The sequence below is a fragment of the Phacochoerus africanus genome, chromosome 3 (assembly GCF_016906955.1).
Source record: "Phacochoerus africanus isolate WHEZ1 chromosome 3, ROS_Pafr_v1, whole genome shotgun sequence".
Classification (NCBI taxonomy): domain Eukaryota; kingdom Metazoa; phylum Chordata; class Mammalia; order Artiodactyla; family Suidae; genus Phacochoerus; species Phacochoerus africanus.
The window spans coordinates 191623039-191695127 of record NC_062546.1 but is presented as its reverse complement, the minus strand read 5'-3'; the positions used below and the strand labels follow the sequence as shown (position 1 = coordinate 191695127).

General features: G+C 43.5%; 1 protein-coding gene across 2 annotated transcripts; it reads left to right on the top strand.

Annotated features, from left to right (window-relative positions):
- The first annotated feature begins 30378 nt into the window (after positions 1–30378).
- Positions 30379–56988, top strand: FAM124B (family with sequence similarity 124 member B). 2 transcript variants are annotated; one of them, XR_007134094.1, is made up of 3 exons: positions 30379–31464; positions 45142–45942; positions 56247–56988. XR_007134094.1 is itself a non-coding variant. In XM_047773639.1 (2 exons), the coding sequence occupies exons 1-2, from the start codon at positions 30733–30735 to the stop codon at positions 45772–45774; spliced, it is 1365 nt and encodes a 454-aa protein (XP_047629595.1). In that variant the 5' UTR covers positions 30379–30732; the 3' UTR covers positions 45775–46977. The 2 variants fall into 2 exon arrangements, 1 of the variants encoding a protein (XP_047629595.1); XM_047773639.1 differs by lacking the exon at positions 56247–56988 and having other exon boundaries at positions 45142–46977.
- Positions 56989–72089: the final 15101 nt, after the last annotated feature.

Sequence of the window (72089 nt, the reverse complement as noted above, 5' to 3'; positions counted from 1 at the left end):
CCCTGCCCTTGCTCAGTGGGTTAAGGATCCAGCGTTGCGGTGAGCTGTGGTGTAGGTTGCAGACGCGGCTTGGATCCCACGTTGCTTTGGCAGTGGCGTAGGCGGGTGGCTAAGGCTCTGATTCGACCCCTAGCCTGAGAATCTCCATATGCCTCGGGTGCGGTCCTAGAAAAGGCAAAAAGACAAAAAAATAAATAAACAAATAAATAAATAAAAATAAAAAAGAAATTACTATCCATAATAACATTTTTGTAGAAATCATGCCATGGCTTTAATAGGCACTCAGTACTTTTTTTTTTTTTTTTGTCTTTTGTCTTTTTAGGGCCTCACCCCTGGCATATAGAGATTCCCGGGGTAGGAGTATTATCGGAGCTACAGCTGCCAGCCTACACCACAAGCCACAGCAACACCAGATCTGAGCCGCTTCTGCGACCTACACCACAGCTGTGGCAACGCCAGATCCTTAACCCACTGAGTGAGGACAGGGATCCAACCTGCAACCTCTTGGTTCCTAGTCAGATTCGTTTCCACTGTGCCAAGACAGGAACTCCCATATATTTTTTTAAAAAGACAAACGTCCTGTGTTGAGTCACAGACTTCCTGATTTATCCTAAAGGCAATATTAGCATTTTCTAGTTTTGATTTGTTCTATTTAAGAATAATAGAAACATCTACCGACTGGTGGTATAAAGAAGCCGGTACAACGCTGTAATCAAACTTGTGATCAATTAAACAAAAGGAGAAAGGGCCACACAGGACTGCACAGCTTGTCATTCTACATCGATGTTGATTTGAGTGGTCCCCAATCTGTCTGTCATTCTCAAGGTCAATATCTGGCTTTCGCAGGGTGCAAAGTAATTTGGAATGTTTACAAAAAAAAAAAGTGGAAAATATTCTTCCTGCCCCCAGAATCCTTACATCTCAGGGGCTTTTGGGTGGATGGGAGAATAATTAAATAGTAAGTAAATTAATATTGCACTCCCTCTGCTGACGGGGGCCTTACAATGGGATGTTCATTACAAAGACGGAATTTGCATTAGAAAGAAATCCCTTAGGCATTTTTATAACGAAATCCTTTTAGGCAAAGGCTGGTAAAGACTTGTTTTGCCTAGCTAAATGTTCTTATACAGCATCCTGGTTCCGCAGAAAACCTAGTGAATGGAGATGTAAAGAATGCTTTTTGGAGTAAATCTCAAAACACTTGGTAGGGGGAGGGCGGGCGATCCTGAGGGCGCAGCTGGGTGGGATGTAGGAACCGAAGCCTCACACGCGTGCGTGACACAGAGAAGGGTGTGCTGTGGTTGGAAGTCCCTATCTAGAGACGGTCACTCCCAGCGCTGGGGGGAGGTGGGAGAATTTGCACTGGCGAATCTGCTGCAAATGGAAAGGAGCCCCGGGGGGGTGGGGGTGGGAATGGGCTGCTGTGGATGAACTGCAAAGCCCTGGACAGGAATTTTAGCGTGATCACGTGGGGGAAAAGAATGACAAAATTCAGAAGGACGTCGTTGTGTCTTTGGTGGCAGCTCTGGCATTTCTAGTGTGGGAGGCGATTGGGAGCGGCCACCTCCTTCAGGAAACCTAAGCAGGCTTATCAGGAAGCTCTCTTCAGGGTAAACCCTGAGTTTACTTGGATGGCAGGTGTATTGGGCATGGCATTCTCTAGATTAAAGAGATGGGCGTGACTAAAGCGCTGCCCCCGCCCAACCACCGCTTGTGTTATTATATTATTTGGATTGCAAAAGAAAAAAGAAAAAAAGAAAAGAAAAAAAAAAAGAAAAAGAAAGAAAGAAAAACGGTAATTTCCAAAAACGAGGTTTTAGTATAATGATATTACAGAATTTAGAGCCCTAATAACCTCCCACAGAAACCCAGGAGCCCTCAGAGAAACCATAAAAGAAACATTTTTGGCTGCAGATCAGGAGAGGATCCAGGATCCAGGCTCCTGCAGGAATCCTATTAGCCTCTGTGGGGACTTGGGGTCTTTCTGTTCTGTTCCTATTACTGCTGCTCATCAAGGCAATGGGACTTCTTCCAAGGTCAGCTGCTTCTGCATTGCCTAGTCACACCTCCCTGGAAAGAATACCCAGCTGGTCCAGTTTAGTCTTCACGAGGCCAGGAGAGGCGCTTTGCTCAAAGGGAGTCATCCTGGAAGACAGTGCACTTAGGATCATCTGGGGCTGCTTCTCAGAGCAGGGTGTATAGGAGGCAGCTCTTTCCAAGGGGTGGAGGCCTCCACAGTAAATACCCTGCTGTCCATTCTGCGGGCATGCTCAGATCAGCATGCACGCTGGGGGTCAGACCTGGGTTCCCTCAGTCTCAGAACCCACTGAATAGGTGTGAGGAAAAGGGCTTCAGAGGGTTTAAGAAACAGCCTCATCTTAAAGAACAGCCACCCTCTACACCGTGGCTGGTGGGTCATTCAGCCTGGCTTGGAAGATGACAAAATGACAGCACCCCAACAGTCAGCTTTGATGGAGAGTTCCTACCTGCGGGAACTTCCCCTGCTCGTAGCATCACACACGTTCCCTTCTCATCACACACATTCCCTCCGCCAGCGTGATGAGGGAAGTGCTCTTTATGGATGAATCACCTACCTCTATGGAGCCAAGCCCCTGAAATTTAGTGGTGGACTTAATCACTGTTTTATTTGCTCAGGTCCCAGGGGTCAGAGATTCAGGTCAGCACATATCTGCTCTGTGATGTTAGGGCCTCAACTGGGCTGGCTGGTATGGCTGACCCTGGCTGGGACTGGCTGGAAATCTCTCTCTTTTTTTTTACTCCTGTCTTTTTAGGGCCGCACGCATAGCATATGGAAGTTCCCAGGCTAGGGGTCGAATTGGAGCTGCAGCTGCTAGCCTATACCACAGCCACAGCAACACTGGCTCCGAGCCGCATCTGCTACCTACACCGCAGCTCACAGCAGTGCCAGATCCTTGACCCACCGAGTGAGGCCAGGGATTGAACCCATGTCCTCATGGATACTAATTGGGTGTGTTACCACTGAGCCACAGTGGGAACTCTGGGAATTTCTTTTTTTATGGTATGAGGGCCATAAAGCTGGGGCTGGAAAATCCAAGATGGCCTCAGTCCCACAATGAGGTGCTGCCTGTTGGCTGTTGGCTACGGGGCTTGGGTTTCCCTCTGAGTGGTGACACCGTCTCTCTTTCTCCGTGGTCCCCATCCTTCGGTAATCTAGCTTCCCCTTCTTCATAGAGTGGCTGACTTCCAAGAAGGTAGACATGGAAGCTACAAAGCCTCCTAAGGGAGAGGCCTGAAAGTCACATAGCATCACTTCTGCTGCATTTTCTCTCTCTCTCTTTTTTTTTTTTGCCACCCTATGACGCATGGAGTTCCTGGGCCAGGGGTCAGATCCAAGCCACAGTTGTGATCTTTACCACAGCTTTGGCAGCTGTGCTGGGCCAGGGATCATACCTATGTCCTAGCACTTCAGAAACACTGCCAATCCTGTTAAGCCACAGCAGGACCACGGCTGCACTCTCCTGGTGACCCAGATACTGGAAGAAAGAAGACAGAGCCCTTGTGCACACGGGGATGGGAGAACAGGCATCCTTGCAGAGCATTGACCACAGGATGTGAGCATCCCGAAAATGGCAGAGCCACCTTTTAGATGGAGACTGATCCTCAAGTATATGCTTGAAACTGCCCCCGACGTCCCATTGACAGCCCAACCAGCCCTGGACTTGGGTTTGGATGAGAGATGTTTTGTGTCTGGGTGAAATCTGCTCCCTATTCCAGGGTGACGATCTGAGCTTAGGTCCTTTAAACCTTCCTACTGTTGTGAAATGCACGATTTTTCCTTTTCAAGGATTAGCTGATGATGATGCAGATCCACCTTTCTGCTGTCAAATGATTCCGCCCTGGGGTGGTCGCAGGACAGAGGAGAATGTCACAAAGATTCACAGTGACAGCTCTTAGAATACCCTCTGTCTATGGATCTGTCTCCCATAAAATGGTGATGCTCCCGGCACCAAATGCTGATGCTCCTTCTTATCTCTCACCCTTTCAAATATGCCTCATTCCTCTTTTTTCTCCCTGGATTCTGTTCATGAACTATCATCTAAGAAAGATGTTTTATAGAGTTAGATGTTTATCATTTTTGAAAAATACAAACTCTGTACTGAGAAAATCTCTGGAAAAGCCCGAGCTGTCAGGATGCTTTGTGAACAGCTCCTGGAGCTTGCATTTTTCTGGTTAACTGAATATTGAGTTCTTAGCATTTCAGCTCCTGTTGGAAGATCATAGAACATGGATTAATTTAATTTTCTGCCTTTGCAGCTACAGTACATGAAACATATCTGAATTTTGGCCCCCAGTAAATACCTCAATGCTCAGTGTCAACTTCCTGAATTTTTCTTCTTTTTTTTTTTTCCTGAGCTGGCTGTAGCAGGACCAAGTGCCTGAGCTAAATATAGAGTTCCCAGAAAGTGACACTGTGGACAAAGTTTGATCGTTTTAGTCTAACTTTCCTCTTTCTGATAATATTAAAGGCAGCCTCTCCTTTCAAAGAATGCTACTGACCTGCAGATTTTACTATAAATGTAAACAAATACTTTCAACCAAATGAAAGGAAACTATTTTGTCATTGAGTCATGGAGAATTTTACTCTTGTTTCATCAGACTCTTCAAGAGGAAGTCAGTAATTAGTATGGGATGGGTCGGCCCCAGCACGGAACCCCACTTCTTCCTAAAAGGAAGGCCTGAACAATAGGGGATATGAACTTTTATTGGACTATTATTATAACAACACATTGGCATGCCTGTCCAGACACATTCTATTTTGAACTTCCATTTCTGTTAAGCTTTTCATCTCTCACACATTTCTTTATCAGACTCTGGAATGCCCTTTGAAGGAGAAGATTTGCATTTATAACTATAGATATAGTTCTGAAGCTAGGTGATATTTGTATTTGATCAGATAAAGTTGAACTTTGAAAAAGAGTTCTATGATTTTGATTAAAAAAAAAAATTCTCGGATTTCCCGTTGTGGCGCAGTGGTTAACGAATCCGACTAGGAACCATGAGGTTGCGGGTTCGGTCCCTGGCCTTGCTCAGTGGGTTAACGATCCGGCGTTGCCGTGAGCTGTGGTGTAGGTTGCAGACGCGGCCCGGATCCCGCGTTGCTGTGGCTCTGGTGTAGGCCAGTGTCTACAGCTCTGATTCGACCCCTAGCCTGAGAACCTCCATATGCCGTGGGAGCGGCCCAAAGAAATAGCAAAAAGACAAAAAAAAAAAAAAAAAATTCTCCCAATGCAGTGATATCATTTGTCCAAGCAAGTACAGTTTACAGATTAAAAATTCCATGTACATTTTCCAACTTGCTTGTAAAATCAGGAAGTGTGACAAGTAGAGATATTCTGCAGTTATAAAAGAATTCTTTCTGTAGTTAAAAAAATACATATGTATCTATATTGTGGATGTTACATCAAATCTTTGTCCACAGCCGTCTCCATTGTTTCCTTTACGTTTGCCTTTTACTTGTTCCTTTATCTGTTTATTCACTCATGTATTTATTCACCAAGCTTTGAAAAGCCTAGTATATGTCGGGCACTGGGGATCTAGGATGAACAGATTTGTAGTCCTTCCTTGCTGGAAACAGAAATCAAACGAAAGTTGTAGCAATATGCCAAATTCTATCATAAGCGCATGAACTTGGGGAGGCCTGGGGCAGTCCAGAAGGTCTTCCCGGAGGAAGAAGCGCTTATGCTGAATATCTAAGAAAGAGCAGGAATCCACCAGGTACAAAGTGGGGGTGAGGGTTGGAGAAAGGCATTTAAGATGGAATTACCTTGTAAAGGCAGAAAGGAGGCAGATTATTGAGAAAGCCACAAACAGCTCGGGGAGCAAAACTCCTCCTCTTGGGAACTGTAACAGCCGCGTTGGAAAGGTTGTTGGGGACAGGGTTATGGAGCCCCTCCAGTGTCAGGACGGAAGATCAGGGCTCTCTTCTTCAGGGCAGACAGCGGGCATCCTGAAGGGTTTTCAGTCTCTGCAAGTGAAAGTAGGTGCCGGTGAGGCGGGGAGAGGTGGGGAGAGTTGAAGCAGACACAGAGAGGTAAATAACTGGGCAAAGGCCAGAAGCTGGTTAACACTCTAGTTCTAGCTGCTCCTCCTTACTGGCTGTGTGCACTTGAAACAAGTTACTTAACCAGTCGTCTTCAAATGAGGATAATAATAGTACCTGCCTTATAAAACTGTTGGGATGCTTAAATGATTTAATCTATATAGAGCATTTAGAACAGAATCCAGTGCATCTTAATAAATGGCTGCTGTTAATTTTTCTTCTTCTTTTTCAGCCGTCTCCGAGGTGATGGAAGTTCCTGGGCTAGGGATTAAATCCCAGCCAGAGTTGGGACCTGTGTCTCAGCTCCAGCAACACTGGATCCTTAACCCACTGTGCCAGGCTGGAGACTGAACCAGCACGTCTGCAGAGACAAGCCAGGTCATTAACACACCGCTCCACAGCGGGAACTCCGGTTGCTGTTATTAATAGTAGTGTGATTAAACATGAATTCAGAAAGCTCTCTTGGGTAGGGCAGTAGGGAGAGGTTTAGGAGAAAGGGGCTGATGAGAACGTGTTTGAAGGTCAGCAGAGAGAGTGAAACTCATCCAGTGGTGAAATCAATCGGAGGATTGATTCCAAAGATGTTTAAAAGATACATTCCCTAGGACTTGGCAATTGATCGGACATGTATTGGCAGAGTATGAACATTGGTGGTGCCCCAGGTTGCCGTCTTGAGAGCCTGGCTGGGGAGTGAGGAGGAACAGAAGAGAAGGAGATGGGGACGGGGCAGGGAGTCAGAAGCTCAGGGTTCACATGTGTGTTGGAGGTGTCTGTGGGACATCAAAGTGGAGATGCTTGGGTGTAAATATGGACCAGCCCTGGGGGTTTGGGCATGACTCACTGTAGCACAGGTGGCAGGAACAACCATGGTGGCTGTTGAGGATAGACTGATGGAGGTCACGTGTTCAGATGAAGGGTTGAAGGACAGAGACCAGAACAGGATCCCCTGGACATCTGGGTCTGGGGGGCCCTGGACCTTTCCCTTCTGGGGTGATGATAATGTTTTAGTGAGTCTAAAGTTGTTCTACTTGCACTGGGATAATCCATTAGGAGGCCACATCTCAGTGGGCAGTAGCTTCTGGGGACAGGGAGGAAAGAACAAAGAGCCTGAGAGTGGCTCAAAGGGGTAGTTGAGGATGAAATCAATTTTGAGGAGTTCTCAAAGGAACCCCTTTGGAAGTGTTCCTAAGCAGAGGAGCACAATGGCAAGGTCCGTGTTGGAGGGACCATGTGAACAGTATGGATTGTGACAACTAGACCTGGGCTGGAGTGAGTTGCCTCAGAAAATAGTTGCTAGAATCCCACTCTTGGGCATATATCCAGACAAAACTCTACTTAAAAGAGACACAGGCACCCGCATGTTCATTGCAGCTCTATTCACAATAGCCAGGACATGGAAACAACCCAAATGTCCATCAACAGATGATTGGATTCGGAAGATGTGGTATATATACACAATGGAATACTACTCAGCCATAAAAAAGAATGACATCATGCCATTTGCAGCAACATGGATGGAACTAGAGAATCTCATACTGAGTGAAATGAGTCAGAAAGACAAAGACAAATACCATATGATATCACTTATAACTGGAATCTAATATCCAGCACAAATGAACTTCTCCTCAGAAAAGAAAATCATGGACTTGGAGAATAGACTTGTGGCTGCCCGATGGGAGAGGGAGGGAGTGGGAGGGATTGGGAGCTTGGGGTTATCAGATACAACTTAGAATAGATTTACAAGGAGATCCTGCTGAGTAGCATTGAGAACTATGTCTAGATACTCATTGCAACAGAACAAAGGGTGGGGGAAAAATGTATACATGTAAGGATAACTTGATCCCCTTGCTGTACAGTGGGAAAAAAAAATAGTTGCTGGTAATTGAGTGTTTACTGTGTGCCATCATGCTAAGCCTCTCAGATGGAAGTATTAAATCTCATGGATACTGGTGTCCTCTGCACCTCACTGATTAAGAGACAGTCTTAAAGAGATGACACCAATTGCCTAAGGTCACATATTAGTAATGGCAGTGAAGACTGTGAAGACCCCTTATGTGTCTGCCTCCTGGGGGTGCAGCTCTTGTTATGAGCATATGGGTCAAAGTTTCATCAGGAAACAGACAGAACCTTCAAACTGGGTAGTTTGAGGTGTATTTAAGAAAGACACTATTGGGAGTTCCCATCATGGCTCAGCACTTAACGAATCCAACTAATATCCACGAGGACACAAGATCGATCCCTGGCCTTGCTCCGTGGGTTAAGGATCTGGCATTGCTGTGGCTGTGGTGTAGGCCAGCAGCTACAGCTCCAATTTGACCCCTAGCCTGGGAACGTCCATATGCTGCAGGTGCAGCCCTAAAAAAAGAAAAGAAAAGAAAAGAAAGGCACTGTTTTTAAAGGTGTAGGCAGCATTTAGGGAAACTACAAGGAACAGTGCGGGACCTCCAGGCACGAAGCCTGGAGGGGAGAGGGCGGCAGGGGATTTTGGAAGGGCCGTGGAAAGGAGATGTGACCTTCAGAGCTGGCCTGAAGATGACCCTGAGACAACCTTGCAGGGAGGGAGCCAGAGGAATGCTCTGCCCAGACAGTCCTAAGTTGTTCAGACCCCATCGCTGGCCAACCAAACAGACGCTAAGGGCAAGGGGTCAATCTCAGACACAAGGCAGGTTGGAGAAGAGTAGAGAGTGGGGTTGGAGGGACATGGAAGCTTCCAGCACAGTCAGGCTAGGGGAGCTGGATCAAGAGGAGATAAGCAGCAAGGCCTTGTGGGGCTTGGGATTCGACAAGCCTGGTGCTGTCCTGGGGGCAGCCAGCTGGAGAAGGTGCTGCAGGACCAACCAGGAAATCCAGCCTCATGGCCTTCTTTGGGCCACAACCCCTTTAGGCATCTCCTCTCAACTCTAGGACCCACAGCGAAACAAACTGGCAGAGCCATGGGATGCCTCTCTTGCAGAACCTGTCTCCCCTCCCGGACATCCTGATGTTTGTTCAGGAAAGGCTGTCAGATTTTTCCAGCTGTTCCAAGTGGTCAAGTGCATGTGGAGAAGGTCATGCAGGGACCTAGGGACCATTTAGAAAGGCTTCTGTTTTCATCCTTCAGAGTAAAAAGAGATGTGCCTCTGTGTGTGTGTGTGTGTGTGTGTGTGTCTGTTTGTGTGTGTCTGTGTGTGTGTGTGAGAGAGAGAGAGACAGAGAGAGAGAGGCAGGGAGAATGAATCAACGAATGGGCTGGATCCTATAGGATAAAACTGAAGTCAGAGCTAGCCTACACTCTTGAGTCAAGTAGCACATTTTTCGTTAGTGTCCTGTCCCTGTCCCTCCCCATATCCTTCCACTATGATATGATCCTATTCTGCTGGCTGAGAGCAGGACTTGCTAGGAAACAAGAATGTAGAGATAGTGGCTGAGGGTCCAGACACATCCTGAATCCTCCCAGTGGTGGCCATGGCAGACTTCGGGTAAGAGCCTTTTTTTTTGGTGCCCTCTGTGCAATACTCCATTATACCTGCCCCCCAGGAGTGCCTGGGAAGGTACGTAGTATTTTGAAATTCTGATTTGGGTAGTTCTGAATTCCACTGATTCACTTGTGAAAATTAACACAAGAGGAGTATTTATTCAAATCTTACAATGAACAGGAAGCTAAATTTGATGGAAGTGGGAAATAATCACTGCAGACATTTTTTGGGAGGTGGGACTATGGCAAATAGTTTTTGTTTGTTGACCAGCAGTCCTGACCTTGCTGACCTGCACAGATCACGGGCACACCTGTGTCCCCAAATCGGGTCTAAGATGGTAAACTGGCCTCCAGTTTCTTGGTTTTTTTTTTTTTTTTTTAGCAATTTTTAGTTCTACATAAGTACACCTCTGATTTCATTTTTTTCCATTTTTCTTGGCATGTTCATAGCATGTGGAAGTTCTCAGGCCAGGGATCGAACCCATGCCACAACAGTGACCCAAGCTACCCAGTGACAATGCCAAATCCTTAACCCACTTCACCTCCAGGGAACTCCCAGTTTCCTTGAGTTTCATTCAACACCAGTTCCTATGTTAGCTTTTCCTCCTTGAATAATATGTTTTTTCCTCTTATGATTTTGGTTCCTTCTTTTACTCTGGTATCGTTATTTCAGTTTATGCCTTTTATAGTAAGGATACTCCAAACTTGTGTGGTTGGGAAGGGACGATAAATAAATGTAAATAGGGAGTTTCTGTTGTGGCATAGCAGAAATAAATCCAACCAGTATCCATGAGGACCGGGGTTCGATCCCTGGTCTTGCTCAGGGGGTTAAGGATCTGGCATTGCCATGAGCCATGGTGTATGTCACAGACTTGGCTCAGATCCTGCATTGCTGTGGTTGTGGCGTAGGCTGGCAGATGTAGCTCAGATTCAACCCCTGGCCTGGGAACTTCCATATGCCCTAGCTGCAGCCCTAAGAAGCAAAAAAAAAAAAGGAAACAGAAGAGAATGGGTGGGGAATTTAATCTGAGATGTAAATAACATACTGATTTTTAATTTTTCCAAATAAGGCTTAGTTGTACTAATACTACCAGTCAAATAACATCATCAAATGAAATCATCGGAGACTACTTATCAAGGATCGTTGCGCCAAGTCATGCTCCCTGCTTTCTCTGGCTTACTGAGCTGGTTTAGTGCTGGGTCTCTCACAGCAGGGGTATGCTTGGACTTTGGCCTTTTGCACCATCCTAACTGTGTCGTTTCTCTTCTGCATTCAGATTTCCCTCCTAAATTCTTTCATAAGGTGTATTTTGTTTATTTTCTGAGTATCTCACTGGAATAGGGGCAAGGGGACAAGAATTTTTGCCTGTTTTTTGTTTTTTTTTTTTTTAGCATCTATTGCCTCATCACCTAGAACAATGCCTCGCACACAGTAAGAGCCCAATACATAGGGAATGTAGTAAAAGCCGGATAGAGTCACTGAATGAATGGATGATGGTGTGGATTTTTAAGTTAAGAAAAAAGAAGCAAAGGCAATTACAGATATTTTGGAAAGGGAAAAACTTTCTGAAATTTCTGAAGAGTGAGAAATTTCTCAACCACAGAAGATTTGGTAGGTTCATGGCAAAAGCCATTCATACCATCCCCGTGCCTCCATGCTGTGCCTTCGGTTTTCAAGCTAGACACCTCGCTGTGCACAAGGCCCAGGATATCAGATGAAAAAGTCAAAGGGCACTGAGTGGAATAGAAAATATGTTTTTTTGCTTTTGATATATCAGATGGTTTCTCACCATGGTGATACTTGAACCCTACCTATGAGGAATTGTTTCTATGGCAATTGAAATATTCGATTACTTTATAAGCTGTTTTTCCATTATCATTTAGGAATTTAGTATGGCCAAATAGCCTGTCTTTAATACTTTCCAAAATTCCTCATAAGTATTTCATAAACCTTTTTCTTTTTTTCCTTTTTAGGGCCAAACCTGCGGCAAATGGAAATTCCCAAGCTAGGGGTCAAATCAGAGCCACAGCCACCGGCCTACACCACAGCCATAGCAATGACAGATCCAAGCCACATATGCAACCTACCTCACAGCTGATCCTAACCCACTAGCAAGGCCAGGGATTGAATTGAACCCATATCCTCATGGATACTAGTTGGGTTCTTAATCGACTCAGTAACAGTGGGAACTCCATCATAAACAATTTTTATTTTGGCATATGATAATTCAAGGCAATGCATAGCCTTTTAAAAAAAATAGAGGTTGCTGGTGCCAACACTGAGAAGAAAAATACAAGCCCCTTGTTCTAAATTGGCATCTTCTTTTGTACAAATTAGTGTCAGAGGTTGTGGGGTTTACTACTGGATAGGAAAAAATATCTCCTCTGACTCCATTTATTTCATTTTAATACAGGTGGAACTGAGTGATTCTGTTGAGCCAATTAAGCAGTGTTCTTAGGCTGCCTGTGCTTTATCAGAATTCCAGGGAAATTGGTGCTGGTTAGTATATGTTTATAGAACAGAACCAAATTTATTAAGCATTCCTAGATGTATGCAGCCATGCCAAGTTTTGTGTGGAATAGAGCAGGTTGGAAGGGCAGCATCTCTGCTGCTTGCAAGTTTACAGTCTCTCTCTAAGGAGGTAGTCTTACCGTGAAACGACTGGGAAATGGTCCAGTAGAAGGAACACGTTCAAACTACTTATGGTGTTGAGTTATCTAGTGCTCTGCTCTGGGCCACCTTTTCTGCACCCTCTGCATATGGAGGTTCCCAGGCTAGGGGTAAAATTTGAGCTGTAGCTGCTGTCCTATACCACAGCCACAGCAACTCGGGGTCTGAGCCGAATCTGCAACCTACACCACAGCTTATGACAATGCTGGATCCTTAACCCACTGAGCGAGGCCAGGAATCAAACCTGCATCCTCATGGATGCTGGTTAGATTCATTTCTGCTGAGCCACGATGGGAACTCCTGGGCCACCTTTCTTCACTCACTCTCTTGGCAATTTCACTCAGGGCTTCTTATTTAAGGTAAAGTTATTTTATTTTGCTATAACAGGTAAAACTATGTTGAACGGTGTTATGATGAAAAAAATAGTCAAATTTCCCTTTGGGCTTTTAATGGCTTTCAATATCTTCGATACTGGGCTGACTTGCAAATGTGTGTCTTTACCCAAAGTTCTCCCGCTTGCATCTCAAATTCACAGCCCTGACCCCACCTGTTCCTTGACCAGGCACTGAACTGCTGGAAATGACATCATTTGGCTGTTTAAGCCAGAAACTTGGAGTGTTTCATTTCTCCCTTTCCCTCATTCTCCTGATCCAGGTTACTCCAAACCTTATTGCCCCGCCCTTCTATCTTCCAAATAATTCCATGAATTTTCACCGTCTCTGCTGCCTCCATCACTGCATTGTAGGAGCAACTTCCTAACTGGTCTTCTGACTCAACCCATCCTTCTCAGTGGATGGTGCCAAAACAAGAAATCTGATTTTATCACTTACTTAAAATCTTTCATTAGAGTATCTACATGGGATAAATTTGCATAGAAGTATGCATGCGTGCAAATGAATGAATGCACGTAAAAACCTGTAAAGCTGAATAGGATCTGTCTAGTTAATAGTGTTACACCGACGTCAGTCTCCTGACTGTGATACTACACCCATGTAATATCCCACGATTTGGGGAAGCTGGGTGAAGGGGACATGGGAATCTACAGACTATTTCTGTGACTTCCTGTGAGTCTGCAATTCATTAAAAGTAAGGTTTTAAAAACTTGCTTAAGAATAAAGAAAATCATTGATTTTCCACTGCAGCAAATCCAGTCCCTTACCACCACAGCCCACGGAAATCATCCACTGCCCGCTGTGATTCTTGACAACCCTTTTCTAATGCCACCCAGCTCATACTTCCCTCAGTTATTTTCTCAGCTACACTGGATTCTTGGCAGTTCCTAAAACATAGCAACACCTTTCTGCTGCAGAATGTTTGCCTATGCTGTTCCATGTGCCTCCAATGCTGTTCCCATGGCTGGTTCTTCCTCACCCTTTGGAGAAGTCTTTCCTGGCACCTGCCACCTGCATTGGAACCCATTGGCTCTTTTCCTTAATAGAACTGTTTGCAATCTGCAATGAGTGTTTGCTTGGTATTCATTGGAACGTAGCCTAGTGAGAGAAAACGAACAGATCCTGTCTGTTTATTACTGTATCCTTCGTCCTTAGCATGGTGCATGCCCAATAATCAATGTTCAATAAATAGTTATTGATAGAAAGAGCAAACAAACATACTTTAGAGTCCCAGAAAATGGAGATGTCAGTACAAAAAGAGCTTGAAGAAAAAGTTTCATAAAGCTTGCTAAAATTTGAGTAATAATGGGTATCTGGTCTGGTAATTGCTGGTGTGTGTGTGTGTGTGTGTGTGTGTGCGCACAATTAAGATTCTGTCTTCAGAAAAATGGAGAAAGAAGATGCGGTGCCTATGTACGATGGGATATTACTCAGCCATAAAAAGAATGAAATAATGCCTGATATTTTTTTGTGCAGAATAAAGGAAGGAGGTGATATATTTAAGTTGCTTTATTTAAATACATATATTTCTTCTTGTTAAAGTTCTACATGCACATTTCAGAAAATGTGGAAAATACAGAGAGATGAAAAATGAAAAGAAATATCACAGTTACCTCATTCTCTAGAGATCACCACTTGTATCTTCAGTTACTACGGATATTTCTTTACCAAAATTAGACACATACTATGTATGACATAGCATACCCTGGATTTACAATTTCAACATTAACATAAGCAGTTTTACATCAGGAGATGCTTTTTGAAAAAAATCTTTTCAAATGATAATGCCATGAGTTACTTCATTTTGCCCCTGTTGCGTTGGGCACTACAATATGCTATTACCCAGACATGTTGGCTCTTTTTTTTCTACTTTCACAGATTTGCAATGTGATGAATATCTCTGTCCATAAATGTTTTTCAGAGTTTCTAATATTTGCTTAGAATAGCTGTATAGAAGGAGGATTACTGAGTCGAAGGTATGCACATTTTTAAAGCTCTTGGTAACATTTGACCCAATTGTTTCCCCCCCAAAAAAACTGAATCCCATGGCTATTACTTTATTACAGAGCTACTGTGGCGTTTCATTTGCTTCTAGACCAAAGCTGATCGGACCCAGGCCCATGCTGAAGCCTTTCCAAGAGATGCAGCACTAAGATACCCGAAGGCCTCCCTCTGGGAGGTCTTGCATCAGAAATTGTCTCAATGCATGGAAACCCCGAGCCAGTATTATCTTGAGTCTCCTGCACATTTACTTCCTCATTATTCTAGGGAGAAATGTTAGTATTCAGATCGGGTTTCCTGAGCTTTAAGTTGGAGAGAAAAGTGGAGGAAGTGGGTTAGTTTAAATTCCCGGGGCATTCCTTTGCCTCAGTGAAATGTTACAGTGTTTGAATAGATACCTGTATTTCAGCTGGTCCCATGGTGCCTGAAGAATTTAGGGCATGATTAAAAGAGTTGAAAGGAAGCAGTGTCAAAAGACCTAGAAAATCTAGTGTGTCGAGAATGAAAACAGGATTTCAAGCCTTTGAGTTCCACAAACCCCACTCACAGCCTTGCATCCTGTCAGATTTGGGCCACTGGGTAAACATCTTTGGAAAAGAGCGTTTGGCTTTTAAGAGAAAACTTTTTTGAACCCAACGGAAAATGAAAAATTGCAATGATGATAGGCTGACAAGTTTTCTGGAAATTCATTTTTATTCTTAATGAGGTGGGACATGACAACTCTGAGAAACATGAGTATTTTTGGCTCTTCCATCTGTGTCTTGAGTACTTAGTTTCAAAATTGTGTTGACTGAACACAGTAAGGATTTTTTCAGTTTTTTTTTTTTGCTTTTGCTTTTGCTTTTTAGGGCTGCACCTGCGGCATAAGGAGGTTCCCAGGCTAGGAGCCGAATCAGAACTGTAGCTGCCGCCCTATACCACAGTCACGGCAATGCCAGATCTGAGCCGCATCTGCGTGACCTACACCACAGCTCTCAGCAATGCTGGATCCCTAACCCACTGAGCGAGGCCAGGGATCAAACCCGCATTCTCATGGATACTAGTTAGGTTCATTATTGCTGAGGCACTGCAGGAACTCCCCTCACAGTTTTGATTGTGGTGATTAGTAACAAACAAACGTGTTTGTGTATGTGAGTACGTGTGTGTAGACAGAGAGAGTGCAGATGTAAAATAGCTTCTGTAGATCAGGGCAGCCGCTGTATCCAGGTCGGTTGGAAATTTCCGCTTCGACCTCAGAAAGAGCCTATGTAGTGACTGATGAGGAGGGGCAGTTATTCAGAACAACAAAGCTTGGCATAAGCATTCCTGGCTTCAAAGCAGCAGCTCTAGGAAGTTACATTCCCTCAACTCTGTTTTTCCTGTTGTTCCAGAGCTTACTTTGCTCCCCGAGATCCGAATCACTGTGCACGTGTCATGCTTTCCTTTGAAGGAATCCTAGGGTGCTCACTAATTACTGGGCAAATGGACAATTATTTCTAAGAGGTTTTTGAAGGCATGTTTGTTGATGCTATGATTAGGCTATTTATAGGAATCTTTCAAGCCGTTTCTGAGTCTTTCTCTGTGAAGGCAAATAGAGAAACTTAATGGAGATGGGACAGCTGGGCAGAGGGGAGGGACAGTGATGTTTAGGGCTTTGGTAAGTATGTGCTGCTCGTGAGGGCACGATCCCCTGAAGATGAGAAAAATGATTCCCTTGCTGCCAGCAGAGAATTCTCACTGTCCGTCATCAGCTGTCTCAACGTGGAGCCATTCATCATGAGAAGAGCTAGGTCAATGGGAGAGATGGTCCAGGGCCAAATTTTCGCCAACAATGGGTCCCCTTCTGGGGCCGAACTGCCTTCTCTACCATCCTGGAACATGGTGTCTTTCTTCTTAGTTAACAGAGAATTGAAAATAGGCCTCATGCTGGATCTCTGGCGTTTCCTGGCAAACATCAGGCATCAATTACCAAAGCGAATACTTGGAGGGAGAGGCACACATTGTTACCTGTGCTCGCGGGAGGGAGGAAGTGTCCTGAGTGTCTGCAGGAAGCCCTGGTCGTGCCAATTTCCAACACACCTCCCACCCGAGAGCTGGGGCTGGCTCAGGGCATGGCTATCACCCCATCAGGAGCACTCAGTCAATATTCCACTGATGAGATCAAGATCGAAGCCTTCCCTTTCCAAAGCACATCAGACCATTCATTTCTCACCATACTTTCTACCCAGAGGGTAACCAACTGAGTGAAATAAAGGAGGCTAACAAAGTGTTTTTTTGATCATGTCCTTTTTTCCCCTTTTTTTCTTTTTGGCCATGTCTGAGGCATGTGTAAGTTCCCAGGCCAGGGATGCGACCCCCGCCAGAGTAACAACTTGAGCCACAGCTGTGGCAATGCTGATCCTTAACCCACTGAGCCACCTGGGAACTTCTCTGCTCATGTCTTTAACACTTTAAAAACATGCTGTCTAGTTTTTTTTTCATGCTTTCTAATTTATCAGGGGAAATTAGCCTTTATCCTCCACTTTTTTTCTATCATGTGTATTATTACTGCTCAGAACTCTAATGTCCTAGATCATTACACAGCCCAAACCAAAGGCTGTTAAAAGCATTTTCCAATTAAAAATCATTCCATAAATTTATATATTTATAAAATTAGTAATCTTCCCTTCGAGAGGATGCTTATAATACCCACATGTAAAATGTTTCATTTATTTTATTTTTATTTTTATTTTTGTTGTCTTTTTAGGGCTGCCCTCACGCCATATGGAGGTTCCCAGGCTAGGGGTTGAATTGGAGCTGTAGCTGCCAGCCTACACCACACCCACAGCCACAGCAACGCAGGAACCAAGCCACATCTGTGACCTACACCACAGCTCACGGAAATGCTGGGTTCTTAACCCACTGAGTGAGGACAGGGATTGAACCTGCGTCCTCATGGATGCTAGTCAGATTCATTTCCACTGAGCCATGATGGGAACTCCTCATTCCTTTTAAGGAATATAAAGATATAGTTTCCATGGTACTAGATAGAAATAGACAGACATGATAAATCATTCAAAGGTGTCTAGAGGATGTCTGCTCTTTCCCTATGGGAATCTCAAGGTCTCTTTGGGTAGCCAAGGAGTAGAGTAGAAACTAGCTAATTTATTTCATCTATTACTTTTACTTAAATATTTTAAAGTTCTTTTAATATCACAACATGTCTCCTTTAAATATGGACTATGCATCTCTAAAAATTAAGGACATTTGCCTACCTAACCCACAATACCTAACAAAGTTAATCATAATGCTGCAGTTGTATCTGATACTTACCTTTTTTCCATCAGATTTGCCCAGTTGTCCCTGGATGTCATTTACCATTGTTTTGTTTGAATCCGTCAGGGTCCTCACATTACATTTGGTTATGTCTATTTGGTTATGTCTCTCTCCTAAGTTTCTTCAAATCTAGAACAATCTCCTCTCACTCCCCTCACTTCATTGACTTAATGAAGAAATCCAGCTATTTCATAACCAATTAGTCTCATTTTATTGACTGGTAAGCAAGAAGGCAATGGCAATTGAAAAATTAGTCTTGCCAACTTAATGAAACCAGATTTCTTCACTCCATGATTGATATTTTGATCTGGGGTTTATTGATATTCAACCTCAAGAGCAAAGGAAAAAACAAATGCTGACTTTGACTAGTAGTTCTATGGCAGAATCCCTATGAACCTCTGCGTCCGTGGCTGTTTGCCACTGATTTGGTGCCCAGTCACTGAATGCCCACTGTGGTTTCCTCCTACTCCACATGATTCTGTTAATTTAAAAAAAAATGCACAGCCTAAAAGTTGAGAGTCATATTTTATTTGGTGGAAAAAACTGAGGACTTAATCCTGGGAGACAGCCTCTCAGGTAGCTCTCAGAGATTCTCCAAAGATGCAAGGTGGGGTGCCAGGATATATAAGAGTTTGCAACAAGACCAGGTAGTTGGAAGATCAAAAGATCGCTGTTAATGAAAGAAAACCACTCAGATATAAAAAAGAATAAAATAATGCCATTTGCAGCAATATAGACTAAACTAGAGATTCTCATACTAAGGGAAGTAAGTCAGAAAAAGAAAGACAACTACCATATGATATCACTTATATGTGGAACCTAAAATATGGCACGTATGAACCTATCTACAGAACAGAAACAGACCCACAGACATGAGGGCACACTTGTGGTTGTCAAGGGGGAGGGGGAGGGAGTGGGATGGACTGGGAGTTTGGGGTTTGTAGATGCAAACTATTACTTTTAGAATGGATAAATGATGAGCACAGGGAACTATATCCATTCACTTGTGATAGAACATGATAGAAGATAATATGAGAAAAAGAATGTACATGTGTGTACAACTGGGTCACTTTGCTGTGCAGTAAAAATTGACAGAACATTGTAAATAAACTATGCTTTAATAAAAAATTTTTTTAAAGAAAAGATAACCAGATATCTTAAGTTAAAAGATGTAGTGCTTTTCTATCTGGAAAGATAGAAGAGTCTGGGCTCACTGAAATCATTCCTTTGATATGTACCTTCTTTCCGGGGCCAGGATCCTGTGTTTTCCCATCCTGAGTGCACCACTGGGGAGTAGCTGCAGTGTCTGATGGTTTGAGGGCAGGCATTATGTTTTCATCCTGAGTTCCCTCGGGGCTCACTTTTGGGGGCGGCTGCAGTGGCTAATGGCAGCAACAACCTTTGTTCATGACAGCAGACATTCTTATTTCACAATTCTTAGGTCAGTTTTCAGACAGCCAGCATCCTTTACCTGGGGGTTGCCTTTCAGAAGGTAGGCAAATCCCCTGCCAGCTCTATATAGTGTCTCCCAGGTAAGGAGATGATATTAAGTGGCAAGATGTTTACTGATTTTCCCTCTCAATGGTTTACAGCTTACATTCTTCTCTATCCTTTACTCATATAGAAAATAAAGCCCCCATGACAGTATGGCCATTGGTACTAGCATTCCCTCCAGTAACTGGTAACCTTAGATCTTTCAATGCACGTATATTAGGGATGTGGGGAAAGGATCCTTTATTCACAGTGAAAGAAAACCGTAACCTAAGAAACTGTGAATCCTACAGGAAGTGTGTAGAAAATGGTACCCACTCATTTACTATTAAGGGTTAGAGCCTGTCTTAAACCTGTGGACCAAAGTCTATGCATTAGCTTGTGTTCTAGTTCCAGCTGAACCATATTAAACTGGGAGACCCAAGGCAACCCATCCATCTTCCTTAGCCTTATGTTCTCAATCTAAAAAGTCAGGAAAGCAGACCAGACTTCTAAGCTCCCATCCAGCTGTTGAGCCCGACTTCATCATGTTAATGGTAGCTTCAGTTTTCGCATTTTGTCTCTCCCCTCTTCCCATAAATAACCTCTTCCGACAGGCACTTGCCTTTGTGGGTGTTGGGAGCCTCTGTAATAGTTTGAGAGCCATGAGTCAAGAGGTACTGGTTCTTATTCTTTAAGTATGACTTTGCTAAACAGGTCATTTCTTGTCTAGTCTTATGTGCTATAGGTTTCCCACATACAGAAACGACTCATCTTTTTAATTAAGACCAGTGAATCCAAATATATTTATGTTAAAATTGTGTTATCATGGAGTTGCCTAGAATTGGTTGCTTTAAACAAATATGGAGCAAGCAAATATGCTAGTACCAAATAGTACCAGCTGAAAGTACAGAGTATACAGTGTCTGTGTTTTTTAAAAAAAAAAAAATGCATTATTGAGCATTATTGAGCATCAACCCTGTGACAGGTACATGCAGGCTCATTTTCTCGCTAATACCCATAGTGACGCCATTTAGGGAATAAGCAAAGAAACTTAGTTTTTTTTTTTTTTTGTCTTCTTATGGCCACACCTGCGGCATATGGAAGTTCCCACACTAGGGGTTGAATTGGAGTTGCAGCCATAGGCCTATGCTACAGCCACAGCAACATTGGATCCAACTGCTTCTGCAGTGACCTATGCCACAGCTTGTGGCATTGCCAGGTCCTTAACCCACCGAGTAAGTCCAGGGGTTGAAACTGCATCCTCAAGGACACCATGTTGGGTTCTTAACCCGCTGAGGCATAACCAGAATTCTAAGAAACTTAATTATGAGCATAGCAGAGTAAGGGTTCCACCCCAAGTCTTCCCCATGTCAGACCAATTCTCTTCCAAGTGTTACTACTCAACTTTCTAAGTTGTATATTTAAGCAATATTATTGTTTATACTTGGACCATGCGTAACTCAAAAACTGTCCTCATTTTTCTCCTGTGTTATGTTACAGAATAGGTACCACAGACAAATTTAGAAACCTTTTCAGAATGATTCACATTGGGAGAAAAATCCAGCCACGAGATATCTGTATCAGGTAGCCATAGAAACCGCAACTTCAATTTGTGTCTTATAAAAGTTCTTTTATGAAGTTGAATAGACCCAAATTCCTGCTCAGTGGTTTAAAAACCAATCGGTTATTAAATACGGATGGTTATTTCCTCATCTCTTCTATTTTTGCTGTCTGGTTGGCACAGCCATGGCCTTTTCCTTTTGCAGCAGCTGGATAGAAATATAAAGTGTGAATTGAGGCCCATTGGGAGTAGAAGAACAGCCGACTGGAGCACCGCAAAGCCCCAAGCTCTGCAGGGCTGACCAACCAGCCTAGACATGTTGGTTTCGGTCTGATTGACTTGTCGACTTTGTGCTGAGCGAGCTTTCCTGTTTGAAAAGTTGGCATGGGAAGCGGTGTTTCTTGCCATGAGAATATCCATCTCTATTTGTAATCTACATGGTAATTAAGGCCAGCCTTTTTGATGGAGCATCATCTTTGGCAGAATTTGAGGCGCGGTATTATATGCCCATTTCTAGCTTATTTTTAAAGGCCCACATTACACGTTGGTAAAATGTTTAAACATTGTTTATGGTTCCAAGGCAGTTGGCGTCATCCTTACTAATTTATAGATGTCACTTCATGAATCTAAGTCCTTATGTCGGAAAGGTTCTTGTCGAAAATGCCGATGAGCGTTTATAACATTTATCCTCCCTTTTGCAAAGACTGACAGTGAGAAGGGTTTTTTTTGGTTATCGTTGTTTTGCTTAGTTGTGTTTCTTTGGGGTCATTTCTTAAACTTCTAAGGAGGAAAGATTGCTATTCGTTATTAATTACAGTTTACTTGTCACCACAATTGTTGACAAATAGATGACATTTTTCCACCAGGGGACAAGAAATCACGTTCGCGTGTCAAGTAGAAAATGTGCCACGCATATTCAGCTAACAGCTAACAGACATCTGTACCAAACTTGGGAAGGGCTCGTGTGTGTCAGGCCTTGTGACAGTGACATAATGGAAGGGTGTATAGATGGGATCTTAGCCTTCCAGGAGCACGCAGCTACTTCCCCCAGTCCCGTGAACCCCATGTTTTCTGCAAAATTAAATATACCTCGTTTTTTCTATTACTCTTGTAACAAAAAATGAAGATAGCAAATAACGGAAGGTTGTTTTGTCTTTACATATTCAGAGGATATGACTGAAGATTATGTGATAAATATGACTAAAACTTCTATGTTCTTACGTTTTTCTATCTCTTCGGTTTTCTCATCTCCAAAATGGGCATAATCACAGTATCTCCCTCATAAGGTGGTTGTGAGGATTAAACTCGCTAATTACATTCAAGGTATCGAACAGTGCCTGGCACATAGTGAATGCTCCGTAAGTATTAGAGTTATTATTATTTGTCCAATGACGGTCCAGATTTTTTTCTTTCCTGGGTTGCCAGGGACAATCTGAGTCATATGAATTTTTTCTGGAACTCACACATAAAACCTTCCCAGCTAAGCCTTCTCTTCTTGCAGAATTTCCTGTCTTAGGATATGGCACCCCCAGCTACATGAACCAGTCCCCCCATTCCACCATGCTCCTGCCTGACACAGGGCCCTTGCTTATGCCTGTCCTTGTCTTAGAAGGTCCTTCCACTTCCCCAGGTAACTTTTCTTTCTCTTCACTTCCCCCAGGTAACTTCTGATCCTTTTCTTTCTCTTTCTTTCTTTCTTTCTTTCTTTCTTTCTTTCTTTCTTTCTTTCTTTCTTTCTTTCTTTCTTTCTTTCTCTCTTTCTTTCCTTCCTTCCTTCCTTCCTTCTTTCCTTCTTTCCTACTTTCTTTCCTTTCCCTTCCCTTCCATTCCATTCCTTTCTTTTTCAGGGCTGCACCTGCAGCATATGGAAGTTCCTAGGCTAGGGGTGAAATCAGAGCCGCATCTGAGACCTATGCCCATCTCACAGCAATGCCAGATCCCTAATCCACTGAGTGAGGCCAGGGATTGAACCCTCATTCTCCTGGATACTAGTCAGGTTCGTTACTGCTGAGCCACAACGGGAACGCCTCTGCTCCTTTCCAAAGATCACAACTTCCTTCCACTAAGATGGGCTGTTTGACCACGCTGAATAGGAAAAATCTTCTACACCATCTGTGTGGAACATTTAGCACAGGTACCATTTTACATTTCGCCAGGTGATAATTTGATCAATGTCTATCTCCCCCACCAGAATATACGCTCCATGAGAGCCAGGGCAGTTTTAATTTTTGTTCATCATGGTATCCCCAGCACCTAGCCCAGTGCCTGAATTACATGGTAGGTACTTAGTAAACATTTGCTGAAAGAATAGATTAGAAGGCTGTCGTTCATGTATTATTTGGATTCATGCATATATTTTTTATTACTTAATTATAAAAGTAATACATCGTATGTGTAATAAATATGAGTAATATGGAAAGTAAGAAAAGAAATGCTCCTTTACCCTATAATCCTATCTCCCAGAAGTGTTCTCTATTGACCCTTGTATACAAACTTGGTTTATATCCTTCTAGAATTTTTTCCTGTGTTTACCAATCATACACACATACACATATATACGTATATAGTTCTTATAGGAAATTAGAATCTTATTTTTATTACTTTTTGTCTTTTTAGGGCCATATCTGTGGCATGTGGAAGTTCCCAGGCTGAGGGTTGGATTGGAGCTATAGCTGCTGGCTTACACCACAGCTCATGGCAATGCTGGATCCTTAACCCACTGAGCAAGGCCAGGGATCGAACCTGCATCCTCATGGATATGAGTCAGGTTTGTTACCGCTGAGCCACATGTGAACTCCAGGAAAATAGAATCTTATGCTATATGTGTTTTTATTTTGTCTTAACACTGTATTAGAGCTATCTTTCTAGGTCAGTACATAAGAGATCTACCTCATTAAAATGATTATGAAATACTTGAGAAAGTTCTGAAAATTATATGATGAGCACATAAGAACCCATCATCCAACTGAATAAAGACTACCATTACCTTGAACACCCCCCCCAACACACAAACACAGTGGGCAGAACTACTATCTTGAACTTGGTGTTTCTCATTCCCTTGCATTTCTTTATTCTTTGTCCATCTAGGTTTATAACCATTAGAGCACCTTTGCATATTTTCAAATTTCATGTAAACGGTATAATTCTATATACATTTTCTGCAACTTACGTCTTTTAAACTCAAATTTATGTTTGTGCAATTCATTCAAACTGAAGTGGGTAGTTCAGGTTCATTCATTTCCCTTGATGTGGCGTATTCTACTGCAAGAACATGATCTAAGTATTTGTCTGTTCTTCCACTGGTGTGCATTTCGGTGGTTCCCCCTCCTCTGCTATTTCTTGGTATTTTAATCAAATGCAGCTATAAAACATTCTTGACTCTGCCTTCTTTTGGGCAGATGTGAGAGAATTTCTCCAGATATTACACCTGGGAGGGGAAATGCTAAAGTAGAGGGTACGTCCATCTTTGACCTTACTAGATAATGCCTACTTACTTTTCCAAACTTTTTTCCCTGTTTGTTTGTTTATTGGCCACACCCAAAGCATATGGAGGTTCCCAGGCTAGGGGTGCAGTTGGAGCTGTAGTCTCCAGCCTACACCACAGCTCATGGCAACGCCAGATCCTTAACCTACTGAGCAAGGCCAGGGATTGAACTCGCAACCTCCTGGTTATTAGTCAGGTTCATTAACCACTGAGCCACAATGGGAACTCCCCCTTTCATTGTTTTTAACAGCTTCACCATAGTCCATGACAATGAAGTCTACGGATTTATTTATCCATTCCTTTTGCTAGATATCTCTTTGCAATATCCAATAATACCCATGTGCTAGATATTATTTGGGGAGTTAAAGCAATCTTAAATATAAAATCTCTCCTGTTGAGATGAGTATACTAGCAGAGCGCTTGAGAGATTGGGAGGCCCTCAGGGGTATTTTAGTTTATTTGATCCACTCCATGGAGAGAGTCAGGTTAAATGGTATCATGGATACTTTTTATCTTCAAAGGATGATGAAACCAAACCTGAAGGAGTCTCAAGTTCTTGCTGGGTGAGCAGCAGAGCCAGGCGGAGCAGCTCACATCCCTGGCTCACAGCTTGTCCCATTCTTTCTCTGCTTCCTTACACAGTGCCAGGAAAACATGTTGCCACCATTCCAGTTCTACGAGGTTGAAGGCACTGCAGTCAGTGCACCCCAAGGGGAATTCAGGATGGGGGAAAAACAGGAAGCATTCTGTGCTTTGGATATACTGGCCCCTAGACAGTTAAGATACATATCTAAGGGAAAACGTCAGTGACCTGATTCTTTCATCTCTCCCCACATAGAGAAGCACAAAATCATTAACCAGAGATATCTGTTCTCTATGAATAGCAGTCATCTTCTTATGCTTAACTACAGGTTTTTCCCAGCCAAAAATTAAAAAATAACAAAAGTTCATATAGATCCTGGTTCCTCCTTTAGCTCTTCGGAGCAGCTCCTCAAAGGTTTTTGAGAGGCTGACTCCCTGGCTATAGTCCTCAGTAAGGTCCCAATAAAACTTAATTTGCCACTTTCATGGTGGGTCATTCTCTGACCAGAAAGAAATGGTCGGCGCCTGGGAAAAGATGTCCTCGTAGAGGACCCCAAAGATGGAGAAGGAATCATGCCTTCTTTGCTGCACCTGTGAAAACGCAGGGTATCAGCCCCCCGCCTCTGCTACTGGGCTGCATTGTCCTGGGAAAGGGGAAACAGATGGCAGTTTAATAGGAAGCTGATAGCATTGTGTGGGGTCAGGCAGGGGCTATCCTCTGGGGATCTAGGGGAGAAGTTTTCAGCATGCCACACCAGCCTGGAGAAGGAGCTGGCAGTGGCTGGCTTCCTCCCTCCCACCTCTGTCCTAGGAGGAGCCTGAGTGGGTGGAGTCATGGGCCTCCATTGTCTCCTTGAGGCTCCTTCTGCCAGAACTCCCTTGAGGAGCCAGAAATTATGACCCCAGAGTAGAGGTGGCTCTGTGTGTGTGTGTGTGTGTGTGTGTGTGTGTTGGGAGAAGGGCTGGGATGGTGAAAGCTGAGTATGTAAATGGCAGTGGAGCATGTGTCCTGACCTTGAATGGCTTTGTCTGAATAGATGCAGCTGCTGTGCATGGCTTCTCCTAGGACTGGGAAGCAGGGTTTAATAGCAGAAAGCCAGGCTCTGTGACGCTGGAAAAGTCCCTTCCTCACTTTCCTGGGATTCAAATCCTTTACGAGCTGCTAAGATTCTTTCACTGCTGCAGATCCATCTAGTGCCTGCTCTTCAGGTACAGGGGCTGTAGGATGCTGTTGAGGGGGTTAAAATTAAGCCTGACCTGATCCCTTCCCAGAATCTTTTCTCCAGCTGTTGCCTCAAGTTCTGTCACGTCTGGCTCCTGGTCAGCAACTGAGTATCAGACAAAGAATCTGAGTGAAGATTGTTTTAGGAACAAGGAACGCAGGCTTGAATGGCTCTGAGGTCTGCGTGATGCTTTTTTTTTTTTGGCTGCACCTGAGGCATGCAGAAGTTCCATGGTGAACCTGCGCCACAGTTGCACCCCACACCACAGCAGTGACGCTGGATCCTTAACTCATGGAGCCACCAGGGAACGCCATGCTTGGCACTTCTTTTGAGTTTGCTCAATTGGGAAGGCAGAGCAAGTCATCGTGTTATTCTACAACACCGAGGGACCATTGCCTGCCCAGCCAGGGCCACTTCCTGAATCCTCCTCACCTGAAAAACAAATGCCCACACTGAGTTAGGACGACACACCCAGTCTCCAGTTGTCCCTGGATGCCACTTACATGCTTCATGTCCCTTAATCTGGGCATTCCAGGGTCCTGCCCTTGTCCTCTTCTCACCTTTCCAGTATTCTCTATCTGGATTGTCCCCTGAATTCCCACAGGTACCCAAAGACTAAAGGTTCCCCTGCTCACATTCCCTGGTTCACGCCCCCCTCTAAGGTCTGTTTTTGTGACCACCAGACATCTCAACTCAGATGGTCCACAGGCATCTACACTCACCATGACCAGTCGGCGCTTGTTTCATTGGCACCCTCACCTCAACACCTGGAAGTACCATGCTGGGAGGCCTCCTGGACCCATCACTGCAGCTTTCTGCCCACATCCAACAAGCTAACAAGTCCCTTCCTTGTGTCCATATCTCACTCCTCTCTGTGTCTTCCTCAAAGCATGACTTCCTTTTTCAAGCCACCTCTTCCATGGTTCTGTTCCCAGCAGAAGAAAAGCCAAAGCCTCCATAGTGACCTGTGAGGCCTTGCTGACTTTCTAACCTCTTGCCCTCTTCTTTATCCCTACGCGTAGGCACCTTGAGTTCTGCCCACGGGTCATAGGTCCCCCACTCTTCTCGGTACATAGTAATCAGCCTCCTCTCCCTGGAATCCCTCTCCCTTCCCCATACCCAGTCTCCTCAAGGGTCTGGCTCCTTCCTTCTCACTTTCCAAGACTTCAAGTAGCACCTCTTCTTTCTTGAGGCTTCCTTGGCCCTCTCATCTAGGTCGGTGGCTCCTCCTAGGGGTTTCCATGGCATCCTGTGGTGCTCTTGATCCCTGAGGACATAGTGGGAGGTATTCCTCCAAAGTGGTGATTGTCTATTCTCTGCTCTAGGATCAGTGGCTTGGCTGGGATAAATACACACATTTTATACAATAAAGAGAGAAATAAACTCTTTCTCAAAGGGTTCTTGTGTTGCGGGTCGGAGTCTCAGGGTTTGAGAATATCCCAGTGTATTTATGAAAACTGCCACAGGGACAAATCCCAAAGGTTCCAACCAATCCCTCTAACTAGCTGGTTTCTTAGATTTCCTGGTACTACCTGTCACAAGCTTCTCCACTTTGCTATAAGGAGTTGACCAGTTGGCTGCCATCCTGGAGCTGGTGACTGACAGGTATATGGGCACCTTTGCTGAGTTTCAGGAAAATAAGGTAGAGAATCGAGTGTCAGCTCTTCAGGGCCTGGGAATCAACGCTAACAACTTCCCCTAATAGTGTCATTGGTGCTTTCAACAGCAGCAGCGTGCAAAAATGAAGAGCGCCACAGAGCTGAGAATCTGGCCGTTATGGAAGGTGGGAGGGGATACAGAGGGATAGAGGCTGTTACTCAGGGGGTCAATAGTTCAGGATGTTCCTGGAGACACCATTTCAGAGGCAGCCAGTCAGAAAGGAGGTTGGTGGTACCCCCTCTCCCGCGGCCCCCTGTTTCTTGGCACTTAGGCAGCCATCAGATTAATGAAACCTTTTCAGTCCTGACAGAAATGACAACGTCGCGAGGAAAATGAATGTTTTTGCACTGGAGAGAAGATGAAAACACCACCAAGGAGCAAAACCTTTTCTATATAAGGGCTTAAATGCTTACCTTGTACAAAATGTTGTGAGTTAATATCTCTGTCTCAGGGGTATAATTTTTCCCCTTGAGTTTTAAGAGTTATTTCCAGAATTCCAAAGCCCGTTTTAAAAATGGTGTCTGAAGTCTGAAATACCCGAGTCAGCTCTGTGAGTGGAAGGACAGGGGAAAAAAAGAGGGATGTCACACTGAGGGATGAGAAGTTATTACCTTCAAATGCCAGTGGGTAACCTAAACTAAGAGTTATTTATTTACTTATTCCCAAAGAATCTTCAGAATTATACCTTAAAAAAACTGTAATGATTTTTGGAAAGTTGAAGCAAGATGAATTTCATTACTGACTCACTGATGGTAATTAAAAAACAATTTATCTGTTATAAATTTTATTTATAGATTTTTTTTTTCCAGTGCAAATGTGTAAGACTTATGAAACGCAAGTGATTACAAGTGTAGGCTAGATTTAGAAGAGACTGGACTAGAAATGACTCCCTTTCACGGATAACAATATTTGATGCTAAATTTAGTTCTTATACTACTTCTTTTTGATCATTTTTTTAGGGCCACACTGCAGCATATGGAGGTTCCCAGGCTAGGGGTCTAATCAGAGCTACAGCTATCAGCTTATACCACAGCCACAGCAACTCGGGATCCGAGCTGCATCTTCAACCTACACTGCACCTCATGACAACGCAGGATCCTTAACCTACTAAGCGAGGCCAGGGATTGAACCCATGTCCGCATGGATACTTAGGGTTTGTTACCACTGAGCCCCAGTGGGAACTCCTGGTTCTTTTACTATTAGGGCAATAAACATATACAAAATAAAGTTAGGGAGTTTCCCTTGTGGCTCAGCAGGTTAAGGACCTGACGTTGTCTCTGTGAGGATGCAGGTTTAATTCCTGACCTTGCTCGGTGGTTTAAGGATCAGGCATGGCTGCAAGCTGTGGCATAGTTCGCAGATGTGGCTCAGCTCCGGCGCTGCTGTGGCTGTAGCGTAGGCCAGCAGCTGCAGCTCTGATTCAAACCCTAGCCTAGGAAATTCCTCATGCTGTGGGTGCCGCCATAAAAAGAAAAAAAAAAGTTAGAGTAAGTTATATTTCTCATCCCAAAAGTGCCTTTTAATTTATAAAAAGTAAAGTTACACCATGTTTCATGATAAGCATCAATAAACTGCTTATTTTAAGAATTACATTTGGAAAAATGTGCTTGTCTACATTTTTAGAAGCACAGCTATCAAAATAGCAAATGATTTTTAAATGGATATTTAGAGCCCATTAGGGTGAGTGTTATGTTTAGAGCTTGGATATTCTTACTGGAGATTATTCAGTTAAGATTCAGCAGCAACACAGAATTCTGGGAAATGTGTGTCCTTAGCTAGAACTTGCCTGGGCATCTTTTCGTTATGCTAAGGATGCCCAGTCCAGGACATCTGGGTCCCAGAGAGGTACCTCCTCTCTGGTTCACGGGAGAGTGGGGGGGTCACTCAGTTCCTGGGTTCGATCTTCCCTTGGTCTCTTCTTAGCTGTGACATCTTGGGCAAATTATTTGGCTTTTCTATGCCTCAGTTTCTTCCTCAGTAATTGGGGGATCATAGTTTTGCTGGAGGACTAAATCAATTTATGTAAAGCTCTAGAGCAGTTTATGATCCATAGGTAGTAAATCCTCAATGGACATGAGCAATGATTGTTATTGACATTGGAAAGCTCTCACTCTAAAGAATGGGTGTGAACAAATGTCTGTTGTGCAGAGTAAATTATTTTCAGACTTCGCAGCAGAGTAAATTGTTTTCAGTTAAACGGTCAAAATTACTGAGGTAAAACAGCTTCTCTCCACCGCCCTGGCATCAATTGTTCAAACATCAAATAAAAAAAACAAAGGGTGAAAAAATCCTGGCAAAGGGACAAGTTTTGAGAATTGTTTTCAAGCAGTCCATTGTGTTCAGGTGGCCTGGAGGCTACTGTAAACACGGGGATGTAGGGAGGAAATCAGAACCCATTGTGGGTCCATGAAGTGGATGTCTTTTCAACCAACCAGATTGCTATCAGCCTCACAGAGCCGACTGTGTTCCTTTCTGCCTGGTCATTTCCTTTACTGAGCGTCTGTAAGAACCACCCACCCCCGGTGTTTCTCAGGATTATAGGTTTTTAGGTCAAACAGAAACCCTGGGAGCGCCCGAAAGAGCCCCGCACACGCAGTTACATTATCCACCAGCCGGATGACACTGACCCCGCTACTGCGGTGTGTTGGGGAGGCTGCTGTGCCTGAAATTTGTGGGGATTCTCTCAGTGTGGCTGGAGGCAACCAGCAGCACAGGGGAAGGGCTGGGCTCTGAAGTCCTGAAGCTTTCCCTGTGGGCAGAAGGCTGCGCTGAAAACCGCCCGCCCCTCCGTTCCTTTCAGAAGCTGGACCAGCGTGCCCTCCCCGCTGGCATCCTTTGTCATCCTTGGAGTCCACGATGGAAGAAACACAGGAGCCTCTGGCCATGACTGTCCACCTCCTCGCCAACTCTGGGCATGGCTCACTTCTGCAGCAAACCCTGGACCAACTCCTGGACCGCATTTGCCCACAGGTCCGTCTCTTTCTGGTGTCCGAGCGGGTCAGTCCGGCGAAATACTATGACAAGTGCCACTCCAGGCGGTCACGATTCCCGGGGATGTCTGTTTTGCTCTTCCTGCATGAGAGCCTCGGGGAGGAGCGGCTATGTCGCGTTCTCGACTCCCTCCAGCATTGGCCATGGCAGTGCTACCCTGCCCAGAACGTGCAGGGAAGACCGTGCCCCTACATTCTCGCCAGCCAGGAATTCTACAGTCTGGACCACCAGATGCCCGTCTGGGGAGTGAGGCAGGTGCACGGTGACACCGAGATCCTGAGAGTGACGCTCTATTGCAGCTTTGATAACTACGAGGATGCCATCCAGCTGTATGAAATGATCCTGCAGAGGGAAGCCACCTTGCAGAAGAGCGACTTCTGTTTCTTTGTGCTCTATGCCACCGAGAGCTTTACTCTGCAGCTCTCCCTGAAGCAGCTGCCCCTCGGAATGGCGGTGGACCCCAAAGAGGCTTCGGTGTTGCAGTTCAAGGTTCAAGAGATTGGCCAGTTAGTGCCTCTCCTGCCCCATCCTTGTGTCCCCATCAGCCGCACCCGCTGGCAAACACAGGACTATGATGGCAACAAGATTCTACTTCAGGTATTTCTGTCTGGCCTCTCTGACTTCTAGATACACGTGGAACGGTGATTTCCCATGGGAGAGATGGTGTAATGTCCTGGTTCTCACGTGCTTCTCAACCTTGGTTGCACGTCAGAATTTCTGGGTCGTTTTCAAATATTCCTGGGCAATGGCTGCACCCCAGGTCCGTTAGATTAGACTCTTCGGGGGTATTTCTCAAAAAGCTCCTTGGATAGTTCTAATATACAGGTTGTAGCATGGTTGAGAGTCACTGATTTAATTAAACCTCATCTGACAGATCAGGAAGTTCAGATTCTGTGAGCTGGTAGCTTACACAAGTAGTTTGGAATAGAACCAGACAATACTCTCTTTGTCAGATTTTCCTTTAGTCATACTCCTCAACTATAAGCAAATACTGTGTGCACTCTTTGGGTTCAGAAATATCTTGAGTTTTTTCCATTTGGACCTAAAGACGTTGAAGTTGTAATTATGGTTGGGGATATTAAGTATGCAGTCCTGTTGACTTAATTTTTAAGCATCCTGCATCACTGTCCAATTTTACCCCTAATCAAATTAGTTGGTTAGAAGCTTTCAAAAGAAAATTTTGAAATGAAAGCATCCTATTGAACGCAAACGCAGTCATGAGATCTACCAGGAGTCTTTTCTTACAATGTGTCACATGGCAGTTGAGCCTTGCCATTTAGTAGCTGCTTTGATCTGAAGACTTGGTTTTTTCACTAGCACAATGAGAGTAATATTAGCATCTTCCTAGAATATAGATTGTTATCTACATTAAATGTTTTAACACTTATGAAGGGTTTAAGATAAGGCCTAGAATGCACTCTGTTTTACTGCTTGTATTATGTCCCAGACTAAGTATTTCACATTGATTATTTTATTTAGTCCTTCTTATAACCTAGGAAGTTTTGCAGAAGGGAAAACTAAGGGAAAACTGGGATAACAAGATCAGTTATTTATCCCAGACACAAGAGGAAATGTTTACCTGATTCCAAAGCCAGGTGGGTGACCACTGCAGTCTAGTGGTGTGTGTGTGTGTGTATGTGCACGCGCGCGCGCGCGTGTGCATGCACGCGCAGGCAGAGAGGTGTATGTGATAGTCACAGCAAAATTTCTGTGGCTTCCCACCTTGAGAAATGGCTAGAAACCCCTTTAAGGCCTTTTGGATAAAGTAAAAACAGGCAAAAGATGAATTATCTTTCCTTTTGATTAATTTTGTTGTCATCAGCTTTGAGCTATTAATAAAATATGAGTCACTTTGATTCTATATGAAATGATCTCTAAATTATTTACCTTCTTATTCACTTAAGGCGGACAGGCACTGTTTCTGTTAGTTGCCTGTTATATAACTCACTAATTTCCAAGGCATCTAGAGTTTTTCCTTCAGCCTTAATCTCCAGAATTTAAACCTCACTGTCAAGCAAAAATTTAATATGTGTGTGCAGCAGGGGACGCATTTTTAATCCTTTCTGTTTTAAAAACTAACTGACATTTTCACTTCTGAACCACAGCTTACACAGCTTAATTACTTTGGGAAGTTAAGTCAAATCTGGGGTGTGCAGTATAGTTTTTTGTTTTGTTTTGTTTTGTTTTGTTTGGAAAAAATTGTCAATGTGTCTAGGATTTGCAAACAAAACAGGGGATTACCTTCTAGAAACTTATGTATCTGGTGTCATAAAAAGTCCCTGAAGAAAGCATATACAAAGTCCTGCCTATAATATAGCATGAAAGGCAACACGTTGTAGCTACTTCAGTCCTACAGTAGGGTGAATTTTTCAGCATAGAAAACCCAGCCCAAACTTCTTTCGGGGGGAGAGAGGATGGGGGTAAATGTATGGGACTTTTGTAAGTTAAGTAGCCTGGGTCTTAAGCAGCAGGCCTAGGATCCAGTTCTCAGCTCTACCCTTTACTCACATAGGCCCCTGTGGTCACCAGCTGGCTGCCAGCAGCTCTGAGGACTATCTTTCTGAGTTCCTGCCCCCACAATGGTCCAATCAAACTTCTGGACTTCGCTTCAGTTGGACCTACTTGGATCAGCTTCTTTTCTTTAAATCAATCATTGCATTCAGGGGAATGGGGTCATGTGGATTAGCTTAGTCCTGAGGCAAAGGCTCCCTACCCTGCCTCCCAGATTTTTTGCAGACTCAGACACTCCCAGGACTCATTAGGGAGGGCGAGGGTTCCCCAGGAAGGTCTGTGAGGGGACAAATGCCGGGTGGCCCAAGTGACTGATATCCACCAGATAAAGACAATAGTACCTCGTCAAGTGAGATCTGTGACTATAAGTTAGCCTCTTCTCCTGTAACCCTTGGAGCCAGCATAGACATGTGGGGGTAGTGGGGAGGATGCTAGACCCAGTGAAGGTGATGGGCAAAGCTTCCCTGAGGAGTGATGCCTGGATCTGCCTGAGCTGTGTGGTCCAGAAGGAAGCAGCCAGGGGGAGAAGCGAGGAAGGTGTTCAGGGTAATAATGTGTGGTGCCCCTGTCGGGCATGTTCAGAAATTGTTTTGTGTGGGAGTTCCCGTCGTGGCGCAGTGGTTAACGAATCCGACTAGGAACCATGAGGTTGCGGGTTCGGTCCCTGCCCTTGCTCAGTGGGTTAAGGATCCGGCGTTGCCGTGAGCTGTGGTGTAGGTTGCAGGTGCGGCTCGGATCCTGCGTTGCTGTGGCTGTGGCGTAGGCCGGTGGCTACAGCTCCAATTGGACCCCTAGCCTGGGAACCTCCATATGCCGCGGGAGCGGCCCAAGAAATAGCAACAACAACAACAACAACAACAAAAAGACAAAAAAAAAAAAAGAAATTGTTTTGTGGTTCCATGTGTCTGGAGAGAAGGGAGGGGGTTGGGGGAAGAGGATGGACAGGCGGGCCGAGGCCACATCATCAGGAATGTGGTCAGCTACTGAGAGATAAGCACCATGAGGAGAGGGACCTTTTTTGGGTCTACTCATTTATTCCCAGTACTTAGAACAGTGTCTGGCACATGGTAGGCAAATCCATTCTTTTTTTTTTTGGCTTTTTGGCTTTTTGCCATTTCTTGGGCCCCTCCCGCAGCATATGGAGGTTCCCAGGCCAGGGGTCGAATCGGAGATGTAGCCACCGGCCTATGCCAGAGCCACAGCAACACGGGATCCAAGCCGAGTCTGCAACCTACACCACAGCTCACGGCAACGCTGGATCCTTAACCCACTGAACAAGGCCAAGGATAGAACCGCAACCTCGTGGTTCCTAGTCGGACTCATTAACCAATGAGCCACGATGGGAACTCTGGCAAATCCATTCTTGTGTGAATAAGTGAGAGCCTTGCCAAGTAACTTCTGTTTTATCCTGACCATCATCAGCAGTTATGCATGGAGCCTCTGAATGGTACTGACATACACGATTGTGTTAGGATCAAAAGAGTATATGCAGGGAGGTGCTTTGTAAAGCAGAAACTAGAAGGTCATGCCAGAGCAGTGCAGTTATTGTCTAAGAAGGCCACTAGATGTCTCATCATATCTCTACCCACATGAGCTTGTGTCAGGGCCTACTGTCTGGTGCTTCTCAGGGTATTCCTGAGGAGCATGACAACGAGGTATATAGTAGCTGCTCAGTAAATGAACGAGTGTCTGAATACATGACCAGATCTGTCACTGTTCATTCATTCACCACGTTTTTAATTGAGTGTCCACCCTGTTCTCCATTTGGCAATTTTCAGCCTGCTGTGTCCGTCCTTGGTGGATGTGTCTGTGGTTTGGTGCCAGATATGAATTTGTGGGAAATTCTCAGTCATTATTGTTTCAAATGTTTCTTCTATTCCTTTCTTTCTTCTTCTGGTATTTCCATGATGTGTCTATCCTTCTTTTTGTAGTTGTCCCACAGTCCTTAGTTATCCTGTCCTTTTTTTACAGTCTTTTTTTTTGCTTTTTGTTTTTCAAGGATTCTACTGATATGTCCTCTAGCTCAGAGTTTCTTTCTTCAGTTGTGTTTAGTCTTCTTGTAAGCCCATCAAAGTTAGTCTTTATTTCTATTAGTTTTATTTATTTATTTACTTACTTATGTATTTATTTTTATCTTTTTAGGGCTACACCCATGGCATACGGAGGTTCCCAGGCCAGGGGTCTTATCAGAGCTGTAGCTCCTGGCCTATGCCACAGCCACAGCAACACTGGTTCCAAGCCGCATCTGCAACATACGCTACAGCTCATGGCAAGGCCAGATCCTTAACCCACTGAGAAGGCCAGGGATTGAATTGCGTGCTCATGGACACTAGTCAGATTTGTTTCCGATGAGCCACGATGGGAACTCCCTCTATTACTTTTTTTTTAAAGTCTTTTTTTTTCCTTAAGAATTTTCATCTCTCTTTTCACATCTCCAATTGTTTCTGCATGCTGTCTACTTTATCCATAAGCATCCTTATCAGATTAATCATTGTTGTGTTGACTGATAAAAAATTTGCACAACCTAAAAGTTGAAAGTTATGTTTTATTTGGCAGGCTGAGGGCTTTATTTCTGAGGACTTTAAGCTGGGACACAGCATCTCAGATAATGCTGAGAAAACTGATCCAAAGAGGCAGTGGGAGGAGCTTGGAAATATATGAGTTTTTGCAATAAAAGACCAGGTAGCCAGAACATCAAAAGATTACTATTAATTAAAGAAAACCAGGAGTTCTCATTTTTGGCACAGTGGAAATGAATCTGACTAGGAACCATGAGGTGGCGTGTTCCATCCCTGGCCTTGCTCAGTATGTTAAGGATCTGGTGTTGCTGTGAGCTGTGGTGTAGTTTGCAGACACAGCTCAGATCCTGTATTGCTGTGGCTATGGTGTAGACCAGCAACTGTAGCTCCTATTAGACCCCTAGCCTGGGAACCACCATATGCCTTGGGTGTGGCCCTAAAAAGCAAAAAAAAAAAAAAAAAAAGGAACCAAATAATTAAAGAAAACCAAACATCTCAAATTACAGAATTTAGGCCTTTTCTACATATGCACCTCAGCTTTCTGGAGCCTTTATCCTGTGTTTTCTCATCCTGAGTGTCCTCAGAGCTCACCGTCCTAGGTGGCTAAAATGTGATGGCTTGATGGCTGTAATATCCTTTGTTTATTGACATGGCAGGGAATATTTTAGTTCCTAGTTGTTTTAAATTCTTGGTGTGATATTTCCAGAATTCCTGCCACATCTGGTTCTGATGTGCTCTGTGTCTTCAAATAGTGTTTTTTACTTTTTGTAATGCCTTACAATTTTTTTTTTTTTTTTTGGATAGCCAGGCATGATGGAGCAGGTAAAAAAACTGCTGCAAATAGCACCACTGAGGTGGTGGTAAGAAGTTGGGGAAGGGGAAGCATTCTATAATTGTATCAGTCTTGGTGAGTCTATGCCTTGAACTGGAAACTTCACAAATGTTTGAATTTATTTCTCCTCCCTTAGGAAGTAGAGAATGACTAGAGTGGGCTGGAGCTGAGTACTTTCCTTCTCTCACAGGGAAGGCGAAAGTAACTGAAATTGAGTATTTCTCTTCCCCCAGGGAAGTTAGTCTCTGATAATACACAGGCCTGTTAGGCTCTGATTAACTAGTTTCCCCTAAGAGTAGCATTTTAAGAACAGAGTGCTCTGGACTATTTTAAAATCTGAACAGAGATTATCAGACTAAGTGGAGTAAGTCAGACAAAGACAAATATCATATGAAATCACTTATATGTGGAATCTAAAAAAAAATAATAATAATTTATGAAGCAGGACCACTCACAGATAATGGAAAACAAACTTCTGGTTACCAAAGGGGAAAAGAGGTGTGGAGAGATAAATTAGGAGTTTGGGATTAACAGATACCAACTACTATGTATCAAACAGATTAAACAAGGTCCTACTGCATATAGCACAGCAAACTATACTCAGGATCTTGTGATAAACTCTAAAGGAAAAGAATCTGAAAAAGATCTGAATCATCTTGCTATACACCAGAAACTAACTCAACATTCCAAATCAACTATACTTCAATTAAAAAAAAAAAGTCCCTTTTCCCCCTTCTCCTTCCAGAAGCACAAATGGAATTTTCTCCGATATTTATTGTGAGAATCTCTTCATGCTCCTGGAGGGAAATCTCACAAAATTGTGGGCACCCCCACCCCCAGCTGCCATGATGGGGTACCCTGGAGTTTTTAACTTTCAGAGTTGTCCCACACTAAGCCTCCAGCCATATGCTAATGAGGATTCAGGTTTTTCTCTTCCCATCCTGGTTCCTACAGAGGTTTCTGCTTTTGAGTCTCTGCTCCTAGAAGCCTTGTCTCCCTGTTTCAACTGTCTGTCTCTCCAGTCTTGGGGGCCACAGTTTTCCCTGTGTTCTTACTTCTCATACAGATACAAGAAAGGCTGTTGCTCTCTCTAAGGCCACCAGTGCCCAAGGTCAGGGTCAGCAGCATTGGTAAACGCTGACCACTCCTTCCTGCAAAGTTTCTCCCCTGTGGGCTTCTATAATTCAGCTCTTTTTTTTTTTTTTTTGGCTTTTTGGCTTTTTGGCTTTTTGCCATTTCTTGGGCCACTCCCTCGGCATATGGAGGTTCCCAGGCTAGGGGTCCAGTTGGAACTGTAGCCACCGGCCTACGCCAGAGCCACAGCAACGCGGGATCCGAGCCGCGTCTGCAACCTACACCACAGCTCACGGCAACGCCGGATCCTTAACCCACTGAGCAAGGGCAGGGACCGAACTCACAACCCTATTGTTCCTAGTCGGATTCGTTAACCGCTGCGCCACGATGGGAACTCCCATAATTCAGCTCTTTAAAAAAAATTTTTTTTCAGGGCTGTACCTGTGGCATATGGAAGTTCTCAGGATAGGGTTTGAATTGGAGCTACAGCTGCAGGCTTATGCCACAGCCACAGCAACACCAGATCCAAGCCATGTCTGCAACCTACACCACAGCTCATAAAAACACTGGATCCTTAACCCACTGAGCAGGGCTAGGGATTGAACCTGCATCCTCTTAGATACTAGTTGGGTTCGTTTCCGCTGAGCCACAACAGAAACTCCAAAAATTTCTTATTTACAGTCAATTTTTTTTCTTTTTATAGCCACACCTGAGGTATATGGAAGTTCCCAGGCTAGGGATGGAATTGGAGATGTAGCTGGGGTCTACACCACAGCCATGGCAATACCAGATCTGAGCTACATCTGTAACCCACACCATAGCTTGTGGCAACACAGGATCCTTAACCCACTGAGAAAGGCCAGGGATTGAATCTGCATCCTCAGGGACACTATGTTGGGTTCTTAACACCCAGAGCCACGATGGGAACTCCTAATTCAGCTCTTGTACTTAATGAGTGTATTCTATCTCACTATCATTTTGCCTTCTTTTTTTTTTTTTTTTTTTGGTCTTTTTAGCTATTTCTTGGGCCGCTCCCACGGCATAGGGAGGTTCCCAGGCTAGGGGTCGAATTGGAGCTGTAGCCACCGGCCTATGCCAGAGCCACAGCAACACAGGATCCGAGCCATGTCTGCAACCTACACCACAGCTCACGGCAATGCCGGATCGTTAACCCACTGAGCAAGAGCAGGGACCGAACCCGCTACCTCATGATTCCTAGTCGGATTCGTTAACCACTGAGCCACGACGGGAACTCCTGCCATTTTTTTTTTTTTCCCCCAGAGATTCTACTCTTCTTGCCCCTAAATCAGGTTTTCTCAAGCTTGGCCCTGCTGACATTTTAAATTAGATAATTCCGTGTTGTGGGGGAGATGTCCTGCACACTATAGGATACTTAGCACGTCCTTAGCTCTATCATTAGACGTTAGTAGCACCGACTTCCCCTCCCTGCAGCTGTGACAACCCAAAATATCTCCAGACATTATCAAACGCCCTGGAGGCTACAGTGAGTGTGTGAAGTTTCCTTCAGTTGAGAGCCACCATCCTAAACTAAAGGTTTCCCCAAGATTTAGAAGTAAAATCCATTCTGGGGATTTAGTTATCATAGTTCAACCTACCCCTGTACTCGCATTTCCTCTGTCTCTTGAGCTTTTGGCTTTTTCAACTCCCTATAAGACCATTGAACGCTCTCTTCCTCATCTCAAATTCAATCCACACAAACCCGAAGTCAGCCTCTACAACCCGGTCCCCAACTTCTCTGGCTCTGGTCACCCTCCCATTTGCACAGATTTTGATCCATCCATCACTTTTAAAGCCTCTCTTTTCAGAAGCCCCACATTCAGACAGCCCCCAACTGTTCTAGTTTTCTTTGGAGCCTTTTCTTTCCTTTTTTTTTCCTTTTCCTTCTTTAAACCCACATCACTTCAAATGTGCGTTATTATTACAACGTTCTAACTCTTCACTCTGGCTCCAGGCATCTGCTTGAGTCTGCACAGGGCTGTACCATAGGTTTTAAAATGATGGCCAGCTTTATGTTCCTTGTCGGCTCAATAGCAAAAGTTACCAAATAAAATGAAAGCTCACGTGTCTGAATTGCAAGGGTATATTCATAATCAGGCCCCACCTAATAGCGGCCTTTGCTGCCTCACTCTTTGGTTATTCCAAGGGTCTTTCCAGAACTCTAAGCTCCCTCTGGCACCCGTGTCTTTTTTTGTTGTAAAATATCCATGACATAAAAAATGTATCACTTGAACGATTTTGAGTGTAGAATTCAGTGCCATTAAGTACATTTACACTGTTGAACCACCATCATCGCTATCCATTTTTAGAACTTTTTCTTTACCCCAAAACAGAAGCTCTATACCCATTAAACAATAAATCCCCATTCCTTCTCCCCCAGCTCGTCCCCCAACCCTGGTAACCTCTATGTTTCTTTCTGTCCCTTTAACTCAGCTTATTCTAGGGCCTTCATATAGCTGGCATCATACAATGTTTGTCCTTTGGGGTCTGTCTGACTTATTTCACTCAGCATGATGCTTTCAAGGTTCGTCTATGTTGTAACATGGGTCAGAACGTCATTCCTTTACAGGATGAATAATATTCCATTTTATGGGCATCTGCCTGAGCTGTTTCTTGCCCAGCAGTATCTTTCTCTTCCTCTTACCTGTGCACCCTCGAAGCTCTGCTCAAATAGCATTTCCTCTATGAAACCTGCCATACCTAGAATGTTCCTAACTCGAACATTTTACACCTAAATTTTGACTCTATATTTATTTATTTTTCCTTTTTTTTTCTTTTTTTCCTTTTCATGGCTGCACCTGAAGCATATGGAGGTTCCCAGGCCAGGGGTCAAATTGGAGCGGCAGCTGAGGCCATGCCACAGCCACAGCAACACTGGATCAGAGCTGCATCTGCAACCTGCTCCAACTTGTGGCAACATCGGGAGGTCCTTACCCACTGAGCAAGGCCAGAGATGGAACCCACATCCTCACAGAGACAACAGTGAGTCCTTAACCCACTGAGCCACAATGGGAACGCCTGTATTTCTTCATTCTTGCACCATATAATTTGGGACTTTATGACCTGCCATTTCTTTTCAGTATAGTACTCTAAATGTCTGTTTCCAGTAGAGTACCAGACAAAGAGCTGCTTCAGAAATATTTGTTGATTGACTGTTTGTGGTCAAGAACAAGTTGTCTCTGCAGAAAAGCAAATAGTGTAAGAGTCCAGAAGCTAGTTTGGCATAAGCAAACATATATTTCTTTTCATCTTATCAACAGACCTTTGGCTAAGTTCATCTTGATGTTCTTTATTAGCTATTTAAAATAAAAGAAGCTAGTCTCTCATGAAGCAAGTGATTCATTTGCCGCTTCTTCTGTAGCATTTCTTGGGGGCTCCTTTCACATTTCTGTCTCTCAGTTCCACTCAGTTATTCTTCCCTCTTTGTTCCTCTCATTTCCTCCCCATTGTCCACAGCCCACACACACAGACACACACACACACACACACACACACACTTCCAACCCTACACTCTTGCTCTCACTGAAGTAACTATAGGTATAACTATAGGATAGCAGTTTAACATCATTGGTTTTAGTTCAGCAGTTAAGCTAAGTACCTTTCAAGAGATCAGCTGTTGGGGGAGTTCCTGTTGTGGCTCAGCGGTAACAAATCCAACTAGGATCCATGAGGATTCAGGTTCAATCCCTGGCCTTGCTTAGTGGGTTAAGGGTCTGGTGTTGCTGTGAGTGAGCTGTGGTACAGTTTCCACATGTGGCTTGGCTCCCACGTTACTGTGGCTGTAGCATAGGCCAGTGGCTGCAGCTCTAACTTGACCCCTAACCTGGAAACATATGCCCTGAGTGCAGCCCTAAAAAGAAAAACAAACAAACAAAAAAGATTAGCTAATTGGAAGAGACTAGATTCAACTCTGTTTTTTTGTTTGTTTGTTTTTGTTCTTTTTTGGCTGCACTTGCAGCGTATGTAAGTTCCCATGCTAGGGGTCAAATCAGAGCTACAGCTGCCGGCCACAGCCACAGCAACGTGGGATCCAAGTGGCATCTGCAACCTACACCACAGCTCATGGCAATGCCGGATCCTTAACCCACTGAACAAGGTCAGGGATTGAACCCGTGTCCGCATGGATCCTAGCTGGGTTGATTACTGCTGAGCCACAATGGGAACTCCCTAGATTCAACCCTTAAGTAAGCAAGTTTGTCATTGTTTGGGGGTTTCTTATTATCTACACAATTTGTTTTAATTAATTTTTAATTAATTCTTTAAGTGTAGGAGAAATTACCTTCTGCTATCTCTTGGAGTCACTGTTAGTAAGAGACAATACGAGTTTCCCTTCAGGATGTCAGTCTGCTCCTTAACAGCTCTATTGTTCTTCAATGATGATACACTCCCGTTTCTCACGTGTGTGGAGTCAAATGAGTGACAAATGCTCTTCCCGTTGCTAATGTTCCCTGAAACTCAAAAACACCCAATTCTCAATGTGGAATCTTTTACAAATATTGCTTAGAAAGATGGGCTCTACCAGATCGGAATTCCTACAAACACGCTTCAGTGGCTTTTTTGGCAAGAGAAACTTTATTCTCTCTCAAGAGATTTGTCTCAATCTCTCAGCATTCTGTTGCTCCTGGAAATTCCTCCCGCCAACTGCACACATCTGCATTTCTACATTAATAATCATGTGCTCACTTGCGCCATGTGGTCGAAGGATCTTAGACTTCTCTCAAAAAAAAAAAAAAAAAAGAAAAGTTGATACTCCTTCTCTTAAAAAATTGCAGAAATAGCCATCGCTATGATGCCTATCGTTTTGCAGTTTCTGGATAAGACTTTGTGTCTATTTAATGTCCAATAATTAGGGGCCTAATTTTTAGAGTCTACATTTCCATGCATTTCTACATGCAAACAATTTATATTTTGTTAGGCATTGAATTTACTGATTTGACAGAAATCCAGTGATTACTTACCATGTGTTAGGCACTGTGCTGGGTACTGGAGACACGATGATTAAGAAGATGTCTGCAACCCTTACTCTTCCAGCTGGCAAAGTCTGGAAGAAGATGCAGAGAATTTGAGCAAACAAGTGCAAAACTACTATGCTATGGAAGGTACAGGCTGCTAGGAGAGCTAGTGGCAGCATGCATGATGGTAACAGCCAACTTATATTTGACACTACTGTGTCCAGGCTCTATTATCATTTAATCCCTTCAACAATACTATGACATGGATACTTATTATTATCTCTTTTTATAGATGAGGAAACTGCGGTGCAGAAAAATTAGGCAACTTGTCGAAAATCTCACAACCAATCAGATTCAGTGACAGAGAGAAGGCGTCTAAGAGGAAATGGTGTATTTGCTTGGAGGGGATAATAGGGAAAGGGGTTAAAAGTGACATATCCCAGACAGAGGAAATAATATACACAAACACCAGCATTTGGGAGGAGCAGATAGTGCTCAAGGAATTGAAAAAAGTTCAGTTTTGGCAAGAGCAGGAAGTGATGAATTATCAGGCTGGAGTAAGAAGAGACAGACTGAGAAGGGTGTAGCTGTCCATGATTATGGGCTTAGATGTGTGTGTGTGTGTGTGTGTGTGTGTGTGTGTGTGTGTGTGTGTGTGAGTGTGTGCTTTTTAGGGCCACACCTGTGGCACATGGAGTTTCCCAGGCTAGGGGTCTAATCAGAGCTACAGCTGTGGCCTACGCCACAGCCACAGCAATGCCAGATCCTTAACCCAATGAAGGAGGCCAGGGATCGAACCTGCAACCTCATGGTTCCTAGTTGGATTGTTTCTGCTGCATCACGGCAGGAATCCCCAAGGGCTTTGCTTTTTATCTTAAGAGGAGTAGGAAGCCACTTGAGGCAGGAGAATCACATGATCAAAATTGTTTTCAAAGCTTCTCTAATAGTGGTGTGGACCATGGATTAAAGGGAAGAAAGAGCATCCATGGGACATCTCTTCAGAGGGCTATTGCAGTCATTCAGATAAGAGATGATGACAGACTGCCCTGGGGTTCAGGGCAGGGGGCATGGAGAGACAGGAAGGTCTGAGAGATCTTTGGGAGACAGAGTCCAGGGGGTTGGGGAAGGGAAACTGATACCCTTGCTTGGCTAATACGTGTTGAACGATGCCAGGTTCTAAGATGGGGAAGAGAGGAAGCAGAATAGATTTAGTATGAGGCGGGAGATGAATTCAGTTTGGGATATGCTGAGTTTCAAGAGCTTGTGCCTGGAAGACCGTTGGATAAGTTAAGTATGAAACTTAAGAGACATATCTGAACTACAATTAGATTTTCAGTAGCCTTATCATTTATATAATAATTAAAGGCATGGTGTACAGCAGAAACTGACAGAACAATGTAAATCAACTGTAATAGAAAAAATAAGAATCTAAAAAAATTAAAAAAAAATTGAAGGCATGGTGTGCAATGAGATTGCTCTGGGAGAGTATGCAGAGGGAGAAGAGAGATCTCAGGTTAGCACTGAAGAATTATAATGAACTGATGACGGAAGAGGCTCCTTCAGTGGAAACTGAGAAGGAGTGGATGGAAAGGAAGGAGAAAATCCAGAAGAATGTGTTGGCCTAGAAGTTTAAGGAGACATCTTCGAATGTAAAGGAGAAAGGTCAGGCAGAGCTCAAGTAAAAACTAATGATGAGTAGACTGGCTGTAGGTGATCTAAGCAAGAGCAATTTCAGTCAAAGGGGAGGAGGAAAAGTCAATGCCATGGGTATGGGAAGTTGGGAAAGGTTAGCGGGAAAAATGGATGGGGACCAATTTTATAAAGCAGTTTGAGTGTGGAAGAGAGAGAACTGGGGGGGGGGCAGAGAGGAGGTGTTTTTTTAAGATAGACTTAAGCAGGTGTAATTGCTGATGGAAAAAAGTAAAAGGGAGAGAGAGAGAGGGAGAGAAGGAGGGAGGGAAAGGGAGAGAGAGACTGAAGAAACAAGATAATAAAGTGGGGAAAAATGTAAATTGATGGGGTGGGGCCCCCCGGAAGGCAGAAGGAGATGATGAGGGAGTCACAGCTCCGTAAGGGACGGGCCACTTCTCCTGTGCAGGGGGCGGAGGAAGTGGTAGGTCAGTCTGCTGGTAGGAAATGGAGAGAGCAGCCAACCGATAGGGGTTTTTGTTGCCTTGGTAATGCCGATGGTGAGACCGTCTAATGAGAGAATGAGGGAGAGGGTGTGCCGTTGATGATTTGAAGACAGTTCAGACGGTTTGAAATGACGGTTGTGGCCAATGGAGAGACGTGACTAAGGAAACAGGAGAACTGGCAAGTAGCCCAGGTGAAGTTGGTTACATTTGTTCCTCTTTATCTTGTCCCATAGGTCCAGTTGAATCCAGGACCTGGACTTAGGAAGGGCATCTCGGGAGCTGACATGCTCCCCCAGGGCTCCAAGCTGACTCCTGTCTCTGCAATTAGGACCCTAGAGCCAAGGAACCGAAGGAACCGCGGCAGGAGGTTCAAGATGGGCTCTGGGGAGTGCCCTGAGCCCGGTGGAAGACCAGGGTCAGACAGCTCCAGTGGCGCTTCATGGAAAAGCCCTGGCCACTCATGCCAGCCCAGCAGCCCAGCCACAGATTCTCAGCTGCATCTGCCTTCTCTCCACCTCGAATATGGGGCCAGAATAAAGGTCCTCAGACAGGAACAGACCTTTGAGGTGCTGGAGGCAGAGACAAATGTTGACACAGGATTCACTGTGGTCAGTTCTGAACCCAAGCAATCTTTTCTGAGTGGATTTGCAAGGGATCTGCAGACTCACCAGCCACCATCCTGCTTGCCAGCCTCTTCCTTACAGGCAGCCGCTTCCAAACACAACAGACTCTTTAAGGAAAGGGTCCATCCTTTGTCATCTGCTGGTCAAAGGGACCTTGGTGCCAGGAAGATGATCTCAAAATGTCCCCTTCCTCTGCCCATCCAGGGTGAAGAAAAAGAAGCAGAAGAAGAATTCTTTATATAGCATAAGACAACTGTGGTTTTCTAAAACATAAGATCAAATAGAATGTTCTAGAAATGGAGCATTGACCCAGAATCAGCCTGTTTCTAGTTCATCTGAGGGGGCCTGAATGCTGGCCACACATGGATTTGTACTGCTTTTATTTCAAATCTTCAAAGTCTAGCGGTGCTGGTGAGTGGGTGTTCATTTACCATCATGGTCATAAGGGAACAGCCAACACATGGGGTAAAAGCCCAGCGCCTCCTGTTCTTGGAGACACACTAACCCAGCTGGGCGTGTTGAGTTCAACACCTTATTAGGATAATTGTGTTGTATGCAAATGAGTCGAATGTGTATGCAGTGCTGATTAGTGTCTGTAATTGGTTTTAATTTTTCCTTGGGTTGCATAGCTCATCCCCCCGGAGAGCATGGACTCTTTATTCTTTGGTGTTTTTTAATTTTCATATGACCTCATTCGGTAACTAGGCCCTGTTCACCACGTTCCCTCTAGTGATTTTTGCCTTAAAAGTTGTTTGCATCTGGAATGAGTTAACAAGCAACGTGTTTTGAAAATTGCGAACCATTTTTTTTTCCCCTGTTTAATGAGCAGCAACCCTAGGAGTCAAAAAAATCAGGTTAAAATGAAAGCTCGTCTCTAAGGCTGTCCTGCTCCTCCATTTCTTGTGTATTTCTATACGACTCCGCTGGGGCCAGTGGATCATGGAATTAACTAGAGAGAAGTGGGGTATGATCGGCTGATTTGAGATCGCCACTGGGAGGAAGATTGGGTCCAGTTGGGTCCCTGGAGCAGGACTTGGGTTCTTTTGGTCCGTGTTTGAATTCCTAAATTGCTTTGCAATACGCATTCCTTCATTCCTTCATGCAACAAATTGTGTTGAACACCTACCTTTGCATAAGACATTGGCATGTGATACACGTAACATTCCATGGCCATCACATCCCCCAACTGTTTATGGTTTCGCTACATGACACACCCCTTCTATCAACACTTGAGAACAGGTTGAAGTTCAAATTCATTTCTTGGGGAAACATTTCCACAACTGATACCACACTTGCTGCACAAGGCTGCAGTAAGAACTCACAGTCTGTGGATGGAGACTGGGCATATTATGAATCACAATTCTAATCATAATGGACAAATTCTCAGTTGCTCATATGATGTATTATTTGGTTGAGTCTATACATTTAAATCTATACATATTTTTTAAAAATCTGAGATCTGTATGTTTCCGTTCATTTATAACATTATTTGATGCCATGAACTTCATTTTCCAGGACAGATGTTAATGCCTATAAATGCTGGTTCAGTTGGATCTTTTTGGAGACCTCTATACTTAGTACATCCAATTGGAAAAGAAGTACGAGTTCAGGCTTAAGGACGAATCTTATGGCAGCGAGACTGGGCTGAGTTTGGGTGCTTGGACCCCCTAAAAGAATAGGAGGGGAGGAGAGATACAAATGGACAAACTTCTAAATGGATTGTTTTTGTCCTTACAAGATCAACACAGTCTCATCCCCACTTTCTTTCTTTCCCTCAGATTAAAATTAGATCTTAGAAAGGGGGAAGCAGAATTTTGGTGTGGTTCTCTCTAGGAGAAGTTAAAAAAAACTGAAAATCTTATTTAAGGTGAACTATTTATTGAGCTACCTTGAAAAGCATAGCAGGAAGTTCTGAAATTTCTTTTGCACTTTTCTGAGGTTATCTAAATTTCTTTAACATAATACATAGGCAAGAATATAAGTACATGGAAATCATGAAGTAATTGAGGAATTTGAATGAGTAACCTAGAAAATTGACTTGTCAAATAAGAGTGTACTCTTGAAATGTCACCATCTCCTCCTACTCGCTATCAGTATCCAATTTACAACGTGGTGGGATGAAAATACCAGTGGGCTAGGTGGCAGAGGAACAGATTTTGGTCTCAGTTTTAAAGTTCATTATTTGTATATGACCTTTAACTCTTTGATCTTCAGTTGCCTTATCTTCTGTACCAAGGTTGTTAGGAAAATCAAGATTATGCATATGAAAGCATCTGGATATTGTTAAGCACCATAAATATGTAAGATATTATAATTACAAGTGGTCCCTCCGACCCACATTTTAAAAAGTCTCAACAAGGATTTTTTTTAGAAGCAAGTAAAAGCAACAATGCAATTAAAAAACAGAAGAAACCCAACTCTAAGATTTTTATTATGTGTGTCATTTAGTTTATACATCTAGGAGGAAAATTATAGAACAGATAGAAAGGAACAAATACTTCCTAACCTTCAAAAGAGGTTATATACAATAGAGATAAATGATGAACTAGTTTAATTTATCAACTTATCCAGACCCTTTACCTGATTATACTGCATTTCTTAAAATGTAAAATGTGTCACAAGGGACTCCCAGTGAGCAGATCATTTTGTATTTTTGTAGCTATCTTAAAAATCCCTTTTTAACCTTAAGAGCATGTCACATTTTTGGTAAGCATTATTTTGATATTGTTAAACATCATAGAAATGGTAACTTTTGGAAACTTGAGAATGTGCTTATCCAGTAGGGGAAGTAGAGTGGGAGAGTTGCAGGCGGAGGGGGAAGGAGAGGGATAAAACTTAATGGACAAAGGATGGAGCAGGTGCCGCAGCTGTACCCCATCAGTCTGTCCTCAGCACTGATGGTGCTACCAAGTCCAGGTCCCTCCTGCTCACTGCACGACAGACCAGTGTTGGGACAAGGAATAGTGACTTTATTCAGACAGCCAGCACATGGAGATGACCCGAGACAAGCCTTCCCAAGAACCACCTTGCTAGGGTTTTGGATGTTAGTTTCTTTTAAAGAACAAAGAGGGGAAGGTGAGGAGGCAAAGTAAAAAAGGGAAAAGTTGCTGCAAGTATTTCCAGGTAAAGAATGTGTTAATTTCTTCTTCCCTGCAATCATTCATAGGTGGGCCTGGGTAATAAGACGTTTCCTGTGAGCTCAACCAGGGTATTTTAGCTTAACCCTGAGGCCTGGGAGGCAGCATCCCTTTTTAGCGACTAATTTGCAGCAAAAGCATTCTAATGGGAAGGTTAGAGTAAAAGAAACATCCATGTGGAGTCAGGTTTGTGCTTCCCTGTTACAATGGGACTTTGTGGAGGCCCCGTTGGTCCTTCTATCACTCCACCAACAATCCCATTATGCTGGGAGGTGCTGACAGCACAGAGAGAAATGGAGGCACGAGTAGGAAGAGGTGAAAGCCTCCCTTCCCTCCCAGAGAAAGATGGAGAAAGGGAGAGAGGTGAGAAAAGAATGGGGCCACAACTCCGATTCGACCCCTAGCCTGGGAACCTCCATGTGCTGCGGGAGCAGCCCAAGAAATAGCAAAAAGACCAAAAAAAAAAAAAAAAAAGAATGGGGCCACAAGCACACACCCATCTTCTGTTGATTAGAAACTCCTAAGTTTGAGCTCCATGTTATAAAACCTACTCAGAAATTTCTGGAATAATTTCACATCGGCTGCCTTTCTCATGTCTCTCTAAGCCAGAATGTCTGGGCTTTTACTCCTTTTTCATTTCTCTTCCTTTCCCCTCCTCCTCCATTTTCACTCCTTTTTCTTTCCTTTCCTTGTTTTCCCTTCTTTTTCTCCCAACCCCCGTGTGTGTGTGTGTGTGTGTGTGTGTGTGTGTGTGTGTGAATTTGCTATGCTCTTCATTCTCCGCTCAGTTTAAAATACGTTGTCTTGGCAGCATCTCCCAAGATGCCCCCAGGGGTTGACCCATCTCTGCAACTTCTAATGGGCCCCCTTGGCTGAGCACGGAGAGGATCAGAAAAGATCTACTCCTGAGGAAATTCTCCCCAATTTCCAGTTCATCCTTGGGGTTCTGCTTTGGGACTACTCAACCCACGTCACTTAGAAACCAGCTGGTCTCTCTACCCACGGCTCTCTCCTTCCTTTCACACCTCTCCAAGCTTTGGCTGAGGTCTGAGATGTTTCCTGAGCATTTCACACAATTAGCAACTGAAAAGATTGTCTATAACTTGTGATAGGAAAACAGAAGGCTCTGATAGCCCCAGAGAGGACCTTGCTAGGATTTATGTCATTAAAAACTCAAGCCTGAGAGTCCCCATTGTGGCTCAGCAGGTTAAGGACCTGATGTTATTTCTGTGAGAATGGAGGTTCGATCCCCGGCCTCACTCAGTGGGCCAAGGATCCAATGTTGCCACAAGCTGTGGTGTAGTTTGCAGATGTGGCTTGTATCCGGTGTTGCTGTGGCTGTGGCATAGGCCTCAGCTGCAACTCCAATTCGACCCCTAGCCTGGGAACTTCCATATGCTGCAGGTGCAGCCATAAAAAAACAAAAACAAAAACAAAGCAACTCAAGCCTGCTAAACTTTATTTCACACCCATCATAAAAAGTCTAGTTGTTCCATAGAATCTGTGTGGGCCACCAAAGACACAATAAGGTATCTGCTTAGCATGAGCAATGCATTGCATTTGCAGATTCCACTTTTGCCAGAGCTGTTTCTTCTAAGAGCCATAATTGTAAAGAAGGACGAGAATACTAAATCCTAGTTGACGATGGTTGACTTGGCCTGTGTGCCAGACCCCAGGGAAGTGGACTGTCAGATACCCTGCTCAACTCCAGAAGCTTGTCCAGACTCTCTGCACCTTGACCATCGAGGTTCACTTTCAAAAGAGCTCGTTTTATCTTCAGGGAAGTAATCACACTGGACAGTCACAGCAGAAATGACACTCTTGGAGTTCTTGTCGTGGCGCAGTGGTTAACGAATGCGACTAGGAACCATGAGGTTGCAGGTTCGATCCCTGCCCTTGCTCAGTGGGTTAAGGATCTGGCGTTGCTGTGAGCTGTGGTGTAGGTTGCAGACGCGGCTTGGATCCTGTGTTGCTGTAGCTCTGGCTTAGGCTGGCAGCAACAGCTCCGATTCGACCCCTAGCCTGGGAACCTCCATATGCCGCAGGAGCGGGCCAAGAAATGGCAAAAAGACCAAAAAAAAAAAAAAGAAAGAAAAAAAAGTGACACTCTTGTTCTCACCACAAGGGCTGTTTGAATTCCCCTGGGTGTGGAATGTGGTTGATGCGAGCTAACATCCATTGCAAGTCATATGCCCCCTTCACAGGATGCCGTGTGCATTGTGGATTCTTCTCTTGCTTTGCACTGGGTCTAAATCAGAAACTAAGTGTGACTGAATTTCAGCAGGACATTTTAGCGAGGTATGTAAATACCTTGTTTTTCACCCTACTGTGCGTCTGTCACTAGAGGGCACTGTTGTAACACAACTGGAAGACTGCGGCAGCATCTCAGGTTTTGTTTCCCCCCTGCTTCAACCGTAGAGAGCACAAAGTAGATATTTTAAAATTAATTTATGTTCAGGAAATTTCACCACAGGCGTCTCAGGGGAAGGCAGAACCCACCTGAAACACTCTCCAGCCCCGCGTCCCCTGATGTGGTCACGAAGCCTGGATTTGGCCAATCAGGTGCTCTCCCCTGACGTCTCCACGCGGAAAAACTTCCTTGGGGTCTGAGCGGAGGGCAGCAGTCCCAGGCAGAAGTGATGTCAGTCTTTGGCTTTGGAGCCCTTCGCCTGCACTGGTCCAGAAGCCTGATTTTAGTTGTGATTCATCCTTTTGTTCTTTCGCATTTTCAGAGCCAGTTCTCCAGACTTCTGATAAATCCATTCTCAGCTTGAACCAGTTACAATCAGTTCTGTCCTTGTACCAAATAACTGAAATTGATACAGAGTGAAACACTGATGGGGGTTTGGGCCAAGTACAAAACTGGGGCACGTTGTTAGAGAATTGCATTTTCAGAGGGATAAACAGATGTTAAGAAACCGGTCTTTTGGGGGTTCTGTGTCTCTTTCAAGTTAGTTCTCTTGGCTTTGATTCTTGCGACTCTTTTCTTTTTGGATTACTTCTTTCTCCTCCCTCTCTGCTGTGACAGTACGAAGACCTGCCCCCACCCCTTTAGCTGACTAGGGAGGAAGCAGGATGGGATTCACAGAGTGAGGGCAGAGTCCTCTAGATTTTTGTCCAAGAGAGACACGAAGAATTACGTGCTACATGTGGCCTGGCCTAGGTCACTAGGACAGGGCCTCGAATTAGAGCCCTTTCATTTATAAGAAAGAGAGACTGAGAACTAATTTAAACAAACAAACAAAAAAACGGCGGTGGGGGGGGAGAAGAGAGGCTACTGGGTCAACTAAAAGTTTGCGTCAGGGAATCACAGCCCCAGCATCGCATCTGGCTAGTGTAGCCCCCTGGCGGAGAGAGGAAGACTTTTCTCAGAGTTCCAGAGAAAATCCTCTGATTGGCCCGGCCTGGGTCACATGTCCATTCCTGGACCAATCACTGTGTCCAGATGATGGGGTTCTCTGGTGCAGTTGTGGCTCTGTGTCTATTTGCGTGAACGAGACTTGGGGGCACACGTGGAGGGAGTCAGCCCCATTTCACAATACGTGGGTCCCACAGGAAAGGAACTTTTATTCATCAGGAAAAGTGAGAAGTGATGTTGGCAGGCAACAAAACCAGATGTCCTTTCCTGGCCACAACTGTAGCTGGTGACCAAGGAAGAACAGCTTGCTCGGGGTCCCTGTGAGGGGGACCTGGATGCTCTCCTGGTCTCTTCTTTGCAGAGAGCATGCCTTTTGACAGCGTGCAACCTTCCAGCATTGCCTCCATCAGCCTGTTTTGTTTTCTTTAAAACCTGTATTGGTTTCCTCTAGCTGTTGTGGCAGATGGCTGTAAAATGTCATGCTGTCACACAGCAGAAAGTGTCTCCCAGCTCCGCAACCCGGAAGTTGGAAATCAAGGTAGTGATGGGGCCATACTACCTTGCAAGGCCCAAGTAGAGCATCTTTTTCTGCTTCTTCTGGCTCATCTAGGCCTTCCTTGGCTGCTGTTGCAAGACGCTAATCTCTGCCCCTATTTCCATGCCCTCTTCTCTTCTTATGTCTCTCACTGTCTCTTACAGTGACACTTGATATTGGATTTAAATCCCTCCACCAATAATTCAGGATGATCTTATCTCAAGAACTGTAACAATTACATCTTCAAAGACGCTTTTTTCCAAATAAGGTTACATTCACAGGTCCTTGGAGTTAGGATATGGACATATCTTTTTTGGAGGGGTCACCATTCAACCCACTCTAGTTATCATTTTCTGCTTTTGCAATTTACTTGTGGCCTGTCATCTTCCCTTAGCCCACCCTACTCTCTCTCTTTCTCTCGCTCAAACCCCCCCCCCCCATATAACCTCCATTAGAGTCAGGACCTTCCTGTCATCTTTATTACTGTATTCTTAAAGCCTAAGGCAATGCCTGAACCAGAGTAGACAATGAGTGTTAGTTGATTGAGTAAAAGAATGAAAAGAGTTGATTTTTTTGGACTGCACCCCATTAGCATGTCACCAATGTTTTTAGTGAGCTCCCAACCCACTGTATTAGTGTTGGGTATGTATGTATGTGTCTCTGCCCCTCATTTTATTTTATTTATTTTTTGTCCGCGCCCACAGCATGCGAAGTTCCCAGGCCAGGGATTGAAACTGTGTCATAGCAGCAGTGACTTCATGGGATCCTTAACCCACTGCATCACCAGGGAACTCCTGCCCCTCATTTTTTTTTTTTTTTGTCTTCTTATGCCACACCTGCAGCATATGGAAGTTCCCAGATTAGGGTTTGAGTTGGAATTGCAGCTGCTGGCCTATGCCACAGCCATAGCAACATGGGATCTGAGCGGCATCTGTGACCTATACCACAGCTCGTGGCAACACCGGATACTTAACCCACTGATCGAGGCCAGGGATGAAACTTGAATCCTCATGGATCCTAGTCGGATTCATTTCCACTGAGCCACAATGGAAACTCCGCCTCTCATTTTAATATGTACTTTCTGAGGCTGATTTTTCATAATTCTGGATGACCTCTTCTACCCTTTCTTTCAGAGCAACAAAATTTATGTGCAAACTATTGAGCTAGATGCTGCCTTGGGTGTAATAATCGATAAAGACATAGAAATACACAGAAGCATATGTTTAGCTTCGTTTGCCTGTCCAGCTCTAAATAATTTTGGCTTTTCCCCTTCCTGGCAATATTTGTCTCGCTTCGAATGAAGATGAAGCCAGCCATCATAGGGCCATGTGTGTTCAGAGCCTTTAAGTTTTGGGGTTTTTTTTGGGGGGGTGTCTAACTCTCCTTCGTGAAGTCAGTCACCTTTCTCAATTTTTATTTCCTTAACTCAGCACTGAACAACTGAGTCATGAAAGGGACACTTCAGATGGACCCTAAACATGTTTGAAGAAGTTGAAAAGCAGGAGGCTAAAGCTTGTTTTTGACTGCCTTATATCCAACTTTAAAAAAAATCATAATTAACATGTTGCCAGCCAAGCGAATGACTCATCAGCCTAAAACATCTACAGGAAGACATACTAATAGAGTAATTTCTTGTTTAAAAAGTTTTATTTACATATAGTTGATTTCCAATGTTGTGATAATGTCTGCTGTCCAACATAATGGAGTCATTTCTACAGAGATATGTCACAGACACAAAGGTAATTAAGTGGCCACAGGGATGCCTCTGCAGCTTTGGGGGCTGGTGTGTGACTACTGTGTGTCCACAAAGGGTTTCCAGCTGGCCTCTCCATCAATCTTTCTTGAGCCCCTCCCACCAAACAGCACAGGGACATATTGGGAAATATTTGCCTGGTTTGGGACCAGAGGGACTTCCCTTGATTCTTGCAGTTTTCTCACGTGAGAAAATTCCTCCCATTTTTGAAGAAGGTCGTCAACATACATCAGAGAACCAGGCTTCAGTGACTTTGCACGTTGCTGTGCTAAATGAGCAAGCTCTAAGAGGGCCCTGCAGACACCACAAAAATGCCCCCGTAGTGCAAAAGCATAAAAACATACCTGCTGGAGTTCCCGTCATGGCTCAGTGGTTAGCAAATCTGACTGGGAACCAAGAGGATGCGGATTCAATCCCTGGCCTCGCTCAGTGGGTTAAGGATCCGGCGTTGCCATGAGCTGTGGTGTAGGTCGCAGATGCGGCTTGGATCTGGCGTTGCTGTGGCTGTGGTGTAGGCTGGCAGCTACCGCTCTGATTCGACCCCTAGCCCGGGAACATCCATATGCCTCGGGTGCAGCCTGGGAAAAGGAAAAAATAAAATAAAAATAAAAATAAAATAAAATAATAAAATAAAACAAACAAACAAACAAAATAACTGCCTCACGAGATGTAACACATGACTCCTAAGGAGGGAAAAGCAAATTGGCAACAGGTCCAGGTAATACATACATAGTGAGAAAATCACCTCCTTAAATGATTACTTAGTGGCTTTTACTGCACTGATGGGGGGCCAGAGCTTGCTTTTAGTCACACCCATGAAGTCTGGGTGAGACTCCGAAATGTAGTGCAAACTTGGACTTTGGGAATATTTGCAATTTGCCTATGAAAAAGAGGTATTCCAGAGAAGCGACTCAAGACCCCTTCATGAGGAATTTGTTGTTGTTGTTGTGAGCCTAATTGAGGAATGAGGTGAAAACAGGGCTGGGTCCTGGGAACCCTTTACTAAGTCTGCAAAATGCCCCCCATCACCTCTCGAATTTCATATGTTGGACACCATTTGGTTACACTGCACACTGGCACACCTCAGTCCTATATTGTGCTGAGATAAAGATGATCTGTTTCTGTGCCTCCGTTAGGGTTTATGAGGAAGTCTGCAGAGCTGGATGAAAATGGAAATGTCCAATGAGAAATAAACATCTTGGTGGCTGTCGCTTGTGGCTGTGACCAGGGCTCTTCCCCAAGTGGAGTGAGGAGGAGGGTGCCCGGGAATAGGCAACAGTGAGAGATATTTTTATTTTTATTATTTTTTCTTTTTAGGGTTACACCCATGGTATATGGATGTTTCCAGGCTCGGGGGTCGAATTGGAGCTGCAGCTGCCAGCCTACACCATAGCCACAGCAATGTGGGAGCTGAGCCACATCTGTGACCTACGCCACAGTTTGTGGCAACACCAAATCCTTAACCCACGGAGTGAGGCCAGGGATCGAACTGGCATCCTCATGGATCCTAGTTGGATTCTTAACCTGCTGAACCACAACGGGAACTCCAGAGAGACATTTTTTAGTTTATTAAGAAAGAAGTGCCAGGACTTCAGATATTTTTACACAAAGACAAAGGCTTTGTTTCTTTTGGTCAAGAGCTCTATAGTTTCTGCTTAGTTATTCCTGGTTATCACAGTCACCCAAAGATCCAGTGAGGCCAACATCCAGAGAATGCGTGAGTGACTCCTAAGAACTGGGAGTGACTGGGGGTGCAGTTCTGTCCCAAGAGAGAGACTGAAGGAGGAAGGCAGGGTTGTTTCCCCCCACCCTCTATCTACCCCCTCCTCGCCATTGGTGATTTTATGTTGCAGACAAGGGGTAGGTGAGGGAGAAAGAGGGAGTGAGTTTGCTGGGACGGAAGCTGGACTCAGCCCCAATTCTCCCTCTCAGTTGCCAGGGGCCACGGCTGCAGGATCTTCTGTTTAATGTGACAAGGGCTGAATCGTGTTCCCTGATGCTCTGTGGATGCGTTGCCAGGAGGAGATATGAAGCAGGCTGAGTATCTTAGATGTGGTGCCTTAGCCAACATGCGCTCAGAACCAGAGCCCCTTGGCTTGGGGCCTGGAATTAAGGTGAGGCCCTGGAGACAGAGAAAGTGATGCAAGGTGTGTGTATGTATCTGTCTGTCTGCCTGCCAAGGGGATACACAGGTCTTTAGTAAGATAGAAATCATCTCTCAAACATAATAACCGCTCAGTATGTCCCAGACATTGTTACTAAAACTTTTTTGGTGTATAATTCAAGTCCTAAGATTTTTACATATATTAATGCATTTAATCCTTACAATAGCTCTCCAAGGAAGGTAAATACTATTATCCTCATTTAAAAGATGAGGAAATTGAGACAAGCAGAATGTGAGTAACTTGTACAACTGGTCCAGAGAGCCCAGGCTGTCTGACCTTGAACTCCTGATGCTTCATTATCTCACTATATGTGACTACAAGGCAGAATAACACCCCCCCCCAATATATCCAGTTCCTGATTCCTGCACTCTGGGAATGTTTTTTGATGTGATAAAAGAGACTTTGCAGATGTAATTAAGTTAAGAATCTTGCAATGGGAGATGATTCTGGATTATTCTGTGGGCTCTGAATGTAACCACAATTTTTTTTTTTCTTTTTAGGGCCACACCTGCAGCAGATGAACATTCCCAGGCTAGGGGTCGAATCAGAGCTGTAGTCACTGGCCTACACCACAGCCACAGCAATGTCAGATCCAGCCATGTCTGTGACCTACACCACAGCGCACGGCAACGCCAGATCCTTAAGCCACTGAGCGATGCCAGGGATCAAACCTGTGTCCTTATGGATACTAGTCAGCTTCATTAACCGCTGATCCACAACAGGAACCCCGACCATAAGTGTTCTTACAAGGAGGCAGAGGGAGGTTTGACTACAGAACAGACAGAAACGGAAGCAGGAGGAGGAAAGTGACATGATGGAGGAAGGAGTTGTGAGCAGGTGGCTTCCAGAGGTGCAAAAAACAAGCAAACAGACTCTTCCATGGTACCCCTGGGAAGCCATCCTCACCAACACCCTTGGTTTTTGCCCTATCAAACCCACTTTGATCTTCTGACCTCCAAAATTTTAAGATAATAAATTTGTGTTGGTTTAAGTCACTAGTTTTGTAATAATTTGTGATAGCAGCCGTGGGAAACTAATTTGTCATGATTCTCAACTCTTTTCATAGAAAAGCTTGGAGATGACGTATGTCCTCAAAGCATATACTCAAATTTTGACACCCTCAACTCCCACCGAATTAAATAGTGTGTATATATATATATATGGAGTTCCCTTTGTAACCCAATGTTGTCTCCGTGAAGATACAGGTTTAATCCCTGGCCTTGCTCAGTGGGTTAAGAATCCAGCATTGACGCAAGATATGGCATAGGTTGCAGGTGCAGCTTGAAGCCGGTGTTCCTGGGGCTGTGGTGTAGGCTGGCAGCTGCAGTTCCAATTCGACCCTCAGCTTGGGAAGTTCCACATGCAGGTGCAGCGGTAAAAGGAAAACAGTGTGTGTACATGCATGAGGGTGTATGCGTGTGTGTGTTTGGTGAGGGCAAGTCATAACGAACACATATGATGTGATTTAGTAGTACCAAAGTAAGATAAATGCATTTTTAAGAAATTATTAGTATTATTAACCTAATACACTATGTTAAACCTTATTACCTTGACTCCAAAAGAATGTGAGCACGTGTGCAGTATTGATGAATAGACCTTTGCAAATCTCATCTGATTGCTTGTAATGATAGACACTGTTTTTCACCTCATTAGTTAGGTTTGGTGATTAACTTCCACTATCACCTGCAGAAATCTTCATGGCATTTTTCTACACTCCAAAAATGTGGATAGGGTTGCCCTTGGCATACTTTTCCATCTTCTTTTTTGTCTTTTCCTTATTAAAAATGTATCCATGGTTGGAGGGATAAGGAAAACAATGTGAAAACATAAATGACAACTCAACACACAAATCTCAGCCCACTGTTAGGGGTTGCTGTCTGGGGATGTTTCCATTCTGCTCCTGAAAACTTCATCTTTTTACTCTTTTTCTTTTTTTCTTTTTTTGTTTTTTTGACCATGCCCATGACCTGCGGAATTTCCCAGGCTGGCAATTGGACCCAAGCTACAGCCGTGACAATGCTGGATCCTCAATCCTCTGAGCCATCCGGGAGCTCTGTGATCTTTTTGCTCTTGTGCAGAACGTGGATCCAGATGCAGGAGACAGGAAGTGAGGTTCTGATTGGAACAACCTGAAATCTTAATAAAAAATGCACGTCATTCACAAACTTTGGTCCTATATTATTAACTATGAAACAGTAGCTGGTATTTTTTGTCAGTCATGGCCACAGGCACCCAGTGTTGAGATAGGCAAGGAAGGTAGCTTTCTCTTTTACAGGTGAGAGCAGGGTTCATCCTGTGGTACACAGACTGTGTGTGCACACTCAAGGGGCTGCCATCACCATTTGAACCCGTGTGAATCTGTGTCTGCTAGGACACTTTCCCAGATGTGACACTGAGAACTATCCTTTTTCTGATTTACAGAGGGCACCAAAGGGGCTAAGAGGGACTTTGAAAGCATTTGCATGGACACAGCTGGAAAGGGATGAGTGGGAAAAAACTATTTCCTGTCGGGGCTATTTTGAACTTTATTTATTTATTTATTTTCAGCAACAATTTTGGAATGGTTTATTTTTTAAATTTATTTTTATTAGGGTATTGTTGATTTACAATGTTCAGTCAATTCCTTCTGTAGAGTATAGTGACACAATCATATATATATATATATATATATATATATATATATATATATACACATATATATATATATAGTGTAAAGCATATATATATAGGGTATAGCATAAAGCTTACCTAGCAATGAAAATAAGCAAAACATATTTAGAGATTTTTTCATCCTTCTATTATATAATTTGACCGCCTCTATGGATTATCACTTAAGGGTGATTTTTATGATGAATAAAATATGGCACAAACATGAGGATCTCCTTAAGATGACTATTAACCAAGTATCCACATCTCCCTGTGAAGTGGGGAGTCATTCTTATGTAAAAGTACTGCAGAGAGTTTTTTCTGTCCTTTTGGTGTATGGCGGTTCCCAGTCTAGGGGTCAAATTGGAGCTGTAGCCACTGGTCTACACCACAGCCATACAATTTGGGATCTGAGCCCCATCTGTGACCTACACCACAGCTCATGGCAACGTCGGATCCTTAACCTAAAAATGATACCATTTGCAGCAACATGGATGAAACTAGGGATTCTAAGCGAAGTAAGTCAGAAAGAGAAAGACACGTATCATATGATATCACATAACTGGAATCCAGTGTATGGCACAAATGAACTATTTACAAAACAGAAACAGAATCATGGACATAGAGAACAGATTTCAGGTTGCCAAGGGGAAGGAGGGAAGAAGTGGAATATACACAGCATGTATATATATATCTCATATATATATATATGATTGTGTCACTATACTCTACAGAAGGAATTGACTGAACATTGTAAATCAACAATACCCTAATAAAAATAAATTTAAAAAATAAACCATTCCAAAATTGTTGCTGAAAATAAATGTTCAAAATAGCCCCGATAGGAAATAGTTTTTTCCCACTCATCCCTTTCCAGCTGTGTCCATGCAAATGCTTTCAAAGTCCCTCTTAGCCCCTTTGGTGCCCTCTGTAAATCAGAAAAAGGATAGTTCTCAGTGTCACATCTGGGAAATTGTCCTAGCAAACACAGATGCCAAGTGAACCTACCAGGCTGTCACTAGGTCAGGTTAGTTGGACAATAAATATAAGTTCCCTATATATTTAATAGAGTTTTACAAGTAATTACAAGTCCTGACACTTCATTTCTGCCTTTGAAGTAATCGTGGGCAGTAAAGATTCATAATGTGTATTATAGGAACAAGAACATAATATCTGGTCAGGTGGCAATGGTTTACTTGGATTAATCAAGAAAGTGCTATGTTTGTTAAAAAAGTGATTTTTAAATCGTTATCAATCTTCACATTGACACTGGAAAAGCTTAGTTGTGCAAAATAAAGACATGTAGAATATTTAAGAGAAAATAAAGATGTCGGTTTCCATCAATAATGGAAATCTCTTCTTCGGATGAATCTTTATCTTTCCTCCCCTCTCACGATATCCTCCTCCCTCTAATTGCAATGATCATGGTTTGTCCTGTCATCCTGGTTATTTACGTTACACATATATCTGATTCCTCTAAGAGGTGATAAGATCAGGAAATCTAAAGATTGTATTAAATTATTGTATTCTCAAATCACACAGTAGGGTGTTTAGCTCATAACAGATATTAGAGAGTAATTCTATGCATTATATTGGCGATTATGTCTACGGGTAGAATTTTATTCTAATAACATTGTAAATATCAGTTTTTCAAGACCTTATTATTATTACTATTATTTCTATTTTGCTTTTTCGGGCCACTCCTGTGGCATACGGAGGTTCCCAGGCTAGGGGTCCAATTGGAGCTACAGCTGCCAACATACTCCTGCCACAGCAACGCAGGATCCAAGCCACGTCTACAACCCACACCACAGCTCACAGCAATGCCAGATCCTCAACCCACTGATTGAGGCGAGGGAGCAAACCCGCAACCTCGTGGTTCCTAGTCACATTCGTTTCTGCTGCGCCATGACAGGAACTCCTAAGGCCATCATTAAAATGTAGGTTTTGGAGTTCTTGCTGTGGTGCAGTGCATTAATGATCCTGCTTGTCTCTGGGTTCCATGCCCAGCCTAGTGCAGTGGGTTAAGGATCTGGTGATGCCTCACCTGTGACATAAGTCACAGCTGTGGCTCTGACTCCATTTCTGGCCTGGGAAATTCCACATGCCTCGGGTGCAAAACAAAACAAAACAAACAAACAAAAAGTGAGGTTTATTTGTATCCAGGGGTGGGGAGGCCAATACAGCACATCAGGAGATGACTGCCACGGAACAATTTAGTACTGACAGTTCCCACAAGGAGGAGGCAAGCCACCCCCTCTGGGGGCCGCAAGGCACAAGGGTCAGTTGGAAGGCAGAGGGAGGAAATGTGGGGATAATCCTTCACTGTGGTTTCCCCCGGAAGGAACAGGTAAGGCAGGGTAAGCAGGCTTAGGACCAGCTAGTTTGAATAATTTCAGCAGGTTCTGGCGGTAGGGGCTGTATTGTGTTGTCTGGTACCTGGACTTGGGGTGAGTAGGACGGGAAGAGCCAGGTAAAGGAAGTGATAGGGCTTGGGGCTCTGGATTGGCTGGTTTGTGTATGAAAGCCATGCTAACTATCTCCAGGAACTGGCCAGTCCTGAGAGGGGCAGTCTCTCCAGGATCAGCAAGGTGCCAGCATTAAAAGTCATGCTGAACTCTTGCCAGAGGTACAGAACAGTGAGAATATGACGGTGACAGGTCCCTGAGCACCTCTTTTCTGCCTGGCCTTGTGCCACACACTTTGCACACTTTGCATGTGTGAGCGCAGAACCTTCGGTGCTGGTGACGTTTTAGCTAGGTTAGGTAACTTCCCCCAGGGCATTCTGCTGGTAAATTTCTAAATTAGGATTCCCAGCCTAGACATTCTGGCTCCCAAGAACCACAAAGGGGCCCAGTCCTTTTTGATGGAGGAGGTGTGGAGCAGTTAAAATAACACAGCAACGGCAGAGAATAAACGTGGTGAGAAGGTGGGTGTGCAATGGACTATATATTCTCCTCAGTGGGGAGAAGAATGAAAGATTGTTTTATTTTTTTGTTTTTTGGCCAAGTCCATGGCACGTAGCAGTTCCCTGGGCCAAGGACAGAACCTGTGCCACAGCAGTGACCCGAGTCACAGCAATGGCAATGCTAGATCCTTTAACCACTAGGCCACCAGGAAACTCTGAAAGATTGTCTTGAATGAACAAAAAATACCTACACACAAAATCTCATCAAGCTAAAAGAAATACATACTTTTTAAGGAAATTCTATTGAGGCGTTTGTTCAAATGGACTTAACAGTCTTACATTGGAAAGAACTTCTTAAAGAAAAATGGAATTAAGGCTTGGCTTCAGCAAGTGGGTGCATTTCTAGCGGGTGGGCTATGCCAGTGTCCCCATCCAGGCTGAGAGCAGAAAGAGTCAGTTCAGGGGCGAAGCATGGCCAATGGTAAGGGGAGTCAGTAGGGCACTGGGGCACTACCATCCAGAGAGAATAGGGCTGGCAGTCCCAAGCCATGTCTCAGCGTGTCACAGGCACTTGTAGGTCAGAAAGGACACCATTTCTGAAGGGCCTGGGTAGGGACTGTCCGAAGGCCATGTGATGGTGGGAGGTCAAGTTCAAGCCAGGTCATCTGCAAGAACAGGAGAAAAGAACCCCTGTTATGCGTAATATATCACAAAAAGCCAGTTTTAGACTCTTCTCTGGGAAACTTCCAAAAGCCTGCCTTATTGGAGCTCTCCAAGCCAGTACAACCTTAGAAGATGCCAAGGACCCTATCATGTTTCCATCTTGTTCTGGAAGCCTAGACTGTGTGTTGAAATAATCCTGGAAACCACGAATCTGTGTGTTTCCTTCAGAGTAGCACTCAGTAAATATTCGTACAATTCAAGAATCTGTGTGTTTCCTTCAGAGCAGCACTCAGTAAATATTCATACAATTCAATGTCATTGAAAAAAATCTTAACTGGAAGAGGGGAAAAATGTCACTTATCTGCAACACACACTCTCCCCGTTTCAATGAGTACTCATCAGTTCTCAGAGCAGTGGTCATCTATATTCAATGAGCAGGGTACTATTGCCATCTTGTGATCAGAGACAGAAGTGTTTTTATTCTGGGAGTTGATTATGTAATACTTCACTTCCATATGAATTAACGACCCTCACCTGCTTTTGATCAATTCTTTCTTTTCCTTGTTTTGGTGCTTGACATATATTTGCAAGAATTTTCACCAAAATTAAAACTCTGCATTGACCCAAAGTGGGGAAAAAAAAAACAAAAACCCTACCCCAAACCATTAGAAGCAAGAAAAGAGCCAGGGTCACTGTGTCTCTAACTCACACCTCTTCTTAGATGAACTGAATTTAGTAGTTTTGGGGCCAATACTGAAAAGAACGGGACACCCGTTAGATTAGATCCTGGGGACTCTAAACTGTTTCTAACATCCCTTCCGGTAAACATTTAAAAGCCTCTGAGCTTAGTTATCAAAGATGATTGGAGCTGCCTCCAAGTTTGATTTAGCTTTTTTTTTTTTTTTTTTTTTGGCGGGGGAGGTGATGAGAGGATATTACAAAATAACCAGGCTAAATATAATTTGTAAACCTTTTGTAAAAATGAGGCAATTTATCTGCTTCTTATAGGCTATCTACCCATGGGTGACTATGATACTATTTTCCTGAGAAGTTGTCCTTATAATATTTTTTCCCTGGCCTTTTATTATTTCTAACTGAACTCCTCTCATCATTCTTTTACTTTCAGCACTCACCACTTTTTTTTCCTGATCTCTTTATTTGTTTTTTAATCATTTAAAAAAATTGAGGTATAGTTAATCTACAATATTACAGTGCATTAGTTTAAGGTATACAGCAAAATGTTTTATATATATGTGAAAAAAATATATATGTATATTCATCTTCAGATTCTTTTCCATTGTAAGTTATTACAAGATACTGAGTATAGCTCTCTGTGCTATACAGTAGGTCATTGCTGCTTATCTTTTTTTTTTTTTTTTTTTTTTAGGGCTGCACCCAAGGCATATGGAGGTTCTCAGGCTAGGGGTTGAATCGGAGCTGGAGCTGCTAGCCTACACCACAGCCACTGCAACACAGGATCTAAGCTGCATCTGCAACCTACACCACAGTTCACAGCAACACCAGATCTTTAACCCACTGATCAAGGCCCGGGATGGAACTTGTGTCCTCGTGGATGCTAGTCAGATTCATTTCTGCTGTGCCACAACAGGAACTCCTATCTATTTTATATATAGTAATATGTGTACATTAATCCTAAACTCTAAATTTATACACCCCCCACACCCCTGATAGCCCTCCGATAACCATAATTTTTTTCTCTATGTCTGTGAATGGATTTCTCTTTTGTAAAAAACTTCATTTGCATAGCCTTTTATTTATTTATTTATTTATTTATTTATTTATTTATTGTCTTTTTAAGGCCAGAGCCATGGCTTATGGAAGTCCCCAGGCTAGGGGTTAAATAGGAGCTGCAGCCGCCAGCCTGTGCCACAGCCACAGCAATGCCAGATCTGAGTCGCATTTTTTGACCTACACCGCAGCGCATGGCAATGCTGGATCTTTTAGCCACTGACAGAGGTCAGGAATCCAACCAGTGTCCTCATGGATACTAGTTGGCTTTGTTACCACTGTGCCACGAGGGGAACTCCCTGTATCACTTTTTAGATCCTACATATCAGGGATATTGTATATATGTCTTTCTCTGTCTGACTTATTTCACTTAAGATGATAATTTCTAGGCCCATTCCTGTTGCTGCAAATGGCATTATTTCATTCTTTTCTATGGCTGAGTAATTTCCCATTGTGTGTATGTACCACATCTTTATCCATTCATCTGTCAATGGACATTTAGATTCCTTCCATGTCTTGGGCATTGTAAATAGTGCTGCTGTGAACATTGGGGCAGCACCCATCATTTTTCATGTTTTTATCTAATACTGAACAAGAAGGTTCTCTGCCCAGCTGTGGAAGGAGAATGTGTTTGTGGGGGAAAACACAGTTCTTTTTATTTTTTTTTATTGGTTAAAAATAAGTATCTGGGCCTTATTCAGATACTCTCAGCAATATCTCAGATCGGTAAAGAAGAAATCAGGATCCTAAAATATGTTGGCTACCTTATATATATTTAAGGCATTTAAAAGGAGGCTTGGCCTCATCAGATGAGGATATCGGCACTGTTAGTTTGAAACACATCCTAAACATCAATATCATTCTAATCTTCCAGGAAAAAAAACACTAGGGGACTCAGGCAAGAAATGACGGCCTGAGACTCATGTTAAAACTACTCCCTGTTTCTACATGGGTTCGTCGGAGCCTGTCTGGACCCAGGACTGGGAAGAGGAGAGCCATTTGGCTGCTCCGGGGGTAATACTTGGATAACAGATTCATTGTGGTTTCTTGAGCACGTGATCTCCAAAGTGCTGCTCCTCCTGCATGACTTTTGGTGGGAGCGAGATTGATTTCCTGGGTGTAATTATCGATTTCTGGGTCAGTGCCAAGACGGCACGTCTGAGGCCCTTCCTAAACCCATAGCCTCTTACTCCTTATAATTACCCAATGGCTTTTCATTTCCAGCTCTGAGCAAAGGCCCGCAGTCGAGTGCAGGATTCTTGTGCCAGGAAAAACCTCCATCACCGCCTGGACCACTGACCGTTCTCACGGACTAGTCAGACTTCCTGCAGTCCTGGACTGAGTCTCTGCCTGCTGAGGGTCTGCTGAGTAGACACATCTCTCCAGGACTGTCCAAGCTTGCTCTGGGTGCCCCGAGACTCAGGCCTCACAACCCCCACTGGATACACACCCCCTTTTACAATTTGCCATATTGTTCTCATTCTCCCAACTAAATTGGAAGCTCTTTCAGAGGCAGGGAACTAATCATCTGCTTCTAGCTCTCAAGGAAGCCCTGGAACTTTGTAGAACAATATATCCTTGTAGCTTATTTTATACCTGATAGTTTATACCTCTTAATCCCCTACCCCTCTATTGCTCCTCCCCGATTTCCTCATTCCACCGGTAATCCCTAGTGTGTTCTATCTGTGAGTGTCCAGGGTTTGCTTTATTTTGCATTTCTCAGCTGCGAGTGAGGGGTTAGTTTTCCTTTGTGAATTGCATGTTACTATCTTCTGCCCATTTTCCTGTTGGGTGTCCTGTCTTCCCCTTCCTCCCACTCGTAGGAGTTTCATCGATCCACTAAAAAGTGCTATAACTTACCTGATTCTTTTCTAGTCACATTAAAAATGGATCACAAACAATTTATCTATGTCCAAATAAACTGACACAGAAGGTTAAATATTTGTTGCCCTAACATCACCTGTCAATTTCAAAGCTGAGCGTGAAGAGGAAAATGTCACCGGAGGGGAGAAGCTCTGAGCTGCAAACACCAGAGTCAGGATGCTTTTATTTGCAAGCAAGAGATGCTCAACTCAAATTAGTTTAAGCAGAAAGAAGGACTGTATCGGCTCACAAAAGTTCAGGGAAGTCAGGCCTCAGACAGGGCGGGATGCAGAGGTTTCAAGAGGTCACTTTCTCTCTTGCTTCAGGGTTTGCCTTGCCAAGTGGCAGCTTCTTTGCGACAATAACAAAGACAGCTCCTGGGCTCTCCAGGCTAGTGGGTACTTGTGACCTCTGTGTCAAAGTGAGCATTTTGTTGTCACTGACGGAGGATTCTGTACTCAAGCCTACCTATAGTCTAATTGGCATATGCAAAATTAAAATTTGACTTTACTAAGTCAAATTTGACTTTACTGAAATTTGTAACTTTAATAAATTATAAAGTCCTTTCTATTAGCCTTTAGTAAATGACACCTTTAGAAACCTAACTTTTCCTTATACTTTAAAAATTAAACTACAAATCATCTATTTATAAGCAAATTTTAACAGTCACTTTTAAGGGTGCTTTTATACTCTAATAACATTCTCTTAAATGTTCACACTTTATTTGTAAGTTTAGCACATTCAATTTTCTTTCTAAGTCTCTTTAGCAAATGAACCTTCCCAAGACTTAGATGTTCTGATAAATCAAATATATTAAAAATGTACATATGGATCTCAACTGAAAAAAAAATGCACAACCTGAAAGTTGAGAATTTTTGTCTCATTTAGTGGACAAAACTGAGGGCTTAAGCTTGGGAGATAGCCTCCCAGCTCTGAGAGGCTGCTCTGAAGAAAGGAGGAGCCAGGATGTACAGGAGTTTTTGCAACAAAGACCAGGTAGTCAAAACATCAAAAAATCGCTATTAATGAAAGAAAACCAGACTTCTCAAGTTAAGGAATTTAGCACTTTTCTATGTAGGGGAAGATGCAAGAGTCTGGCCTCACTGAAATCATCATCCCTTTGAGGAGGACCTCAGCTCTCTGGGGCCAACGACCTGGGCTCTCCCGTCCTAGTCTCAGGGGCACCGTTGGAGGGTGGCTGCAGTGACTAACTGCTTGATGGCAAACTTCCTGTTCCCATCCTGAGTTTTCTCAGGGCTCACTGTCCAGGTGCCTGTAACGTGGTGACGTGTTGGCTGCAAGAGTCTTCGTTTGCTGATATGGCAGGCACTGTGTTTTCACTCACAGGAGAATCATAAATTCTCTTAAATGTTCTCATGTTATTTACAACCTTAGTCAACATCTCTTCTTCCTTTCCTCTTAAAAAGTCAAGTCTAAATCAATTACTTACATACCCTTTTTCGCTGGAATGACTCTTTGAAATTTTTAAGTGGTCAAATCCTCTAATGCACTACCAAGGCTTAAAACAGCCAATGTGCATAGGTCGTTTTTATTTCCATATCTGATGAGGTTGCATACAACCCGAAGTCTTGGTGAGGACGCGCGGTCTGGAGTAACATGAGGGGAGGGTATTTTTCTCAAAGAGAGACAAAGCGTTCTCTAAGGGCTGTTGAGTCAATAGGGACTTGGGGTCCATGCCTGTCAAATGGGGTGGCCTTGCAGACTTTCTCAAATTCCTGCGAGCAGTGTTTAATTCTGCAATCAGATTTGCACCTATAGGCCCCTGCCCAGATGCTTTCAAGGTTTGATTGGATTCAACTATTAAGTCTCATTCTTTTCATATCTTTCTTACCTATGAGGAGCAAAATGCTTATAATTTCGCAAATACATTGGACTGAATTCTGCATACCTCTGAAAGATTGGTCAGGCTCTCCTGTCACAAATCTAAATTCATACTAATGACTCTCCACAATAGAAAAATCCTCTTTTCAAGAATAAACCACAATTGCAGGTGAGAGAACACACTTGGTTCTGCTTGTGTTGTGTGCTCATGTCTGGAATAATTTCTGTATCCTGAACTATGAATTATTTAGAATGACCTATTTTGAGAAAGGAGCTTTCTCTCTTCATGGTGATATCAGGGAAAAGCATATATTTAATACGTATATTAAATAATTAACTAAACATAACTACATCTTAATGTATGTATGTATATCTTGTAGATATTATATGGTTCAAAAATCACAATGTAAACACACCTATAAATTCTTTTTTTAAAGGATAGATGTTGACTTTTATCAAACGCCTTTTGGAAATAATGAAGATGATCAAATACTTATCCTATGATTTACTTAAATGATAAATTATATTATAAAATGGTAAATTACATTAGATTTCCTATGATTTATTAAAATGATAAATTATATTATAAAACAGTAAATTACATTAGATTTCCTAGTGTAAATTATATTAGATTTTCTAGTGAAATTTCCATCAGTAATATGAAACCCATCTGGCATCATATATTATTTCTTTAAAATGTTGATAGACTCTTTTGGCTAATATTTTGTTTTACAATGTTGATGTTTATTATTTCAATTCCCCTGTAATTTTCTTTGTCAGTTTTTGGGTTTTTTTTTTTTTTGTCTTTTTGCCATTTCTTGGGCCCCTCCTGTGGCATATGGAGGTTCCCAGGCTAGGGGTTGAATCGGAGCTGTAGCCACTGGCCTATGCCGTAGCCACTGGCCTATGCCACAGCCACAGCAACGCAGGGATCTGAGCTGCGTCTGCAACCTACACCACAGCTCACAGCAACTCTGGATCCCTAACTCACTGAGCAAGGGCAGGGATCGAACCCACAACCTCATGGTTCCTAGTCAGATTCATTAACCACTGAGCCACGACAGGAATTCCAGGTTTTGGTTTTATATGTAGCTCCAAATTTTTTTTAAGAGACAATTTCCTCCTTACTCTATGTTCTGGAACAATTTAATAACATGAAGACTATCTGGTCCTCGGAACATTGATAGGATTACAGCTGTCCCTTGGCATCCCCAGAAGACTGATTCAAGGACCCAGAGCAGATGGATACCAAAATAAATGAATGCTCAAGTCATGTAGTTGGCCTGCCCTGTGCACAGTTCCACCTCCCTAAATCCCCCCAACCTTGGGTCCTGTGGTACTGTAGTATTTTTTGGAAAAAAAAAAAAAATCCTCTTACCAGTGGAACTGCACAATTCAAACCCATGTTGTTTAAGGGTCAATGGTATTTCTCCTCCATTCTCTCTCTTTTCTTTTAATGTTATTTCGTCTATGATAATTTGTTTAGAAGTCCTATCTTTTCTGCCGTATCTTTTAGTAATGCATATTTTGTAAGATCATCCTTAATTACATACAAATTCACAAAATTGTTCTCTTAGATTTGAGTAAAGGTCTCTATAACTTTTCAGATACTTTTGAGTTAGATTACTGCTCCATCCTCATTCTTATTTGTATGTCCTTTCTGCCTTTTTTCTTGATTAAATTAGATTAAGTTTTCTCGGCCTTGGCACTACTGACATTTTGGGCTCAATGATGGTCGGAGGGGGCTGTCTCACTATTGTAGAATGTTTAGCAGAATCCCTGACCTCTACCCACCCGATATCAGTAGCAACCTTCTTCACCCTGGTCCTGACAGCCAAAAGTATCTCCAGACATCAGCCCATGTCCACTGGGAGTAAGAGTGGAGCAAAATTGCCCGTGTTGAAAACTACCAGATTAGATAATAGTTTATCTGCGTTTTTTAAATTTTCATTTGGTTTTAAAGAACAAGCTCTAGGTTTTATCCTTTTAGTTATATCGTTTTTCAACTTCATTGATTTCAGCTTTTATCTTTATCATTTCTCTTGGACTTTCTTTGGGTCCATTTTGTTTGCATTAGTCTAAGTCGCTGGGTTGGATGCCTCTTTTAGTTTTTACTGCTCTTACCTGTTTCATGGGCACTTACGGTATCAAGGGGAAGCCAAAGAAGCATCTGCACCCACCAGCCCAGCCCATGATCACAGATCTTTTTATACCTCACTAGAGGTCACTGGCTTGTCCCTCGGATGTTTCATCACTTTGGAGGAGTTCGTGCTTTGCCAGCTCTTCCTCAAGTTCTCCCACGATTTGAATTTTTAGTATTTTCCATTTTCTTCGCATAATGAGTTGCCATTTCTTTTTCTCTTCTTTCATGCCTTTCGTTCATTTCAGAGTGGAAAAGGCGGCTTTCAGCATCATAGCCAATAAAATCCAATATTGTTGGGTCTGATTTGAATGAACTGTATGGTTGGCTGGCAACTGGCAACCAGTTCCTGCAGTCAGTAGGAGCAGTGACTTGCGTTGTCACTTGCCTACATTAGTCCTTAGAACCATCATCCAAGTCTTTATTTTTGACAAACTAAATTGTGCTACCACTCTGTTATTACAAATGGCACACACAAAAATTTTGATGTGTTGATGATTTAAAATAATGCTACAGAGGCATTTAATGGGCAATGAGCTCTATACGCCTGGTGGCCCAGTGTTTCTTCTAATGATTGGCGTTAACAATACAGCCAGCAAAACATGGATGTCAAGGAGCTTTGCTGGGACGAAACACACTGAAAACTGGGAGCCCTTTGCTTCCTTGGGGAACACAGATTTTATGGACAAACCCTGCCAAGTGCTTACATTTATGAGATTTTTTTTTTTTTTGGTACTCTCCAGCTCTAAAGAAGATGTTTTAAAGCTATCATTACATGTTCTTAAGCTATAATCGTGTGTTTAAAATTTAGACTTGACATGATATATATCGTCAGTTTCAAAATTCTTTCTTATTAGGCTAAGAGGACTGGAAATTAATTAAATTAAGGCTGAAAATACCACCACTTGGAGGCAGTAGTGACCATTTTATTAAAAACAGTTTGTCCTTGTTAAGAGTGACGTCAAGTTTTGGCTTAGAGTGGCAATGCAGAGGCAGGAAAAAGACGTGGGTGTTCTTCAGTATCTTCTCTTCTTACCTGGTATTATTGGGTATTTGTGGTGGAAAGAAGTGTGATTTTTAACTTACCTATAACAAATGTCATTGTATGAAACCAAACAATAAACGCTGAAGTGTTTCTAACAGTTTTAAAAATATTGAAAATGGGGTGCAAATTCTTTCCTTCTAAAAAGGATCATGCATTTCTTTTTATAACCCTGAAAATGCTATTCATGTCAGCAAAATGATATCTTTATTATAGGAGTCATGATTCTTGGTACTCTTAAGAGTGAAAAACTATTAATAACTTTAGGTTAGTAGCATTGGTCTCTTCCTAGCTTCAAAAAATGCAATTTTCACATTCTAAGTCACTGACTATTTTCTGATATGCTGACAGTCCAGTAATTTCACCGGATCTACCTTTCTTCATTAGAAGCTGTGATTTGTGTGTGGGCATGGTTGTAATATTAGTATTTCATCAAAAATGTCAGGGCTAGGTTCTCTGTATGGTCCTGAAATACTTTTCAGAACTGGAAGTACTGGGAGTTCCCGTCATGGCTTTGTGGAAGTGAGTCTGACTAGCATCCATGAGGATGCAGGTTCTATCCCTGGCCTTGCTCAGTGATTTAAGGATCTGGTGTTGCCACGAGCTGTGGTGTAGGTCGCAGACATGGCTTGGATCCTGCATTGCTGTGGCTGTAGCTGTGGCTGGCAGCTGTGGGTCCAATTAGACCCCTAGCCTAGGAACTTCCATATGCCACAGGTGCAGCCCTAAAAAGACCAGAAAAAAAAAAAGAAGAAAA

Excerpts from the sequence above, each read along its gene's own strand:
- FAM124B (XM_047773639.1), top strand. The coding sequence starts at position 30,733 with ATGGAAGAAACACAGGAGCCTCTGGCCATGACTGTCCACCTCCTCGCC. Across the intron at positions 31,465-45,141 it reads GCAACAAGATTCTACTTCAG|GTCCAGTTGAATCCAGGACC; the intron begins GTATTTCTGTCT and ends CTTGTCCCATAG.